This window comes from Malaclemys terrapin, chromosome 9, assembly GCF_027887155.1.
Source record: "Malaclemys terrapin pileata isolate rMalTer1 chromosome 9, rMalTer1.hap1, whole genome shotgun sequence".
Lineage (NCBI taxonomy): Eukaryota > Metazoa > Chordata > Testudines > Emydidae > Malaclemys > Malaclemys terrapin.
The window spans coordinates 78079651-78140618 of record NC_071513.1 but is presented as its reverse complement, the minus strand read 5'-3'; the positions used below and the strand labels follow the sequence as shown (position 1 = coordinate 78140618).

The 60968-nt window shown below is 42.4% G+C and overlaps 2 protein-coding genes and 1 long non-coding RNA gene across 3 annotated transcripts; 1 reads left to right on the top strand and 2 right to left on the bottom strand.

Annotated features, from left to right (window-relative positions):
- Window positions 1-1773: 1773 nt before the first annotated feature.
- HPS3 (HPS3 biogenesis of lysosomal organelles complex 2 subunit 1) lies at window positions 1774-37176 on the bottom strand. The gene is made up of 17 exons (XM_054039502.1): window positions 36823-37176; window positions 34508-35002; window positions 32386-32572; window positions 25427-25515; window positions 24765-24957; window positions 24452-24533; window positions 21141-21295; window positions 19640-19748; window positions 19242-19423; window positions 18735-18915; window positions 17829-18059; window positions 15671-15856; window positions 13906-14094; window positions 12970-13074; window positions 9839-10045; window positions 6675-6765; window positions 1774-3700 (listed from the first exon to the last, which is right to left on the bottom strand). Exons 1-17 carry the CDS (start codon window positions 37043-37045, stop codon window positions 3573-3575), a joined length of 3033 nt encoding a protein of 1010 aa, XP_053895477.1. The 5' UTR covers window positions 37046-37176; the 3' UTR covers window positions 1774-3572.
- A 654-nt stretch (window positions 37177-37830) lies between these two features.
- On the top strand, window positions 37831-39758 carry LOC128843036 (uncharacterized). Its single transcript, XR_008446168.1, has 2 exons — window positions 37831-38810; window positions 39283-39758. It is a non-coding gene; the product is annotated as an uncharacterized LOC128843036 (long non-coding RNA).
- Window positions 39759-45328: 5570 nt separating this feature from the next.
- Window positions 45329-56444, bottom strand: LOC128843265 (tubulin alpha-3 chain). The gene is made up of 5 exons (XM_054039955.1): window positions 56366-56444; window positions 54058-54280; window positions 50425-50573; window positions 48232-48912; window positions 45329-45625 (listed from the first exon to the last, which is right to left on the bottom strand). The coding sequence occupies exons 1-5, from the start codon at window positions 56366-56368 to the stop codon at window positions 45329-45331; spliced, it is 1353 nt and encodes a 450-aa protein (XP_053895930.1). The 5' UTR covers window positions 56369-56444.
- Window positions 56445-60968: the final 4524 nt, after the last annotated feature.

Genomic DNA, 60968 nt, shown 5'->3' with positions numbered 1-60968 from the left:
AGACACGGATGTGTACCAAAGTCTCTCTGTATTGGCTGTCCCAGGCAATCTTTCAATTCACTGCCCAGCCTGTGCAACTTCCTAGTGGCTGGTAAGGGAACCCAGGCCCAGGCCCACCCTTTTCTTTGGGTTCCACCCCAGACACCCAAGCAACAGCTAAGGTCTGCTCTGTCCTTGCTGCTGTTTCCCTGGACTGCTTCCTAAAATGCCCCTTGAGCTCTTTCCTCACTCTCCTCCAGGTATTCCCTTCCCTCTAGGCCAAACTCCCCTCTCTCCCTAGCCTCAGAGACTACAGCCCTCCTCCTTGCAGTCCCATTTTGATTTCAGCTACCTTGCTTTATACAAGCCCTGTCTGTTCCTGTCCAGGTAAGCTTTATCCTTTCATTAGTCCACATGTCTCCTGGCTCCTCCTCCAGGTGCAGGCTAGGCAGTTAATTGGCCAACCTAGCCACCTTACCCCCTTCAGGGCCTGGTGTGGGGTGAACCCTACCGCAGTGTGTGACTACAAATTAAAACAAAATCTGTTTCACAGAGTTCTGTCCCAGCTGCTTTCACCAGAGTTCAAGAGTCACGGGTGTCTTAGGCATCACTGGAAATGAACTGATAAAGAAGCAGGTGAGGTGGGATCCACAAAAGTACTTAGGCACTTAACTCCCAGTTTTGGCTCCACTATGATCCACAAAATGTCCATCCAACACTGAAGGTGCTCACTCAGCACCTAAGTTTTTCAAGGTAAAAGGTCCCTGGGTGCCTATCTTTCTTCCTCTGGGCATCCATGTGCCTATCTCCTACTTAAGCCTCAGAGCTATCCACATACCCAGGGAAGAAAGGCATTCAGCTATTGAAATCACGGGCAGGACCCGATCTGTCAGGCATACTCGGAGGGCACCTAGTGGATTGGGTTCCATTCAACAGTTACAACGACCCAGCTATGTGACTGGAAAAAACCCACACACCCGACTGATGTAGTTAAATTGACCTAACCCTCTGTGTAGACAGTGCTAGGTTGATGGAAGAATTCTTCTGTTGACTTAGATACCACCTCTCGGTGGATTACCTATGCCAACTGGAGAGCCCCTCCCATTGCTGCAGTGAGTGTCTGAAGTGAAGTGTTTCATGTAGATAAGCCCTAAGTTAAGTATTTGGAATCTAGAGGATACTTTCTAATGACCATTTGGGAGTCTAAGGGTATACCAGCACTTAAAACACTACAGTGGCACAGCTGCAGCTACACCACTGTAGCACTTCAATGTAGAGACTCACTCACTCCAGTAACAGGAGAGGTTCTCCCGTTGCTGTAGTTGACCTAGCTACCACATCTTGGGGAGGTGGATTAACAGAAGAATTCTTCCATTGGCCTACCATTGTCTACACCAGGGATTAGGTCGCCATAGCTACATCTCTCAGGGGTGTGAAAAATTTCACACTCCTGACAGCCGTATCTTTCACACCCCTGAGAGACGTAGCTATGTCAATGTAAGTTTTCAGTGTAGACCAGCCCTAAGCAATGTCAGTGCTTTTGTGAGACTGGTTGCATGTGTTGTCAGTTGGCTTCCATGTGTGTGTTCTTTCAGTGTGCTGTCCAGCTCTGCACAGATAAGTGGTTCAGCAGACCTCGATAGTACTACCCAGTGTTGTTAAGTGCTGCAGGCTGGAATGTCGTTGCCTCGGTAACGCTGTTAAGGCTGCTCAGTACTTCTGGCCTTGGAGACAGTGCAACATGTTAATTCAGCAGACCTTAATGTCACTCATAAAGAAAGACCACAGGCACAGTTTGGTGATGAAGGCGCTCAGCCAAGTTTATTGTCATCAATGAAGAACGGTACTAGTGCCCAGGCTTCATGGTTACAGGTACACTAACACGTGTATGCCTATTACAATGGACTCAGCTCAATCAGCAGCAGGACTTTCAGCTGCCCCCTCAGCTGGGCAAAGAATTTAGACAAGTATCCTGAAATTTATAGGCTGAGAAACAATTGGAATATAGTTTACATACCACCTTATGTATTTCATTACATCTGTTTGTTACCTCCCCTTGTTCAGGATATCTTGCATAAAACATCCTTACTCATTATTTTGTCAAACCATCTTATCTTGTACTAGATTGGGATGTATCTGTACTAGCTGGAATATATTTATGTAAATATCTAGTTACTAGTACACTAGCAACAACTTTGCCAAGTTCATGTAGTGGACAGTGGACTTGTAAGTAGTATCTGCTTTAATACGTGGCCTGACCTTGGTTCATAGCCTCTGGGTTAGGCCTCACATCTTGCCCCAAGCCCAGCGCTCTAGGCTCTCTCTACTACAATATGAAATCCAATTAGTCAGCTAATTAGATTCTCAGATGGTTGATCCTTATTGTGATAGTCTGACTGCAATTAGCTCACAGCTGTTTCGAATAGAGTTGTTAGTAATATTGTATAAAAGAACTCCTCTCTCTATTGAAGAATATTGGAAAAACAGTTTAATACAATTAAAATGAAATACTCAACTTTAATTATCACTATTCATACAATCATCCTGACAGTAGTTGTTGCAGTTGAAAGACCAAGGCATTTCCACTCAGAACAGAGGGGGAAAAAATGACCTTATAGTTGAGAGACCCCTTTTCAAAATACACGGTAAAAACAAAGACATCAGACAGGTAGTTTGGTGGCCCATCTAGAAAATAATGTAGCTGGAAAGAAGTGAACCAGAGGTGAAGATGCTTGTTGTCCATTAGAGACTGAATACAGTTTCCTCTTCTCCCATCACTAACAGCAGAAAAAAATCTGTGACGCCTTACCGAAACATCTGTCACCTACTTACAGAAAACAGTTATTTCTCTTGGGAACCACTTTCTACACACTTGATGAATAAGACTTGACCTAGCAAAGTCTTGTACATGTGTATAACTCTAAGCATGCAAGCAGTCCCCTTAACTTGTTCTTCCAACCTGAACTCAATTTAACTACTCAAGCATGTGCATATCTATAAGCACATAATAAGTCTCTAGAAATTCCAGTTGGAAGAACAAGTCAATGAGACTGTGCACATGCTTAAAGACACCCAGGAGCTTACCTATTTTTGTGGATTGGGGCCTAACTAGCTGAAGACACAGGATCCAAGAGTGACAGCTTCCATTCCCTGCTTCACTTTTACATGAACACTACAGTGGGATAGAATTTTGTGCAACTTTAAGAGGTACAATATTCCTTCTGGCTATATTTTTCTCCATTAAGAATTTACATTCTCATTCAGGAAATGTCTGAACTCCATCAACTATTTGGCTGAACCCCACAATATTCAGTTCCATAGGATAAACAGGGATTCTTTCGATTTGCCAGTATCAGTGACATTTTATCACTGGAAACACTTTTCTTTCATCTACAAAATTGATACTCTACCTCAAGTGGTGATTGTCATCGCATTATACCATATAATAAGGCCACAACCCAGAGGGGCCAGTTTTTACAATATATCCAGGTAGTTTGCAAGTAGATGGACTCCCACAATACTTCATGTACAATTCCACCATTTAGTTTTGCCTATTTATTCCAGTGCTTTCAAGTCCACACTTTGCATTGTGTTTAAGTCACCAATTTCCTTTTGCTGCACTGAAGTAGATGTGGCAGGAAAAATGCTGCAGTCCCATCCTCTGGTAGAACATTAAGGAAATCCCTTAGCTCCAGTTCCATGGCAACAACTGATAAAGTTTCTGCACAGGGAAAGAATACTACGTTTAAAATCATTTATCTTAAGTGCAACACATTATAGATGTGATCTTTAACTTATTTAGTTATCTAAATATTGTGATTACAGTAGATTTAAGAGAAAGACCCAAATAGCAGCAGATAAATTTGGCAACTGGGGAACAGTTTGAGAAGTGAAGGTAGCAATTCAGGGTTGTTTATGGATGAAGAATTGAGACACATCACTATAACGTCTATCTGAACTAATCACCTCCACATACAATACCAAATCCTAGGTAGGTCTCATCCAGCACCGTCAGTGCTGTATAAAATTGAAAGGAAGCATTAAAATAGAGCTATGCTGATGGTGTAACACAGCAGTTGGTACTTTGGGAGCAACCTATGAGACAAAGCTATTTAATTATAGGCTCTCCTGAGCCAACTAATATCAATTACAATGAGATGATAATGGTTGAACAATGAGCATCTGACAACAGAAGTTAACCGCTTTTATGCTTCTGACAGGGAGTACTGCCATGCTCTTATGGCAACCCAGTAGTGACACTCCTCTATTCACACATTGTGCAGGTGTTGTAAAGGTCTTGTCATGGAAAAACATGACTAATTTTTTTATAGCCAATTCAGAATGCTGAATAAAAAGAGTCAAACCACTAGTCTATTATTTATTTCCTCCATAACAATGAGTAAGGGGACCATGGCAGCTGCCATGGTTGGTCACTGCCCCTTCAGCCAAGTTTCCAGAGGAAGAGGGGAAAAAAAGTTCCAGTCTCAGGAAGAAGAAAATCAAAGAGTCAGAGAGTCACTTCCTTTGGCTAAGGATCCAAATCCCCCAGAACAAATACTTGACTGCTTCCTTCTGTGTAATCCCAGTGACCACAAACAACACAACATGGCTTCCCTCAGCCAAGAGTCCAGCTATGAAGAGAGACAGTCCTTATTGTTGTTAGAATCACTGCACACCAGTACAGTTCTCAATACAAGCCAAGCAGTTATTTCCCCAGGCATTCCTTTCACCTGGCTTGGCTACAGAAATGAGTAATTGCACATTACTTTCAACGGATAGTTCTGTGATGTCTTTACCCGTATTTATATCTGGAATAATCTTTGATTCCTGTCATGCATAATTAGTAGGCTGCCAAATGATTTGAAAAATTAATCATGATTAATCACATGATTAAAAAAATTAATCGCAATTAATCGCACTGTAACAATAATAGAATACCATTCATTTAAATATTTTTGGGTGTTTTCTAGATTTTCACTTTATACTCATTTTTTATTACAAATATTTGCACTGTAAAAAAACCAAAATAGTATTTTTCAATTCGCCTAATACAAGTACTGTAGTGCAATCTCTTTATCATGAAAGTTGAACTTATCAATGTAGAATTATGTATAAAAAAATAATTGCATAAAAAAACCAGTGTAAAACTTTAGATTCTACGAATCTACTCAGTCAGCCAATTGCTCAGACAAACAAGTTTGTTTACATTTGCAGGAGATAATGCTGCCTGCTTCTTGTCTATGTCACCTGAAAGTGAGAACAGGTGTTCTCATGGCACTGTTGTACCTGGCGTCACAAGGTATTTACGTGCCAGATGCGCTTAAGATTCATATGACCCTTCATTCTTCAACCACCATTCCAGGGGACATGTGTCCATGCTGATGATGGGTTCTGCTCGATAACAATCCAAAGCAGTACGGACTAATGCATGTTCATTTTCATTATCTGAGTCAGATGCCACCAGCAGAAGGTTGATTTTCTTTTTTGGTGGTTTGGGTTCTGTAGTTTCTGCATCGGAGTGTTGCTCTTTTAAGACTTCTGAAAGCATGCTCCACACCCCGTCACCCTCAGATTTTGGAAGGCACTTCAGATTCCTAAACCTTGGGTTGAGTGCCGTAGCTATCTTTAGAAATCTCACATTTGCGTTTTGTCAAATCTGCAGTGAAAGTGTTCTTAAAATGAACAACATGTCATCATCCGAGACTGCTATAAGATGAAATATATGGCAGAATGCGGGTAAAACAGAGCAGGGGACATAAAATTCTCCCCCAAGGAGTTCAGTCACAAATTTAATTAATGCATTTTTTTTTAAAATAAGCATCATCAGCATGGAAGCATGTCCTCTGGAATGGTGGCCGAAGCATGAAGGGGCATACGAATCTTTAGCACATCTGGCACATAAATACTTTGCAATGCCAGTTACAAAAATGCCATGCAAATGCCTGTTCTCACTTTCTGATGAGATTTTAAATAAGGCAGCGGCAATATTATCTCCTGTAAATGTAAACAAACTTGTTTGTCTGAGCAGTTGGCTGAACAAGAAGTAGGACTGAGTGGACTTGTAGGCTCTGAAGTTTTACATTGTTCTGGTTTTGACTGCAGTTATGTAACAAACAAACAAAAAAATCTACATTTGTAAGCCGCACTTTCATGACAAAGAGATTGCACTACAGTGCTTGTATGAGATGAATTGAAAAATACTATTTCTTTTGTTTATCATTTTTACAGTGCAAATATTTGTAATAAAAAAATAATATACACTGATTTCAATTACAACACAGAATACAATATATATGAAAATGTAGAAAAACATCAAAAATATTTAATAAATTTCAATTGGTATTCTATTGTTTAACAGTGTGATTAAAACTGCGATTAATCGTGATTTCAATTAATTTTTTTAGTTAATCGCGTGAGTTAACTGCGATTAATCGACAGCCCTAATAATTAATTAAAAAAATAAGGATGTATGCAACAATTTTGGATGTGTGTAAATGCTTACTGCACATTTCACAGTACTACTCTGCTGGTCTCTGCTGAGTTACATTATGAGTAGAGAAAGACCTTCCTTCCCAAACTGAATGATGGTAAAATGCCATGTCACAGCAGTTTCTAGAGGAAACAGCTTCCAAATACTTTAGATGCAGTACAAAGGCTTTCACAGATGGAATTTAGTTGTAAATCAAGTTCTTTACCTTTCAGCGATGAGATGAGAACGGAGTAGTCATCTCCAACATATCTGGTTCGTTTACAAAGTTCAGGAAGCAATTTGTTCCACCATAGGGCCTAATTCATCCAAAAATAAACCCACAGAAGAAAAATAAGTTAGTGGTGACTATGAATAGTAGGTTGTGAACACAAATTTTTAATAAGTACTTTGAACTAACATCAAAGATGGTACCAAAAAAAAAAAAGTGGTGTAAGTTGAGATGGGCCTAGTAATTAATTAGTCTGCCCAGTGCTTTGAAATGCAATGTTTTCAGACTTCAGCGTGATCCTTTTTAACTCAGCAAATTAGTGATGATAGCACCCCCTAGTGCCACTGAAGATAAGGCTGTGCCTGTTTCTGACAGGCTGTGCATGTGGTTCAGACAGACTACAAACCCACATAATTAGTGCAGGGGGAAAAAAAAGGTTAATGCATTATTATGGTTATGGATTTAACAAATAAGTTAAGTCTCTCATTATAGCCCAATGCAGTGTGGGTAAAAACGTGTTCTATGAGAACTTTATGCTCTTATGTTTCTTGATATACCCCTTCCACCTCCAATAATCTTAATGTTGCATGAATACACCATTTAAATTTTAATAATACAAAAAGCTATTCATTTTGTGTTTATAAAGACTGAGGGGAGGAAAGAAAACACTATCCATCTCTCTTCAAACTCTGTGTGGTCTCTTTCTCTTCTCCCATTAGTCTTTGCCTGCAGTATTGCAAGGCTACAATTACCCCAGATACTGGTTTTCTCTGTTCCACTTCTTGATCAAGGGCCAAAGGGAGCACACACGAGCCCCAGCTGTACTGACTGGGGTTCCAGCATTTCCACTTACTGGAGTGTCTCCCCCTTTGCTGACATATTCAGCAGAAGTTATGTCCACTATTAACTGAACATTTTTCAGAGTGAAGGGAGGCAAATAGCAGACTCCCCCAAGGATCTGTACTGGGACAAGTGCTGTTCAACATATTCATAAATGATCTAGAAACGGGGGTAAGCAGCAAAGTGGCAAAGTTTGCAGAGGATACAAAATTACTCAAGATAGTGAAGTCCAAAAGCTGTCTGAAGAGTCACAAAGGGATCTCACAAAATTGGGGTCTGGGCAACAAAATGGCAGATGAAATTCAGTGTTGATAAGTACAAAGTAATGCACATTGGAAAACGTAATCCACTATATGTACAAAATGATGGTCTCAATTAGCTGTTATAACTCAAGAAAGATCTTGGAGTCATTGTGGATAGTTCTCTGAAAACATCTGATCATTGTGCAGTGGTAGTTAAAGCTAACAGAATGTTAGGAAGCATTAGGAAAGGGAGAGATAATAAGACAGAAAATTTCAATGCCACTATATAAATCCATGCTATGCCCACACCTTGAATACTGCTTGCAGTTCTGGTTATCCCATCTCAAAAAAAGGATATATTAGAATTGGGGAAAGTACCAAGAGGGGCAACAAAAATGACTAGGATTACAGAACAACTTCCATATGAGGAGATATTAAAAAGACTGGGATGGCTTAGCTTAGAAAAGACGACTAAGGAGGGATATGATAGAGGTCTATAAAATCATGAATGGTGTAGAGAAAGTGAATAAGGAAGTATTTACCCTTTCACATAAGACAAGAACCATGGGTCACCCAATGAAATTAATAGGCAACCGATTTAATACAAACATAAGGAAGTACTTCCTCATACAACACAGTCAATCTGTGGAACTCATTGACAGGGGATGTTGTGAAGGCCAAAAAATATAACTGGGTTAAAAAAAGAATAGACAAGCTAAAGGAGGATAGGCACATCAATTGCTGTTAGCCAAGATGGTCAGGGATACAACCCTATGCTCTGGGTGTCCCCAAACCTCTGTGCTAGAACCTGGGACTGGACAACAGGGGCTGGATCACTCGATAACTGCCCTCTTCTGTTCCCTCTGAAGCATCTGGCACCAGCCACTGTTAGAAGACGGTATACTGGGCTAGATGGACCATTGATCTTACCCAGTATGGTTATTCTTATGTTAGCAGTTAATTGGTAAGGAGTAGGGAAAAACCATAGCAGTACTGCTAGAGCCTTGACCAGAATTGGAGAGATTAAGTTCTTCCTCAATATTATAGGCCACGGGGGAAGGAAGCACGAATAGACTCAAGTTCCTGCTCATCAGTGGTGCAATATCAGGCAATGAAAATACAGTTCAGATGTTATTAGGGAGCAGGGAACATATTTAATCATGGCATTTTGATACATTAATAATGATTTTTTTTCTTTTTATTGTGGCAAGTTTCACATGAAAAAGTTCAGCTACTTCTGAGTTACTTGTAAGCCAAAAAATACTCAGCTTTCTCTGTTTACAGCATATCAGTGTATTATTCCCCTCTCTGCTTGCAAGTAACTCAGCCATTTGAACATTTTTTCCACAACCTTAATATAAAATAATCACACCTTCAGGATGAAACTAATCTGGAAAACTTCAGCCCAAAGAGTTTTTCAGAAAGAGAGTCTATACTAAAATGCCATATATAATCCATATTTCTAAGTATAAGTAACTTTGACCAGGAGCATCTGCAGTAAGAACTACCATCTTAAAAACACAAAAGCAAAAATTGGACATTTATATGAATGCGACTTAAACTCAGTCAATGAAATCTATGAATTTTAAGGGTAAGGATCAGAGGGGTAGCCATGTTAGTCTGGATCTGTAAAAAGCAACAGAGGCATGGATCTGACGAAGTGGGTATTCATCCATGAAAGCTTATGCTCTGATACATCTGTTAGTCTTAAAGGTGCCACAGGACTCTCTGTTGCTTTTTAAGGGTAAGGATGAAACTCCTATCTTGTCTCATTAAACTTGTTCACTGCAAGTGTCTAAGCAACAGGTATTTATGGCCTTTGGTGCTAGAACACTTAGGCAAAAAGGGTCCAACCCTGTTCCCATTAAAGTCAATGGGAATTTGGCCATAAAATTCAATGCAAGCAGTTTCAGGCTCAGAGTGAGTTAAGGATGGGAGTTTCAACTTTAATAGAAATCTGTGCCATTTGATTATCTCTGCAGTGTAGTACAAATTCTCCTATGCACAGCTAACAACTACTGAAAAGAAAGAGAAAGAAAGACTACAATAAATTACTAGATTAGCATTTTAAAAGCTCACCCGATTTTCATCTTTCAGCTCATGCTGGGCATATGGTATGAGTGCTTCAGGACACTTCTCTAGGAGCTTGTCAATGGATTTCTCATACTCTCCTACCCCCGTAGTGCAAAGAACATGGACACTGAGACCAGCATTACTGTCTTCTGATAATGGCTCCAAGAAAGGCAGAACTGAAGCTATGTCGACTGATGGACCACATAAAAGAGACTGAGGACAAGAGGAAAACTTGCCGTTTGGATGTCAAAACAGACAAAATGCTCACATGCGAACAAAATTAATTTAAAAAGAAATCGTTTTGTCTTTCTGATATTGCTTGGTTAAACAATTAGGCCAAAAATACTGAGTAGAATGTAAGCATACATGACCATTATTTACATAATTCTTTGATCATTTCCTCTCCCATCATTTGCACCATTCCTCTATCATAGTTTAGTTTGACTGACAGAAGTATTGTTTTAACAGTTTTACATCATATCTATATTCATCAGCAACACACTGGGCTGTTTAGCAAGAGGTTTAAACAGTCTTACTTCATTTAGACCCAATGCGAACTAAATTCTGCCCACCCTAAGAATCAGAATCACCTAAGAATTTATGCTGGATTGTTTGATCATTGTAAACAAGGCCTCCACTAAACCTGGTGTAGTTCCTGTACTCAGTCATCTGAGCTGCCATGGCTCTACAAGAAAGTACACAGCCTTAGTATTGACAGTTCACCCCATCCCCCTTGATTTAAAACTACAGTTTTCCCCCTGCAGCTGAGATATTACTCAATTTATTATGTGGTCCTCTGTCACAGATCCTAGCGAGCACCCGCCCCCCCCTGGCAGCTACCCATTAGGACTGCTCTGAGGGGGAATACAAACCTTTGCTGCTCTGGATCCCCACGATGTTTCAAGCTCCTAGAACCTCAGCAGGCAGCAGCACTGGTTCCTCATTTGGCCTCTCTGGCACATTTCGTAGGCACTGACCTTCAGTCACCATCTCTTGGAAATGGGACTCCTTGACCTACCTGCCCTAGGCCTGCACAGACCCAACACACCCCTCCCCCTGAATTCCACCCAAAGATGTGACGCTTCTGGTTTACATTTTAACTCTCTCAGGGGCCACAGTAGTAGCAAAGCAGTCAATGCATAGACTTTACACATTCTAACACCCATATGTTCTTTTATATTTAATAATGTAAAGCACAGGAGAGTACAGCTCAAAACAACAAACATCTGAAACTGAAATGTCCCTCACTTTCTAGCTTACTCTTCATTTTGAGCCCTTGGGGAATCATCTGGATCCAGGAAGGCAGGTAGGTAGGGAATCCCTCCTCACGCAGGCTGTTGCATGCTAGCTGGTCTCTCTCTCTCTCATGGATCTTATGTGATCTTGCTCTCTCTCCTGGCTCATGTGGTCTTCTTCCTATGTATTTATTTAACACCTTCCTGGTCACCTGACTTTTTTTGTTCTTCTCCTGGAAACTTTCCATTATTCCCACCTTCCCTGCTCCTTTCCGGAGTAAACTAAACTAAACTGGTTTTCTAAGGACACAGCTCACCTACTGTCCCAGATGTTTGCACCTAAATAGAGTTAAGTCCTAAGTATCTTCTTATTGTATCTGCCTGGTGCAGGCCCTGTCAGCAATGGTGGACCCAACATACATACAGCACTCATGACACAGCAGATTTTCATAATACAGTTTCACAATATCAATCAGAATTCATAAGTTGTACAGAGATAGCCCCAAATTATCACACCCTCTTAAAAATATCTATTGTGTGTTGGTGGTAGCCCCCCTCACCATCAAGAAAGATGCATTTCATGCTATGTTTATCCTTTTTGCAACATCCAACACCTCCTCCCATTCCAGCCACTAATCCACCTTAACTCTGTACAGCATGGCAGGACATGTGCAATATCCCACCCCTGAACACCCTGTCTTGGCTGGTTCATGGATTAGCCAAAGGGACAACTTGAAAGTCATGAAACAGCATGCAACAACTAAGGGCATGTTAGCGCTCAGGCAAGAGCTATACAAAGACAGGTAATTCCATTTTGCAAAGGATTTTGATATTTCACAATTTAGTTTTGTTCCAATCTGGAATGAAAACCAAAAATTTTAAAATTCTCTGTGAAAGCCCTGGGGTCCCTGCCTCACAGGCAGTCTGCCTGGCTGACTGCCCGGGACCCTGAAATCCTGGGAGCCCAGGCTGATGTGAAGCTGCGAGCTAGCTGCTACCACGCTCTTGGCTCCCATCAGCCCACCTAACAAGCTGCTGAGGGGCCAGGATGGCAAGCTAGTAGGAAGCCTCACACATTTCCAATAAAAGCCTGGCTGCTTTCCATCAGACCTCAAACCATCTCAGAACGTTTTGATTTTGACTAAAGGGCATTCTCCATTGGAAAAATGCTCCATTGGAGAATTTCGGACTAGCTCCACTCAGGATCTCTCAGAATCAAGCTCAAGTCTCCTCCTCACCACCGAGGAGGGGAATTTCCAGACACCAGCACGTGTCCAGGACCAGTCATGTAGACAAAATAAACTAAAAAATCCATCCTCTCCACCCACTTCCACTCCTTCACTCTTTGAGGGAGGGATAGCTCAGTGGTTTGTGCATTGGCCTGCTAAACCCAGGGTTGTAAGTTCAATCCTTGAGGGGGCCACTTAGGGGTCTGGGGCAAAATCAGTAATTGGTCCTGCTAGTGAAGGCAGGGGGCTGAACTCAATGACCTTTCAGGGTCCCTTCCAGTTCTATGAGAAGAAAATATGGAGATATACCTTCTTTTGATTCCCAAAGAAGTTTCTACTGCCCGTTCTGGCAGCTCTCTCTACAGAGTTTGAAGAAAGTCCAGTTGCTCCAAATATTAATTTCTATTCACACGTAACCTAACACCCATTAACTAAGAAAACAATTTAAATGGTTGCATGACTGAAGCACTGAAATCCAGTTTTACACAAATTAAGAAAAATACACAAACGGTAAAAGAAAAATAGAGACATTCACAAGGCCCCAATTCTGCAAACCCTTTTGCACACATAACTTTGATGGGTCAACTCCAATGTTTAAAGGTAAGGATATGCTTAGGTGTTCACAGGACTAGAGGCCTAAGTTGTAGAGAGTGAAGATATAAGAGCATCATACCTGTAGTTTTGAAAGATCTTCAGGATACTTATCACATGTACGTCCCAATGACATTATGAAGGTCACCCAAGGGAAAATTAACCCATAATGATTACAGGAGTTTATCTAGAAAAAATATTTCAAATCAATATGGTCACATATGAAACCCATTCCAGTGAAGGAAATCTCTGAATAAAGGATGCCATTTTAGAAAAGTAGCTATTGTTTCTATCTTGGGTAAATATTCAAACTAGAATAGGTGAATGAAGTATGCCTTGAAGCCTAATGCGGTCCAATGATTTATTTCACATTTGTTAGTTAGAAGCCTCTCCTCCCACCCATCAAACAATGCAAGGCTTTAATTGTACACCCAATGCCTCTGTTACTCCATTATTAGCCAGTTAAAATTACTATGAGAGCAGTTCAGCTGGCACCTTCCCTGCTCATTACTCAGATAATGCACCTGAAACTATGTTCAATTTTCCACCCAAAAGGACTGGTAAAGCCAAGTTCTCCTGAAGTTAGGTCTCTCATTTAGCTCCAGATTAACAGATGATCAAAATCCAAATACTCTAAAGTAATTTATATGACCCAGAACATGGATAATTGATACAAGTTCATCCTTGAAACACTGCAGTGTCAAACTATAGGTAATCTAGTTTCATGTCAGTGCCCCTGGATGTCAGGAACTGGAACTGACAAATATGCATGCATTTTTCCACAAGACAATTTGAAACCCCCACAACAGCAGCATTAAGGACCTGTTAATCAAAAGCCAGCAGTTCTTTGCAAGAATTAGCATTTGGTAACTCAACACGTAAGTTTATCTGCTCGCATTCTCACTACTTTTAAGGACAATTTGTCCAGAATTAAAGCATTGCAAGATGGTTTTATGACTGAATATTCCCTTACACTCACTGTCTGTTTCATGCAAATGTATTTGCAGTGTATAGTTACCAGATCCTCTGTTGTTTTCAGTGGTTTGGTATCAGGAAGCTGCTTCCTCGATAGTCTCCAAATGTACTGTGAAGTAAGCTTGAATAAGAGCTCCTGGAGTATTTCTTTCTCAGAGCTTGCTACAAGGAGGGCTTCCCAGAAGTCTACTAAGAGCTGAGGGTTAGTACCTTCCTTCTTCCCACACAGCATCTGAGCACCACAGAAGATTCAAATATTAATGAAAATCAAGATGACTATTACATTGTCTCATTGCTTATCTGTACTGCCTCGTCTGTCTATATCCAACAGTGTCATGTCTTAAATTGTAAGCTCCTTGGGGCAGGGGACCGTCTTTGTTCTGTGTTTGTACCTACCCTAATGGGGTCCCAGTCCATGATTAGGGTTCCTAGGTGCTAAGGTAAGATAATAATAACAGCAACAGAAATCTGAATGTACAAAAGTTTCAATGGACAAGACTAAATCTCCCTCTACTCGTCATAGATGAGTGTGTTCTTGTTTTTGTGTAATCCTGATGTATTTCTAGTATATGTGATGCCAGATACTGTGGTGACGGACAATGTAGAAGTGCATGCAACATATTTAAACTCTTGATTCCTTAATGTATAGGTTTGGTATGCAAGAAACACATTCCTTTGTGAGTTTTTATTCTGCTATCAACGGTGGTCACATTGTAAAATGTTTAAAGAGCCGAAATGCTGACACCATCTAGAATATGTCCACACCTAAGCAAGTCCCCTTTGAAGAGTCATTCTAATCAGAGAGTTGGGGCTAAGTTAAAGGAAGCACCCCCCAGTTCACTTGCCAGTGGGAGCTAATCATAGGGCTCTGTGAGGCGTTCGGAGGACTGCACCAAGGGGGACCCCATCACCATTGAACCTTTCCTTGGGCTTTTAAATGCTGGCCAGACAGGTTGGGGACCTTGATTACTGCATTTACACTGAACCCCTAAACTTGAAACCAACTACATTAATCTTAACTACACTGTTAGATCTTTAATTTCATGATGAAAATTCAGAATGATGGAAGTGAGATCACAAAAGGCCTGGGGGTGCGGGGAGGATGGAGATAATTTGGCTCTAAAATGACCGAAACCCCTTATAATGAAGAATAGTCAAGATCTGTGGAGCAAGGAACTCCTTAGTTCTAATTCCTGCTCTGACAGAGGTCTCTTTTGAGGCCAGGAATAAGCCACTTGTTCTAGTTTTTCTATCTGTAATGTGGGGATAGGCCCACCTCTCTCAGGTTTGAGAGGACTATTTATTTCATTTGTACAGTGTTTTTGAATATGTACATAGAAGATTATGTAGCATCACATCTGACTTGATACCCTTTAGAAAAGGATTTGTATGCTATGGTATTAATCCTGGATGCAATTTTCAGAAGGGGCCCATGGGAGTTATTTACCCAATTCCTATTAAATTTTGATAGGCACCGGATGCCTACCTCCCTTTGAAAATCCCAGTCTCCAAGATCAATGCGTGCTTGGTTGAACTGATGGATGCAGAGCATAAAGACGAATTTAATGCATTTCTTTGGCTAAATTTAATGGCTGGACCATTCACAAAAAGAACCAGTTTCTTACTCCAGTTAAAATTTCTGTCAAACTTAGTGACAGAAACCGCTGGGCTTTCATAAAGCTTTTCCTGCTGTAACTCGAGGACCACTCAGATTGTTTTGGTCACCTCTAGTTGTTAACACCAGGCCTGGGCTTTGTAGAAGTTAAATCAAAATTTTAAAAATGCAACAATCCCGCAAACAGACAAACCTCGAAGTAAGAGTCTGCTTCTTCCAATTCAATTTTACTGTTCTCGTGTAAAGCCAACATCGAAGCCACCAGCAACCCAGGCCACGTCTCCTTCAGATGAACGGCAAGTTCGGTCGGAACAATTTGCCCTTCTCTCTGCTGCCTCAGAAGTCTTGGTTCCCCAATAAAGCCATATGCCAGTCTCATCTACAGACACATCCATTTACAAGTTAGGCAAAGAATTCAATCCTTCCCAAACTCAGGGCTTACTCAAGCAGTCTGGCTTATGTAGGTGAAATGCAGGGAGGATATGGGAAGTGAACTATATCCCTTCTCACTAGGCCAAGCCATGGTACTGTAGTGCAGCTCCCCACAGCTGCTACTTCAAGCTATGCACAGGAATAATGGCTTCAGATATTCTGCACCACTTGCGTGGGCAGTTGGGCCACTGAGTCTGTAGAATCTTGGATCTCAGCCATGTGTAGCCCAGAGTGCTGCCCTATACATGGCTGGCATCCAAGGTGTGCCGGGGTTGCAGACCCATCATGTGCCTTATATGGCACAAGGAGTTTGCACTGGTCCTCCATACTTTACCCTTAATGTTGTAAGATTTTATTCCGTTTGTTCTTGCTCCCTGTCTTAGGGATCTTCCAGTTCCATGAGTCTAAACTTTACTCAATATATATATATATATATATATATATATATATATACACACACACACACACACACACACACATATACACACACACACACAGAAAACTAGACTTGACTGTAAACCAAAACCAATGTATTAGGTGCTTTTGAAAACCCCACCCAAATGGCTTTCAATGGGACTTGTGCTCCCAAATCAATAAGGTGCTTTTGAAAATGCTACCCATGAATAATAAAAATGATTTTGCAGCCGTATATATTGTAATAGCCCCTTTTTATTCATCAGCTGCTGCTGTTTATGCAGCAAACGTAAATTATCATAGATTAACCTGACATCTGAGGCTCTCTTTACTCTCTAGGACCTACCTTGTTCCTTATTTATATTACTGCATCAGTACTTTTGCATCCAGTTAGAAAGAGATAATCATGCTTTGCTGTGGAAGAGACAGCAGGTGGTGCTGAACAACACTGTAGCTGATTTTCTAACATATCCTAACCTCCACACTCTGCAGTTCAGAAATCAAGGCTGAGCATGTACTTAGTGATGGTTCTGGCATCAACCCCAGGCTGTGATGCACCCATGGGCTTATTTTCTCCTCAAAATTAGACACTTCTGACTTCCCTTCCAAAGCCATTTTTAAACCGGATTTAAAAATACAAAAGGGATGAGCTCACTCAAGAGCCTGATGCAGGTCCAATATCTCTTCCTCTCTTGCAATACTCGTCTTTACGTGCCCTGACCAACCCTACTAGTTTGTGGCCTTTAACCTCACACATGGTGATTTGGACTGAAACATCAACATCAGGGTCAGATTTAGTCAGAGTATAATGACCTCCCTTCAAAGTGTCTGTAAATCCATACCACCGATGACTGATATCAAGCCCTGCTGCGCTACATTTCCTTCCATTAAATAGGATTCCTACTGTGACTGCACCAAAGCACATTCTCCTCCTCTCTCAATAAGGACAAAGTGCCTTGACTACAGTCAAACAGAAGAGAGCAGTGGACTGGATACAGGGAACTCTACATCCATGACATGGACATCCTGCCCACAGCTCTTCACACACGAACACCAAGGACTTTTGGTGTGCAAGCCAAGGGTCAGGTGGGACTATGCAACCTATCCTCGGGGCGGGGGGTTGGGGGGGAGTGGGGGAAGGAGGGAGACACAGGGGCTGCAGAGGCTACTATGCTCCAACTAATATTTAATTTATTTACTGTACTTTGATTTAGAAACACTTAAAGTGTTTTGTGATTAATATTAAATATTATTTTAATAAAGTAATAGTTTAATTATATGCCCATGTGTATATTAATGGGAAATCTAGCTTCCCTGGAGCACAAGCTAAACAACTCATACCCCTCAACCCACCTCCTCCCAGATGCCCAATAAAGACCATTAAGCATGTGGGGGAAGAGCAGGATTTCCCCCTGCCATGAGACATAAACCCAACTCAGTTGGTTTGGGTTAAGAGAGAATCTGGTACTAAATGGGAAGGTGACTACATGGGCAGCATTCTGTACCTCTGTATAACAGTCCATCTCATTTTTATATGCCTCTAGGTCTCCCATTTTTAGAGCCATGGCAGCTTTGGTTAGCGTCAATACCACTGATGGCACAATCAGTTCCACTTTCTGCAAAAGCTCCATTGCCATCAAGGGACATACATTTTTCATGCACGGACTGCAGAGCACATGGGGCAGCTGGTTTGGTTCAGCAAGATGGAATATTTGGAGCACTTTGGCTGCTGATTCCTATTAAAATAAAAGCCATTTAAAATAAGCTTAGCCTCCTGAATATACATTGGAATGAATAAATAAAATCAAACTACTGGTGTGCAGAAATGATACAGACTTGCTTTCAAACATAGGGGCATACTGTAGTTGGTAAGCCACAGCGGTAGGGACAAAGGAACGCCACCTGACAGCATGTCTGCAGAGACATTCTGTCAACTCAACCAAAATTCCTCTGAAGGGCTGGGAGAGCAGACATGGAGTTTCAGCACCCTTTAAAGGTGGCATTTGGAGATGTGGCTTGGGCTCGGTTCATTACATTGATAGGGGTAGCAAAAAAAAGTTTGAACAGAGACTTTCCTAGCATGTTGGTATCCCCAGCCTTGGTTGGGGCCCTGTCTCTGGAAAACGTTTATGCATCATGACAACAAAAACCACAATACATTTTTCTGAGGAGAGTCTGAACAGGAAATATCATTGATAATCTCTTTGTGTTTATAGAAATTACGTCTTGTTTATATTTGGTCGGCAAAACTAGGATGGGTCCCCCTTGTGCCTCTCACATGCAAAGGAGAATAATCATGAGCCAACAGATATGGAGATTTCAAAATTTAAGCAATGCTTCCTTTATAAGTGTCCCAAGTTCCTCAGAATAGGAAATAAGCAGTAGATTAAAGAGAAAGTTCCTATTCTTACTTTGCTTAACTCTTCATTTAAATCTTCATAAAGAGAATGATTTAAGTAAAAGATAAATCCTTTTTCATATTTCTGTGTTCCATCCTCTACCACCGAGTCTATTCTCTTCAAAACTTCAGTTATGGATAAGCCAGACATCTTGTAGTAAGGCAGGGCAAGATGGGCATCCTTAGTGTTAAACCTGAAAGCAATGGGGGGAAAAAAGAATTGGGGACCTTTGCAGCAATAATCTTACAGAAAAAAAAGAAGATTTCACTCTGATCCGTAAACGGTTTGAGGCTGGAGACATTTCAGCATTTACATATTTCTACTCCATACTTAAGCCAAGACTACGAGTCTAATGAATGAGAAACCAAACTGAGATGAAAATCGTTACAGTCAGCCCAGAGATTGTATATGCAATACAAGTGTAAAATGGTGATGAGAACAAGCGATCCCAACATTCTTAAAATTGACCTAGCAGGGCACCCTGGGAAACCCAAAATTAACATCTTTCAAAGTACAAACCTGCTGTAACAGTCTCCTAGGTGAGCACAACTTTCTCTGAATGCTGCCAGGAGCTTCTCTTTCTCTTCTGATTCCATCAGACTGGGATCCATTAAAGCTGCTCTAACTAACAAGTGAGCCTCACTTAGAAGATGGATGCAACTCTCCGTTCTTACATTTTCATATGTCTTACTGTAATCTACCTAGAACAAATTAAAGAAATACTTAGGTCTTTAGCTCACAAGGCAGAATGTTTATAAACAGTTTTAAAGTTGGGAGAAACAACAATTTTAAATCTTGACTGATTACATGCTACAGTATATACATGATAGGCTATCTTGAGCAACAAAGTATCTCAGACATCTAATCCACAACATGATGTTTTTATCACCAATAATCAAACAGGAATTGAACAATACCATTTCTTTGTAAAGCTGGATGGTTGAAATAGTATTCACAATATATAAATTCCAGCCAGGTTCTGACTCGGGTGGAGTCTTGAGTTTGACACTATCAGCCTTTCTGGAACTGAAATGAGAGAAGGAAAGAATGGAGCCATTGCTGTCCAAATAAAAATTATGTGACTGAACATAAAAGCTTTATATCAATGACTTACTAAACTGGTATCTGCATGAAGCAAACAGAATCAGGAACTACTCACACACACATGCACAGATATCTTTTAGATCTTGTCTACATCTGAAAGTTAATTTGGATAAAGGTAGGGAGTACAATTGCTATCCCTAAATAACTCCATGTGTAGACAAGACCATAGGCTATAAGGTCTTGTGGGCAGGAATTGCTGGACAGATCCTTAGCTGTACAATTTACATCACTGACTTCAATGGAGCTAAAGATTTATACCAGATGAGGATCTGTACCTGTGATTTTACATGCATCTCACACAGCATTCAGCACAGTTCTACCACTTCAGTAACTTTTACAGGGGTCACAATAAGGCGGTGGGTCAAAAAACAAACAAACAAACAAACAAAAAACCTTAATTTTTTCATCTCAGGTATTGGCAAGGTCCCTAATATTTTGAAGTTCTAGTATTCTGGGAGGTCACAACTTACAACTATCCAAAAATAGAGAACTACTTATGTCATTTTCTTATGTGATATGATGTGAAGTAATTTCGATACCTTTCTTTTCAACTGAATATAGCTGCTGAAATACAGTTACACGTTTGAATCAATTAGATTGATAAATGTGTTGTTCAGATAGCTGTGGCAGAGAACTCTATTAAAAGCCCCTGCAATATAGAAAGTAGTGCATCATACTCAGCTTTCAGGTAGAACTGTGCAACCCTAATAACTTCATATGTGCAACAGAGCATATTTTGGCCCAATGACTGCTACTATTTTTGTTATACCTATTAGACTTTGTTCTCTGGGACAGAAGTACACTGTCCTCCCCAGAATATACCCCAGCCTTTGGCAACATATGCCCCAAAAATCCCCACAAGAGAATGTATGAGAACTACACCTTGTTCTGTGCTGTGATACATCTATTTCGGTATTCTAGCATTTGTCAGGCAGAAACAAAAATCTATCTATAATGTGTATTTAACGTAAAAGACAGTTGGAATAAAAATCATATTTATTTCTAATAACGTAACACACTGCCTCTTCGGAGGGTATCAATTTTTCAGCATCTTTGAGTAATTTATACACTAGGTTACAGACATTTATAAGCCTTCCTCTACCCTTTCCACAATTTTACAAGACAATCCATTGGAATAAGGACCATTTCATTTGGTGTGTTAAAGCTCAATAAAAATTAATAATCTTGATTACTATTCTCATCCTGAGACTAATTATATTTCCAACAGATACCGCCCTTTCATATACACTCCTTCAACCCTAACAAGTCAAAATTGCCTCTTTCATGAAATTGAATAGCATGAATAGCACTTACAGGACCCTTCTTGGAGGCTTTCTTCTTTCAGTAATATCTTCACTATCTGCCTTAGTCAGAAGAATTACATGGTTGTTGAAGTGACAAATAGCTTTCAGCCCTATAAAAAGCTGCATTCTTAATGCACAGACATCTAGAGACACAGGTGGGCAAGCCTGTAAAGGAAAGGATGACTTTAGGGTTAAAGAATTATAATTAACAAGATAGAAACAAAAATCTGAATTCATAGGTAGGGTTACATTTTAAACTATTTAAAAACTACATTAAAAGAACATCATTGTTACAAAGCCAAGAACTCAAAAGTTAGGAAATGCCAGAATTACAGTTGCCCATAGAGTGAGGGTTGTAAAAACAAACAAACAAAACAAACCTTTTTAAAAACATTGGGAAAACATGTATTTCCCTAACCTTATTCTTGGAAGTGGCTGAACAGGTTTAGCTGAAGCTTCCCAAAAAAATTCAGCCTGAAGCACTCCACATAGAAAATTGCTGCCTGAATGGCTTAAATTATAAGGAACTGAAAACAGCAGAGTGGATAAAAAAATAATATATGACTTTATTTAGGTTTATTTTAAAATAATAAACCTCTTTAAAATACATTTGAAATTTAGGACAACCTATGTTAATGACTAAACTCACTATAAAACTATTTATCATTCAAATTAAAAAAGTTTGTATCAATGAGACCTCCTCAAATTTTGTTTATGAGTTAAAGAGTGCTGCTTTTTTAATCATATATAGAATCAGGGGAAGACATCTAACTTTTGAAGTCAACTCAAGCTTCATGAATATGTCACAATGTCATGTACTGCAGAAAGTATCATTTTCGGTCTTTACAATGGAGCAAATACTGATATTTAAATTTTCCAAATGTAAATATTTTCCTGGTTTTGTTGTGAGGAAAGATTTAGATTTTAATTATTTTTGTTTATTGTATTTGTATTTTCAGTTTATCTAGCAGACAGAATATTTTCTTCATTTAGACTAATTGAAAAAGCAGGAAAGGTTGTTTTCCTCTTCCAGTCTGAATAAAATCCATGAGGAAGAGGGGCAGATCTACTAAGTCTTAGAATTTGAAGGATAGGAGACTAGATTTTCAGAGATATTTAGGCACCTAGTGGTATTTTCAAAAGGGCCTAAACAGATTAGGCACCTAAATTACGCTGCTTTCAATGACAGTTAGGTGTGTAATCTGTTTAGACACTTTTGAAAAATACTATTATGTTCCCAAATAGCTTTGAAAATCTGGCCCCCATGGCAACCAGAAACAGTCCATTAACTAACTACAAAGGAACTTATTAACTGTTTACTAAATTAGTTTTTTAAATGCAAAAACATTTTTTGATAAACATACTTTTTCTTCAAAAAAAAAGAACAGGAGTACTTGTGGCACCTTAGAGACTAACAAATTTGAGCATAAGCTTTTGTGGGCTACAGCCCACTTCATCAGATGCATAGAATGGAACATATATTAAGAAGATATATATATATATATACACACACACATACAGAGAATGTGAAAAAGTGGAAATAGCCATACCAACTGTAAGAGGCTAATTAATTAGGATGAGCTATTATCAGCAGAAGAAAAAAAAAAAAAAACACTGTTGTAGTGATCATCAAGATGGCCCATTTTAGACAGTTGACAAGAAGGTGTGCATACCCTGCACATTTAAAGTAGCTTGATGTAACTAGTACATTTTAAAATGCTGGTTTTGTGAAACTTTAATCCAATTTTAATTCCCTTCCAACTGTAGTTTGACAAGTCCCAAAGGGGGAAATCATCATGTAGTAAATAAGTGCATCATTCACTATTTTATAATTTTTGCATTTTTATGATGTTAAGATTTAACATGCATTTATTCAGCTATATAGCTGCTTAAAGAAATGTGTATAGATATAGTGCATTCGCCTGGTTAGCAAAAAGCACCAAATTTAGTGTAAAGGCTACATTAGCTGCAAATCAACATGCTTTAATGGTTGTCCCATCAATGAGAACAAATGCAAAACAAGATTAAAACTGATTATTTAAATCAGTTTCCTGATTGCTGATTTAAATTGTGATTAAAATCAGTGCTTTAAAAAAAACCAACCAAAATCAACAACGCACAAACAATCCACCCTGAACAACAGGGTTTTATAACAGAAAGTGTCAGGCAACCTTAACTATAGGAATCCCAACATGAGATGCCCATAGTATATAAACTAACAAAAACACTTACATTACATACAATATTCTGTACTAGAAAACTTAATTTCCAATTCACTCAAATCTTAAACCTGTTTATACCTCTATCATTTAAGCACCATTTTATCCTATATATTGGGCCTAAGGCAAAATGAGTCTGCCTGAACAGCATTTTGGATGAACAGTTTCAGGAGAATGAGAAGATGAATCCACTTAGTGAAGCAACTATACATGGTTATATTGACTATCAATCAAGTAGATTATGTGCTTCTTGGAGAAATCACCAAGATTTCTTCTAGGTTATTTTAGTCATGCACACTCTCAGTTCAGACTCGCATACACCATTTATCTGCAAGTCACTCTCATATTGAAAAACACCTTCTATTTTACGGTAGAGTGCCTGTTTAGAGCTCTACAACTTCCCTCTCTCAGCAATTACATGCCAACCAATATATTTTAAAAGCATATAGGAAAGTCCCCAAAAATATGCTTAAAACATGCTTCAACCTGTCTGCCCTAATAATAAATATATAGATATTAATTCAGTCCTGATAATTCAACAGTTTATTACTGAAACAGTTTGAAGAATGCGAAGTCTAAGCCTCTAATGGATTGAAAACCTTACTTGCCAAGACTCAAACTCAGAGGCCTATGTTTCTCCTACAACAGCTGAGAAGAGAGGGCTTCCAGGCATATTTGCTACATCACTTTAGGCTTCAGAAAAGTAATCAGCTGCCACAAGGTGAACTTTGAACCTGAATTCAGGTCTTGGCAGGAAAGTAGGCAATCACATTCCATTATTGTTAGTTAAAAGTTACAAAAATAAATTCACATTTGTAAAGCCTTCATAAATATTCTGTTAATGATTTAGGATTTTAAGGAGCAATAGTATATGCTGTTTCAGCTACAACTTCCACACCCAATAGAACAGAGGAATGTACCACTGTGAAATATTAAAGTCAAATCATTAATGCTTTCTTGTGTTACTAGTTTCTATAGGCTGAAGCAATTAAGTAAGATGTAAAGAGAAGGCATACAGCAGTGTGAGGAAGATAAATGCCCTTTTGGTACCCACATTTGTTTTTTAAGTTTTGCATCTGTCATGAGACTATTAGGAGCGCACCTTCATGGTTGTATCAATGTATGGGTCCTCCTCACGAGCTGCCGCTGCACTGCATCGTACTGTGAAACACTGCAAGCTGTTACTAAGGCAGAGAAATGACAATATTGATTAAAAAGATTTGGTTGCTTAGTTATTGCCAGAGTACACGTGTATTCAAAATTTTTCCTTGTGTGGATTGAGCCATAGAGTGGAAGCAGAAGCACTGTCATATAAGCAAACCTAGGAAGTTGCACTGAAAGGTGTGAAGAAGACTTAGGGAGATGATGAAAAGCAGAGATCAGAGAACACAAGAATCAAAGTTATAACATAGTACCTTGTAATAACATGTAGGAATTGTGGGGTAAGAACTGCCTGCTGAGATTTTTCCGAGTACTGATAGGTAGAAAGCAGCTCTACTAAGCTCCCAACAGCATAGAGATACCCAACATGCGGCAAGGAGAAAAAACAGAAGACACACAGCAATTCTTTCTTGGCTGCGGTTTTTCCATTGACTGCCATGGAACTTCCTGTACATAACAATAAAAGAAAGCTATTGCTAACATTTGATTTACCATGTACTATACATTCCTATTTAGCGGGATTTGGAATGTTTACTCCACTCCAATTATATAAATTAAGTTCCTACTGTTGGTTATAAGTAGCCTAGCATCTTATGATAACATTAACAGTAATTTAAACAACCTTTATGAGCAATGCTCTTGTGCCATAAAATGTCAGCTTGCCACACAGAAAGATTAAGTTTAAGTCAATGTTTTATTAATACGCTACAGATTAAGTTCTGCATAAACTCTGTGAGGACAACGTTGTTGGAAGCTCAGCACAAGTCATTGAAAACGAGGAAGTCATTTTTTCATGAAAGTGTGTAACTGCTAAAATAGAAAGTGGATAAGCAGGGGAACACAAAGCACATTTTCTCCTAGACCTTCTGTGGCAAAAAAAAAAAATCACACAGTCTGTGTATATGCAGACATTTACCTGTCTGATACATAGGCAGTAGCTGTAGAGAGTGCAACTTGGTCTCTTCAACAGAGAAGACGAAAGATGACAGATCTGGAGTAAAACGTCTAGAGAAAAAAACATAGGAAATCAATGAGAAACCATGACAAGACATTTAACTAGGACAAGTAAATAGCAATAACTGTAGAAAATATAGCTGTTTTAAGACGTCATTAGTTATTAAAAAAAAGACGGTTATTCACCTTTTTGTAACTGTTGTTCTTCGAGATGTGTTGCTCATAGCTATTCCAGTTAGGTGTGTGCGCGCGGTGTGTGCACGGCTGTCGGAAACTTTTCCCTAGCAGCTACCCGTCGGGCCGGCTGTGGAGCCCCCTGGAGTGGCGCTGATATGGTGCTCTATATATGACCCTGCTAGCCCGACCCCACTTCAGTTCCTTCTTGCCGGCTACTCCGATAGAGGGGAAGATGGGTGGGAATGGAATAGATATGAGCAACACATCTCGAACAACAGTTACAAAAAGGTGAGTAACCGTCTTTACTTCTTTAAGTGCTTGCTCATATCAATTTCAGTTAGGTGACTCCCAAGTCTTACCTTGGAGGTGGGATCAGAGTCAAGGTATTGCAGACTGAAGAATCGCCCTGCCGAAGGCCGCATCATCACGAGATTGATGGACGATGGTGTAGTGGGACGTGAAGGTGTGCACCGAAGCCCATGTGGCAGCCCAGCAGATTTCCTGGAGAGGTACATGCGCCAAGAAGGCTTGCGCTCTCGTGGAGTGAGCCCTAACAGCAGGCGGAGGAACATTCGCCAAGTTATAACAGGTGCGAATACATGCGGTGATCCATGAAGATATCTGCTGGGAAGAAACCGGCGCACCTTTCATTCGCTCCGCTATGGCGATGAGGGCTGTCTTGCGGAAAGGTTTTGTTCGATCTATGTAGAAGGAGAGTGCTCTTCTAACATCCAGTGAATGCAGCTGCTGCTCTCGGAGTTTTAGCATGTGGTTTTGGGAAGAAAACCGGCAGGAAAATGTCCTGGTTAATGTGGAAATGGGATACAACTTTTGGTAGGAAAGCTGGGTGAGGCCTCAGCTGGACTTTGCCCTTATGGAAAATGATATACGGTGGATCACACGTGAGAGCCCATAGCTCAGAAACACATCGTGCTGAGGTAATGGCCACTAGGAAGGCGACCTTCCAGGAAAGATAGAGGAGTGAGCAGGAAGCTAGCAGCTCGAAAGGAGGACCCATAAGACAGGAAAGGACTAGGTTAAGGTCCTAGGCCGGTACAGGGGGCTTCATTGGGGGGGTGGACTTTTTCCAGGCCTTTCAGGAAACGTCCCACGATGGGGTGTTCAAACATGGAACGCCCGTCAGCGCCTGGGTGGAATGCCGAGATGGCCACAAGGTGGACCTTAAGCGATCTGAATGCTAGATTCTGGCCCTTCAAGTGTATTAGGTAGTCCAGGATGCACGGAATTGAAGCTTGGAGGGGGAGCACTTGCCGTTGAGCGCACCAAATGGAGAAGCTTTTCCATTTCGTTTTGTATATAATCCTGGTAGAAGGTTTGCGGCTTTCCAGGAGCACCTGTCTCACCAAGTCCGAACAGGCATGCTTAGCCTGGTTCAACCACAGAGCCTCCAAACCATGAGATGGAGAGATTGACGGTCCGGATGGAGGAGACGACCGTGGTTCTGCGAGATGAGGTTGGGGGTGAGAGGTAGATGCAGCAGGGCCTGGATCGAGAGCAGGGCCTGGAAAGAGAGTGGGGTACCAGCACTGGCGAGGCCAAGCTGGGGCCACCAGGATGACGTCCGCTTTGTCCCTGCAGACCTTGAGGAGCACCTTCTGGACTAGGGGAAATGGCGGGAAGGTGTAAAGTAATTGGCCGGACCATGGAATCAGGAAAGCATCTGCAATCGAGCCCGGGCTGTGACCTCGGAAGGAGCAGAAGGTTGGGCATTTCCTGTTGGTCCGCGAAGCGAACAGATCGATTTGGGGAAACCCCCAGCTGCAGAAAACGGAGTGAATAATATCCGGATGAATCGACCATTCGTCTGCTCAAGCTGTCTGCCAGTACGTTCTGAACACCCGGCAGGTATGAAGTTTGGAGAAGGATGGAGTGGGCTAAACAGAATTCCCACAGTAAAAGGGCTTCCTGACAAAGAGGAGACGACCGGGCTCTGCCTTGTTTGTTCAAGTAAAACATGGGCGTGGTGTTGTCTGTCAGCACTGCTACACACTGTTTTGTAAGTGGGGCAGGAATGCTTGGCACGCGAGACGGATAGCCCTGAGTTCTTTGATATTGATATGCAGGGTCAGTTCTTCTACTTGCCATAAACCCTGAGTTGTCAGGCTCCCAAGGTGTGCTCCCCAGCCCAAACATGGACACATCCATTACCAGGGTCAGAGTGGGCTGAGGAGGGTGGAACAGGACTCCGGCGCCCACCATGTGAGGGTCCAGCCACCAACACAGGGAATCGAGGGTATGCCTTGGAACGGTGAGCACCATGTCTAGACTGTTGCGGCCCAGGTGATACACAGATGCCAACCACGCCTGTAGGGGCCTGAGTCTCAACCTGGCATGTTGTACCATGTAAGTGCAGGACACCATGTGACCCAGCAACTTGAGATACTGCATAGCTGTGGTAGTGGGAAAACGGCACAGACCGGCGATTATGTGTGCAATGGCTAGATGTCGGGCCTCTGGGAGGAATGCTCTTGCTTGATTTGCATCCAGGACTGCCCCAATAAACTCTATTGTTCAGGTTGGGGCGAGAACAGACTTGTTGACGTTCAAAACGATGCCCAAGCGGTCAAACGTGTCTCTGACCATTCGCACCTGAGAATCTACCTGAATCAACGACCACCTTGAGCGGGAACGGCTCTGAGGATCGGGGCTGTGAGACCAGTGCCGCAAGTCAGGCCGGCGCGTAGCATACGTGCAGTGCCAGGACTCGGAACAGCGCTGGGACTCAGAGCGGCACGGTGATGCTGGCCTGGGGGCAGACTGGCCAAACATTGCCGGCTTGCCCCTCAACAGTACCGGGGCTCGGGCTGGTGGAGGCGCAGTCATTTCAATGAGCCCTCTAGCAGCCTCAAAGGTATCCAGGGTGAAGGGCAGCGTGACCTCCTCCATCTGCAGGGGTTCTGGTGGTGCAGGGCTGCTTGGGGGACCGAGGGCCCATGCAGGCTGAGACCTAGTGGAGGATCTGTCGGTCTTCGGGGCATGGTCCGTACCCTGTCCTGCCGGGGCCGCGATGTCTGCTTCAGGCCTCTGAGGACCTCCCATGGCCCGCTTTTTACAGGTGGCCGGGAGCGGTGCTGGGAGGGACACTTCTGGGCCCGGGGAGACGGTCGATCCCTAGGAGGGCGTGCCGAGTCCTTTTGCAGTGCTGTAGACGGCACCGCTGGAGGAGCGCTCCACACCAAGGCGCTCGGGCCCGAATCTTGTGAAGGGTGGAGAGCAGACTCCATGAGGAGTTGCTTCAAGCGAATGTCCCTTTCCTTTCCTTTCTTATGCTGGGTTTAAACGCTTTGCGAATTTTACTCTTGTCGGCCTGGTGGGCCTCTCCCAGACACCAAAGACAGGAGTCGTGGGGAATTGCCCGTGGGCATAGGCTTGCCGCAGAAGGTGCAGGGTTTGAAGTCCTGGGAAGCCCAGGAGCCCCACGGGGAACTCGTTGAAGGGGAAGACCCCCCTGCCAACTGCTATAAACTATACTTAACACTAGATGACGACTAACAATTAACTAAACAATGGTAACTATATACAGAGATGGGAAGATAGCTAGGGAGTAGTGGCGCACTTGATAACAAGAGACAACTGTTCCAACAACCGTCACTGGCGGTAAGAAGGAACTGAAGGGGGGGTTGGGCCGGCAGGGTCATATATAGAGCACCATATCGGCGCCACTCCAGGGGGCTCCACAGCCGCCCGGCGGGTAGCTGCTAGGGAAAAGTTTCCAACATCCATGCAGGCGGCGTGTGCACACACCTAAGTGGAATTGATATAAGCAAGCACTCGAAGAAGAAAACTATGTTCTTAAAAGTCCAACTACAAACATTTTTAGCATAGCTAAGTGTGATGGGGTGTTTCCCCACACAGTTGGTGAAATGGTCGATAGGGGCTTGCGAGCCCAATTAACACATCTGATTGTACTTGGAGGTTAGGCGAGGTGCAGTCAAAGAGGAGTCGGGTGGTTTCTATAAAGGGAGGATGCTCAGAATAGAAGGTGTATCAAAGTACTAGAGAGTAGAGGAGCTGCAGAAGGGAATTTACATCCCAGCCCTGATGGGAGAGGGCAGCGGGAGTGAAAGACTCTTGAAGTGGGCCTGAGAGAAGGCCAACCCACAGGCAGATGGCCTTGGGGGAAGAGTGGAGTGGAGTTCAGGATCCAGAGTAGGGGCAAGACTTCAGGAAGATAGCCCCTGAGAGTCAGCATTCTGCAAAAGAATGAAGAGCTAGGGATGAGCCACGATGGATTAAAAGTTCAAGCCTGGAAAAGGGGTAGGAGTTTCTTTCTATGTCTTCTGTTTTGAGTTTGTGCGACCCTGGGAGCCACTCAGTGCCAACTCACAGAGGGCTCACCATACTGTGAGTCATATCAAGCCTGACACTCTGCTACCCATACCACATTGTTGTCATAACTTGTATCTAAAAGGGGTTATGTAAGGAATCATATGTAAACTGGTGACACCCTGGTCCCTAAAAATAAATAAATAATTTTAAAAAATCACTGCATGTTGTGTACAGTTGTGTGCGCGCACCCTGGAAATATGTTTTTAAAATGTGTTTGAGAGGCAGTGCATACACCAAATCGGACAAAGGCTAGGCAAAGAAATGTGGATTGCCTGTCTGACTGGCTTTACTACAGGTAGTGGACAATGAAAGCACATTTACATATAAAAGGTAAACAAAGCTGTCAAGCTAATGAGCAGAGGAGACAACTTAGTGAGCTTATCAGGGGACAAAATCTGCACCCCAGGACACCTTCATGGCTCTTAAGGCAGAGAGAGTGGACTTTGGGTAATATAAAGGGAGCAAGACATTTAATTTTCCATCACTTAGGAAACAGGAAACTGCATCCTCTGATTCTGTGGAAGTTGGATCCTCTTGGCCTTAGCCACGGATAACTTGCTGTGAGAAACTGTTGTAGGCAAATATATAACTGCTAGACTTAAGTTTTAGTCACTAGAAAGCGTGTTTGTTTTGTTTGTAACCATACCTGTCTTTTTCTCTTGCTTAGTATCACTCAAACCTCTGTTCTTATTAATAAACTTATTCTTGTTTTATTACAAAACCATCTCAAGGCTGTGTATTAAAGTGAAGTGCGTCTCTTCAGCTAACCTAGCTACCTGGTGGGTACACTGTCTCTTGGAGACAGCAAACTCAATAATTTCTATGTCACAGTGACACTGCAGAGAGACACCTCTGGGGGAAACACAGGAACTAGGGTTTACTGTATGTTACCTGCACAGCAGGTAGACTGATCGAGTCTTGAAAGGCAGACAAGCTGGTATGTCAGGGAGCTGACACACAGCTTAGCAGCAGCAAAGTTCTTGGCTGCTGAGGCAGACAGGTAGCACAGTGGCTTACACTTCTGGGTGTCTTCAGCAGAACACCTCAGTTTGGTAAAGATTCCAAGGAGAAACCCCGGAGCCATTACTCTGACAGAAAAGTGGAATGGAAAAGAAGCCTGAAGAGGAAGAAGATGTCGTATTGATGACTGGTGTCAGGTTGGATACTGTCTATTTGGGACGTTGATATCCAAGGAGGGAGTACACTTTAAAGTGACCTGGATGGAGGGCTATTTTGAGAAAAGAGACCACTCCAGGGCCTTAGCGGCTGTCAGCCGGGGGGACACAGTGATGGCAAGTGTATGGCACACACAGCTTCCACCGCTATATGCACAGCGGCCTCAAGAGACCTCTAAACAGGATCCTTTCTATCTGCTTATTTACAACAAAACCTCTGGGTACCAGAGATGGGAAATAAGTAAACGAGACATAGCCATGGATTTGCACCCCATTCTAACTATACGAGTCCCCTGTTTTCTTTATTCATCTGAACAACAGCCAGTACTTTCCATCTTAGATTCTAGTCTTTTCTTTCCTCCCTCCAGCTTGCCAATCATTTTCTTCAATGTTTTACTTTGGAATCTACTGTTGAGCAGGAACTCCTGTCATAATTCAGCTTGCCCAACCATTTGAATGGCTTTGATAGCTAATAAAATGAAATATTGGCCCTTTTACTTAGTGCTTTTCATCCCATGAGTTCAGAACATTCTGCAGGGTTAATAGTCTCTTTTTTCTGGCTGGAAACAGAGAGGGACTGAATGTCAGAGGAACTGAGCACATACAAATCCAGTTGAAGTTGATAAAAGCTGAAGATAGTCCACAGCTTTGAAAGTTAGGGCCTAAGTGTCTTGAATGGAGGTCACACAGCAAGTCAACAGCAGAAACTAGTGCCCTGTTGATTGGAATATGCAGCCTCAACCAATAAAGGGCCCAAACCAGAGTAAGGCTCCAACACTGTGGAAAAAATGCATTTCTAGGATCAGTGAGACAGTGCAGAGCCTTCTCCATAACACAAGAGAAGCTGCTGTGGAAGCTCTATACACTGCCGCACAGAGACGGGACGGGAAGTAGGGATGTTTGAAACATAGCCAGAAGATTTATATCCATCGTGGAATGGAATAGCAGGCCACATTCTCTGCAGAAACTGACTATAGGCTAGCTAGGTGGATTTGAAAACCCTGAGGAATGGGACAGGGATGGGTTTGAGGATACCCTCCCTCAGTGTTTCAGAGCAATTTCCTTAAACCTAAACCCATTTACTCAGGCTTTGCTCAATTTATAAGGATTCTGCCCTACAGGAAGTGAACTATGGCTTATTTCATGCCCTCAAAAGGCAAAATATCAACACAGTATAGGCACACACATGCCATATAGTGTCAAGTGCAATTTTTATTACCTGTATAGGAGGTACCGCACTTGGAAATATTCTGTGTCTTCTTTAGCTAACCCTGTTGATTCCAGTGTTACCAGTATTCCGCATAGTCTGCTTTCCTCCCCAAGTAGTTCCATAGGCTTCTGACAGATGACAAAGTCATCCGATTCAAGCTGGGAAGAAAAGGCTGAAGGAACTTCATCTTTTACACCTTAAACAATTAAAATATTGTATCAGTTTTCCAAACCAGTACCATGCAAATCTTTACAGAAGAATAAAATGAGAGAGTGTTCAGTTAAATACTTCAAGGGCAGAGACGTAATTTGTATCAGCCTCAAACTGTAGGGATTTTGGTTTGTTAATAAAATTGTTGGTTCTTTTCAATCTTTAAAATGTTAGAGAACCTAAAAGTCCAGGGTAATGACAGAGAACAACTATATTTCCCAATATAGAGAAAGTGTAGTGTGATTGTTGGAGAAAGTAGCAGATTTTTTTATATAAACGTGTGGACATTCAGAAGTGTGTCTGCCCTAACAGAAGTAACACTTAGCTGAGAGAAGCAGCTAGAATGGAGTGCTGAATGTGGTCTTAGCATGGCTAAGCAGCAGTTCTGCAGAAAAGGACCTGGGGATTACAGTGGACGAGAAGCTGGATATGAGTCAGCAGTGTGCCCTCATTGCCCAGAAGGCCAATGGCATATTTGGCTGTATTAGTAGGAGCATTTTCAGCAGATCGAGGGAAGTAATTATTCCCCTCTATTCAACACTGCTGAGGCCACACCTGGAGTATTGCATCCAGTTTTGGTCCCCCCCTCCCCCACTACAGAAGGAATGTGGACAAATTGGAGAGAGTCCAGCAGAGGGCAATGAAAATGATTAGGAGGCTGGGGCACATGACTTACGAGGAGAGGCTGAAGGAACTGGGCTTGTTTAGTCTGCAGAAGAGAGGAGTGAGGGGGAATTTGATAGCAGCCAGGAGGGACAGCTCAGTGGTTTGAGCATTGGCCTGCTAAACCCAGGGGTTGGGAGTTCAATCCTTGAGGGGGCCATTTAGGGAACTGGGGTAAAAATCTGTCTGGGGATTGGTCCTGCTTTGAGCAAGGAGGTTGGACTAGATGACCTCCTAAGGTCCCTCCCAACCCTGATATTCTGTGGACTACCTGAAGGGGGGTTCCAAAGAGAATGGAGCTAGGCTGTTCTCAGTGGTGGCAGATGGTCTCAAGTTGCAGTGGGGGAAGCTTAGTGTTTCATAATATCCAACCTATTTCACTAGGAGGGTGGTGAAGCAGTGGAATGGGTTACCTAGGGAAGTGGCAGCATCTCCATCCTTAGAGGTTTTTAAGACCCAGCTTGACAAATTCTTGGCTGGGATGATTTAGCTGGTGTTGGTCCTGCTTTGATTGGACTAGATGACCTCCTGAGGTCTCTTCCAACCCTATGATTCTATGATCACTTTTGCTCAAGCAAGTAGTGCCCAAAAGCACCTAGAAAGAGGTCTGAAATTGCCAATTAATTGTAAGTAACAGAACAACAACTACGGGCCTCCATCCCGTCATTGAGGAAGTTCAGACCCATCCTTGCAAACTATGAGAAATTTAAATGGGAAACCCGTCAACTTGCCTTTTTTCCCTCCAAACTACTGATTTAACTTTTAAAAATTCTAGTTTATAATAGACCACCTTTTATACAATACAGCCTGAATTATTTGTATTTTTAAATTCCTTTTAAAATAAAAGATTTTAGGGCACCTTGTTGATGTTTATAGGGTCTTTTCAGCAACTGACTAGACACAAAAGCATTGAAGCGGACTATACACAAAGTGCTGACAAATATGCAAATATTAGTTCAGTCTTTTGCTTTGACTCTAGGCCCGGATCCTGCAAGCATTTATGCAAATGCATACCTTTATGCATGTGAGTAGTCTCAACGAAGAACAGCTAAACGTGTTTGCAGGACTGGGGAATAATCATTTTGGTGTTCCGTGTAAATACAGAATGCATTTCAGACAAATGCAATATTAAGCTGATGTGTCCCTCTAAGATGTTTTGAAAAAGTTTTTAGAGCAACCAACTTCCTTCAGCACACTTTGAAATTCATACAAGTCAATCTCCAGATTTATGAAAAGGAAAATTAAATTCCATATTTACCTTCATCTACAAGCTTTTCTGGTGCTCTGACTTTATCTGCATATAGTTCAGTATTATCTGCACCTTTATGAATGGGTTCCAGCTTCAGGATTAAAACATCCAACTCTGTTGTTAGAGCTATGTACCCGGCACAAAATGCTACTTCTGTAGGGGTGACGTTATCGATGTGCAAAATTAAGGAGAGTTTAAAATCCAATACAGTCAGATCCTGATTTATGACAAGATATTTCAAGCAGAACATGACCAGTTTATTTTTGCAGCCAACAAGAAGATCTCCATTTACAGGACAACACGAAATGCACAATGGTGGATCTGAAAGAGGCATTTCCACAATTGACATCTGGACTTTAGAAGATTCACTGTATGACTCTTCCATCTTGTGACCCACCATCCGGACACAAACTCGAGTGTTCCCTGTTGACATGCATCTCCAGTTCATATAAGCTCGTAGGAAGGTGGCCTTGTTTTTCTCCTCAATTGTCACCAAATAATCTCCTGAAAAGAGACCAACAATACTGTGGTAACACTAACCCATAGATGAGATATAATTTATGCTGTTTGCATCCTATTACTGCTAAATCCAACGCACTTTGACTAAAAGAATTATGGAATTAAGCAAGTTTGTAAAATCTGTCTGAAATGTTATTCTTGTTACCAGATAATTTTCTTTAATAAAAAGGGTTAAAAAAACTAGAAGCACAGTTAATCTTATAAACTCCTACATCATCATACAAGCAATGTAGTGATAGAGGATTCCTACCCCAATGAAATACAATTTGTTTGCCAGGGTTCTGTGCTATTGTCAGCAGTACTTAATAATAAATTACAATACTTTTAATGTGAATTATCTAGGCCAGCATGCACTTGAGAAGTTTATGTAGATTTGGAGTATACTTTAGAGAGAGTGTACTAGTACATACGTTCTGAAATGTTTTTAAAATTACCATCCAATCTAGACTTCAGTAGGTGCACAAGTGCTTTTATTCCCTAATCCTAGTATTACTTTTTCTTGCTAACCAGAAGAAAAGTTTCCAGAGACCTCTTTTGAAACAGAAGTCAAGACTACAATAAAATGTACTCCAAGAACAGTGTAGTCAACACCTCTGTCCTTTTCCAGACGGATCATTTTACCATTCTGTAGTTCAATCTTTAGTTTTAATCATGGGAAAAAACTCAGCTACGAGGAAAGAGTTCAGTCTGAAGTGGGGGAAGGGGAAGGAGGGGGGATTATCCTCTTACTAAAAATAAATTCAGCAGAATATGCAAAAGCAGCATATATGCTTAAAAAAAAAAGTCTCCTGTTTAGGTTCACACTTAATAGACAATATGTTTACCCTGAAAACAAATATTTATAACGATCAAGGTGTTGATGGCAGTGGTGTATGTTTTAGGCTGAACGGCAAACTGCAAGTTGTTTTCCAAGGAGTCAAAAACTTGTTTGAAAGATTCCAAAAGAGGTAATATTGTGAAAATATGGTACTTAAGATCCTGAGAAATCTGAGCTGAACATTTCTTAGCCAGAGTGAAGCACATCCCAAGTACCATAAAAATATCTCCTTCCACACTCCATAGGCAAAGTCACCCACTGCTCACTACAGTTCTGTATCCCATGGCTCCATTGGTCCCATAGCTCTAGCTCAGAGCCAAAGAAGAGTCCTTAGAATTCAATGGCTCTTTCTAACCTTTCTTTCTGTGGCACTTGAGAGCTCATCCAGTCCCTGATCCTGCAATCAGAACTGTGCCATGAGTCCCGTGAAATCCCCTTCCATCCATCCCCATCATTTTCAACAAAGGAGGAATCAAACGCAATCATACATCTTGTATTGAAAGAATCTCCTTTTGCTTGGGGGAAGGGCTTGTTCAATGAACAGGGGAAGCTGCTGAAAAACCGAGATCGGAAGGTGGAACAAACAGAAGAAACAACGCCTGAAAAAGAGCTCTGTGTAACTGGAAAGCTCGTTTCTCTCACCAACAGCAGTTGGTCCAATAAAAGATACTGGCTACCTCACCCTCCTTGTCTCAAAAGGACCAAGTCATTTTCAGTGGCACAGAGCTGAGGAAGGACTGTACTTCCCTATCGGCCCCAACAGGCTGCTACTGGCCTAGTCCTTTCCAGCACGACCCTGAGTTTTGCAAGACGAAACTGCATTCACAGGACCCAGAAACTCTGACAACATCGCTTTGGGCACATCACCTTGTGTCCCCTGCGCAGGGTCACCCCACCTTCCCGCTGCATCCCCACAGGGTACGATGGCTCCGTGAAGACACCGGAGTTTGCCCCACGGAGCTGGTGCCGCCCCAGTCCCGGCTCTTACCCGCCTCGCTGTATGCCATGTGCAGCACCCGGCCCAGCGTGTTGAAACAGCCGAGCGGCTCGCAGAGCTCCTGGTCGCCCACGGCAAACGCCTCTACCTTGCAGCCGGCCGCCGCGCAGGCCACCAGCAGCGCATCCCGGCCGCAGCAGAACAGCGCCGGCTCCTGCTTGCTGGGCACCACCTGCTGCGAGCCGAATGGGTGCAGGTTGTAGAGCTGCACCATGGTGCCCTCCTGAGCGGGGCACCGGAACCAACCCGCATTCCACGGCCCAGGGCTGGCTGCAGCCCGGGGACCCCCAGACACCGACTCCTCCCGCACAGCCTCAGAGAGCAGGGGAGACTGCCCCTTCCGCAACATGCACCGCCCTGTCCCGGTCAGGTGGGGAGAGGCGTCAGCGCCAGCCGGTGCTTCCCAAAGGGGCAGCGTCTGCGTTGGAGCCCAAATGAGCTCAGGCCTTGGGAGGGTATATATGTGCGTCCCGGTGTGCTCAGCTAGGGGGTGCACACTTTTGTGGGTGTATTAGTTACGCGTGCATGTGTGTTAGCAATGCATGTCCGTGTGAGCGTGCGCGCATAACTGTTAGTGCACGCATCGTGCGAGGATCTACATCTGCGTGTGCTAGTGTGCATATTAGTGCCCGCACTTGTGTCAACATGCATGTCAGTGTTTTATATCTGTGTGCGCACCAGTGTGCTTGCACGGCTATTAGTGTCCGCATTTGTGTGGGTTATAGTGTGCATATCACAGCATGGGCGTATATCTCTGTGTTAGCATGTCTGTCAGTGTGTACTGTACTTATCCATGTCTTGACAGGTACACATCTATCTGGTACCTTACTGAGGCAGACTTAGAGAGACATACTTCTGAGTGATAGGCCAAACACAAAAGGACTTTTGATATGTCTGAGGCAGGGTTAGGACAGACACGCACCAGAGTTGGAAAATAGTGTTTTTGGAGCAAACAGAGATGTTGCTGCTGAATGAAGGTGTGGAGACACAGGTCTTTATCTGGAGTTCAGAAAGTGGAATCACATGTGTGAAACTTGCTGTTTCTTTTATCTTTACTGAAAGGCAAAAATACTTGTGAATAAAATAGAGTAGAAATAAAGTATTCTGTATCTGCTCATTGTTCTTCCTATGATTAATTAAACACTCCAAAAGCCCAACTTTTCTTTAGCGACTCAGAGGTCTGGACAATGAGGAGCATAGATGAGAATTTTAGAACTTAAAAGCAAAGAAATGGCAAGTTTTTCAGTGCAGTTGTTCTTTTCTTTGTTAGGCATGTTCTATCTCTTGTGGACTCAGCAAATAAATATTTACAAGTACTTCTAAAATACATATAATTTACCTTTGGATGGCTTTATAATTGCTTTACTGACACCTATAGAACCTAAAACATCTTCATATGTGCATAGTATGTTTTCTCTCCTCTGGCTTTTAAAGCTTTTCCTTTTGTGCCAGATATCTGGTTATAGAAATAAAAAGATTAGATTGTTTTCTCCAACGCCTCAGGCATACAGAATCAGTTGTAACCAAGATAGTCACTAGGATCTTCAGCTGAGAGTCATATGATTATATATCTTTGCATTCTCTATAAATCAACATGAATTGCACTTGCTCTCACATGACATTTCAAAAGTTTTCTCTAATCCCTTAATGGGATATGATCTGAAAAGCCTATTGGAACTGAATGAAGCCCCTTCGCAAAGGAAACTTCAGTATAATGAAAAGATCCTGAGTTTAATTTGTCTAATGATGTATTTCCAGCCACTTTAAAAAAGAAAACAGTTAAAGGAGGCAAGGATAAATATTAGGGCTGTCAAACGATTGAAAAAATCCTCAGTCCTGAAATTAAAAAATAGTCGCTATTAATAGCAGTTTTAATCATACTCTTAATAATAGAATGCCAAATTAAATTCAGCATGGAAGCATGTCCTCTGGAATGGTGGTCGAAGCATGAAGGGGTATACGAACGTTTAGCATATCTGGTACGTAAATACCTTGCAATGCCAGCTACAACAGTGCCATGTGAATGCCTGTTCTCATTTTCAGATGACATTGTAAATAAGCGAGGAGCATTATCTCCTGTAAATGTAAACAAACTTGTTTATCTTAGTGATTGGCTGAACAAGAAGTAGGACTAACTGAACTTGTAGGCTCTAAAGTTTTGTACTGTTTTGGTTTTCAGTGCAGTTATATAAAAAAAAGAAATTCTTCATTTGTAAATTGTACTTTCACAATAAAGAGATTGTACTATAGTACTTCATGCGGTGAATTGAAAAATACTGTTTCTGTTGTTTATCTTATTTACAGTGCAGATATTTATAATAAAAATAACATAAAGTGAGCACTGTATACTTTGTATTATGTGTTGTAATTGAAATCAATATATTTGAAAATGTAGAAAAACATCCAAAAATATTTATAATAAATTTAAATTGGTATTCTATTTTTTAACAGTGTGATTACTCAGTGTAGCAAGTCATGGCGTCAGATTCCATCAGGTGGTCGAGGGACATCTATTTAGAACACATCACTGGACATCGGCAATACCAGGAGAGATGAGCTGAAGTGCCGTTGAGAACCAAAGTCGAGAAAATAACTGGAATACTTCTCTGATGGATTGTATCTACTGAAGGACAACCTATCCTAAATGCTGCACTCATTGCTATATTTGCTTTCCACAAGCTACTCTCTGTATAACCTTTCATGAGTGTTGTACCCAAATATTTGAATGCTAATATCTAAATTGTATAGTTTATTAACTTAAATTTAGGTTATTGCAAGTTATGTAGTATATGTATTGCATTACTTTTAAATCAAATTTTGTACTTTTGGACAATTTAAGCACTATGCCCAGATGTACAGACACTCTTTCCTTAACCTGTGTATTATATAATTTTAACACTAGCTTTAATTAAAAAAAAATTAAATTACCATGTGAAAAGTTAGTGTCTATAGCAGGGGTCGGCAACCTTTGGCACACGGCCCATCAGGGTAATCTGCTGGTGGGCCACGAGACATTTTGTTTACATTGACCATCCGAAGGCATGGCCCCCACAGCTCCAAGTGGCCATGGTTCGCCATTCCCGGAGATCCATTTGGTGAGGGAAAAGAATTATTGGCCTGAACTTGAGGCTTTAGAAGTAAAAAGAGAATCCTTCCATTTACATCAATGGGCTTTACTAGAATACAGCTTAAATGCATTCAGAGAACCACTAGCTCTCTACTTTTATTTTTTTGGGAAAATATAATTTCCAGGAGTAAAAATTAATATGGAATTTTAAAAACTGAGACATCTTAAACCTAGCAATCTTTCAGTGTCCTGTCATCAAAGGAAAATCATATCAATAGGGACATCGGCTGGTCAGCAAGCAGTACTCCAAGAACATTTCCATTGCACACTTATGTCCTATTTTTTTCCTTTTGAAAGTTGTAATCTTTATTTGAATAGTTCACTGGTAAATAATTTGGTAATGGCTAATTTAGTTAATAAATGTAACTTCTAGGGCTGTCAATCACAGTTAACTCACACGATTAACTCAAAAAATTAATCGTGATTAAAAAAATTAATAGCGATTAATCACAGTTTTAATCACATTGTTAAACAATAGAATACCAATTAAAATGTATTAAATATTTTGGATTTTTTTCTACATTTTCATATATATTGTATTCAGTGTTGTAACTAAAATCAAAGTGTCTATTATTTTTTATTACAAATATTTGCACTGTAAAAATGATAAAATAGTATTTTTCAATTCACCTCATACAAGTACTGTAGTGCAATCTATTTGTTGTGAAAGTGCAACTTACAAATGTAGATTTTTTTTGTTACATAACTGCACTCAAAAACAAAACAATGCAAAACTTTAGAGCCTACAAGTCCACTCAGTCCTACTTCTTGTTCAGCCAATTGCTAAAACAAACAAGTTTGTTTACATTTACAGGAGATAATGCTGCCCTCTTCTTATTTACAATGTCACCAGAAAGTGAGGAAAGGTATTTGCATGGCACTTTTGTAGCTGGCATTGCAAGGTATTTACGTGCCAGATATACTAAATATTCGTATGCCCCTTCATGCTTCGGTCACCATTCCAGAGGACATGCTTCCATGCTGATGATGCTCTTTAAAAAAATAATGCTTTAATTAAATTTGTGACCAAACTCCTGGGGGGAGAATTGTATGCATTCTCCTGTTTTACCCGCATTCTGCCATATATTTCATGTTATAGCAGTGTCAGATGATGAGCCAGCACATGTTCATTTTAAGAACACTTTCACTGCAGATTTGACAAAATGCAAAGAAGGTACCAGTGTGAGATTTCTAAAGATAGCTACAGCACTCGACCCAAGGTTTAAGAGTCTGAAATGCCTTCCAAAATCTGAGAGGATGAGGTGTGGAGCATGCTTTCAGAAGTCTTAAAAGAGCAACACTCTGATGCAGAAACTACAGAACCCGAACTACCAAAAAAGAAAAATCAAGGTTCTGCTGGTGGCATCTGACTCAGATAATGAAAATGAACATACGTCAGTCCGCACTGCTTTGGATTGTTATCAAGCAGAACCCGTCATCAGCACACATGTCCCCTGGAATGGTGGGTGAAGCATGAAGGGACATATGAATCTTTAATGCAGGGGTAGCCAACCTGTGTCTCAGGAGCCACATGCAGCTCTTCAGAAGTGAATATGTGGCTCCTTGTATAGGCACTGAGTCCAGGGGTGGAGCTACAGGCGCCAACTTTCCGATGTACCAGGGGGTGCTCACTGCTCAAACCCTGACTCTGCCACAGGCCCTGCCCCCTCTCCACCCCTTCCCGCCCCCCTCCCCTGAGCCTGCCATGCCCTCGCTCCTCCCCTCTCCCCCAGAGCCTCCTGCTCACCACAAAACAGCTGAGGGGGAGGTGCTGATCGGCAGGGTTGCCGGTGGGTGGGAGGCTCTGGGAGCGGGGGAGTTGATGAGGGCTGCTGACATATTACTGTGGCTCTTTGGCAATGTACATTGGTAAATTCTGGCTCCTTCTCAGGCTCAGGTTCCTCCTTTAATGCATCTGGCACATAAATATCTTCAAATGCCGACTACAACAATGTCATGTGAACGGCTGAACAAGAAGTAGGACTGAGTGGACTTGTAAGCTCTGAAGTTTTACATTGTTTTATTTTTTAATGCAGTTTTTTTGTACATAATTCTACATTTGTAAGTGCAACTTTCATGATAAAGAGATTTCACTACAGTACTTGTGTTAGGTGAATTGAAAAATATTTTTTTTTTGTTTTTTTACAGGGCAAATACTTGTAATCAAAAATAAATATAAAGTGAGCACTGTACACTTTGTATTCAATATATTTGAAAATGTAGAAATCATCAAAAAATATTTAAATAAATGGTATTCTATTGTTTAACAGTGCGATTAATTGTGATTAATTTTTTAATCGCTTGACAGGCCTAGTAAAATCATCTACAGTAACTGCAGACAGGTAAAATGAAATACTTATTTACTTGCATACAATACTAGTCAGTGGTCTTTTAACCAACTATATACATTTCTGATTCTTCTGTGAATTCCCATTACACAGGAAAAATGGGGTTTCTAAAATACCTATGTTGCAAATTATGCAAATTTGTGCAGATCAGGGGCATGTGGGGTGGATCAGAGGATGTAATGCTCTGAAATGTGCAGACAATGCCTGTTCATCTCAATGGAGTGCCAATGTAGTTCTGATCACAGAACACCTATAGAGGCCTTTCCCAGTTTTTTGGGGAACCAACACTAAGGTACAGTAACTCCTCACTTAACATTGTTATGTTCCTGAAAAATGCAACTTTAAGTGAAATGATGTTAAGCGAATCCAATTTCCCCATAAGAATTAATGTAAATGGAGGGGGTTTTTTTGGCCATACAGTACAGTACTATAGTTGAGAGGTGCCCCAACCTTACCCCACACAGGCACAGCCCACTGGCACTGGAGACAATGAGGAAGGCAAGGAGGCTGAAGGTGCTATAAGCTAGGAGATGCACGTTGCGCAGCAGCAGCTTCCCCTACTCTGCAAGCACCAGGGGCGGGGGGCTCAACCCTCGGCCCGCCCATGCTTCCCCTTCCCCCAAAGCTCCACCCTTAACCCACCTCTTCTTCCCCCCCCTCCTTCCCCTTTATTCCGCGTGCTGCATCCTCGCTCCTCCCTCCCTACCTCCTGCCCGCAGAAATCAACTGGCTTGCAGCGTTCAGGAGGCAGGAGCAAGGACATGGCATGCAGGCTCTCCCTCCCTCCCCTGCCTCCTGAACGCCGCAAACCAGCTGATTGCCGTGGGCAGGAGGCAGGGGATGGAGGGGGAAGATGCACTGTGTCCTCACTCCTCCCTCCGGCAATCAGCTGGCTTGCAACGTTCAGGGGGCAGGAGGGAGGAGCAAGGACTCGGCATACATGCTCTACCCTCCCTCCTGCCTGCGGCAATCAGCTGGTTTGCGGCATTCAGGAGGCAGGGGAGGAAGAGGGAGCCTGTGCACCAAGTCCTCGCTCCTCCCCCCTCCCTCCTGAATGCTGCAAGCCAGCTGATTGCCGCAGGCAAGAGGAGGGGGAAGGTGCTGATCCGTGGGGTCTGCTGGCAGGCTGGAGGCACTGTGGGGGGAGGGGGGGCATAGGAGAGCTGATAGGGGGGCTGCCAGCTATGGACAAAGCAGGCAGCCAAACGACATTATAGTGAAGCATTTCACAACATTAAATGGAGCATTTTCTGTAATTGAGCAGGGACCTAAGATTGAAACAACATTAAGAGAGAGGACGTTAAGTGGGGAGTTACTGTCGTATATTACACAGGAGAGGGTTTATAATGGCATTGGAGTTCCAAACTCTTTCTACTCTGGGAACGCAAGTACTGAGATTCTTCCTGTCTCCAACGAGTGCAAGTGAGGGAAGGCCTCTTTCATCCTCTTTCCCAATGCACATCTATACAGCTCGTCACAATCCAGCCCATGATGTTCTATATGTAACCAAAGTAACAAACACCTACTTATGTTATCATGGTGTTCATGCATAACAGGACCATGTTCCATACTTGTATCCCTGAACATATTACCCACTAAATACCTAGCTATGTAATTACTTTGTTTATATCCACCAATAGAAATGAACTTCTATAATTTGGGCCTTGGGAGGAATATGTGAGAAATGGCTCCACGTACATATTTCTGTGCACACATTTTTAGAATACCCTTTTGGAGACAACTGTATTGATGACTTCTCGCTTTGAATGATTCCCTCCCATTTCCAACATCAGGTGCTGGGTTCAGTGAGTTAGGAGGAAGATTTAAGAGGAAAGATGGACAAATATACCATGGCTGAAGGAGAATGGTCTGGTCATAAGCCACCAGTGTAGGTTTGCTTAGTTGAGGGAGGAAGGCCATCTCCCATTTATTTGAAACAGAAAGAATCCTATGCCACCTCAGGCCAGAGAGATTCTGCCTTATTGTTCACCATTCTCAACTTCCAAGTTTTTAATATCTAAGCCTTTAACTTGCACAATAGCTCAATTCTTAGCCCCAGCGGGTATTGTGCATCAAGGCAACATACTGCCTTCTGGAGTGCCCAGATATTAGGCTCAAAGGGAATGAACCTTAAACAAAAAAAATCCTTGAGGTAGCATGCATTTCCCTCTGCAACTGGCAAGGTGTGCAGACAGGAAGTGGGACAGACACTCCTTGTTCCCTTGGAATAATCTGCATTCCAAGGGACACCAGCAGAGACTGCATCTACAGCTGGCTTCTGCTCAAAGAGAACAAGGGAGCTGGGGGCGGAAGTTCTTGTACACCCATAGTCTGGCCCACACTCTTCTTTTTATGACACTTCCATGTCTTCCTCTGTCAAGATATTTGGTGCTTGTGAAAAATGAGTAAACTGGTTCAGACAAAGCTAGGGACATCTTGAACTCTTGTCCCAACTTGAACCAAGGCAGCATAAGGAAATGAGGATAGTAGTGGTGATCCACAATATGCCCCCCGCCCCACACACTCCTTTCTACATGAAACAGGGCCTCTTCCCTGTAAAAATAATAATGATGATGATAAAATAAATCTCTCTCTCTCTCAACTCAACCCCTCTCAGATGTTTGAAATGTGATAGCCAGGGCCTGCAGGTCTAGCAGTCACTCTGCTGGGTATCCGCTGTTGCTAAATTGCATCTTTTGAGGTTTGTAAATGCACAGGATTTTATTTCAGAAGCAGCAATGGGCATAAAAAACCACCATTTCGATGTACCTTATAGCTTATGTACATTTTGGTTAGCACAAAACCCTATGCTATCATCAGGCCACATCCTTTTCTTGTTGCTTGACAAATACACTTATTACTTAATTGTTTAGCCTAAAAATACTCCTGCTTTGTAATTTTTTTTGTAAATAACAAACAAAAATACTGTTATAACATTTAAACTTTTATTTGAAAACCAAACAAGTGAACTGAATTAAAAAAAAAACTGTTGAAATAAACATTTTCTGACTTAGTCTATCTTTTAATATTCCTCCCCTTCTTCAGCTTCTGCTTCCACAGAATCTACACCCACTTCTTCATAATCTTTCTCAAGCGCAGCCAAATCTTCCCGGGCTTCAGAAAATTCTCCTTCCTCCATCCCTTCTCCAACATACCAGTGTACAAAGGCACGCTTAGCATACATCAAATCAAATTTATGGTCAAGACGAGCCCAGGCTTCTGCAATAGCAGTTGTATTACTCAACATACACACAGCACGCTGCACCTTGGCCAAGTCGCCTCCTGGCACTACAGTGGGAGGTTGGTAGTTAATGCCCACCTTTGAGGGAAAAAAAACAGCAACCTTAAATTAGTATTTCAAAGTGTCCATTTCTTCTATTTTTCTCATAGTTTATTTAGCAAACTAAGACATGCTGACAATACTGTGCAAGAGGGATTACCATTCTCTATGCTGGTACAATATTGCCAACTCTAAATGTTCAAAAATCCTAAATCCAGCTCCTGAAAATCATGGCATTGATTTTTTTTTTTTTTTAAGCCAAACTGTTGAGTTATTTTTATCTGCCTCCTGTTTTGAGACTTTAGTGTGCACTTGCTTCATATTTTTGAGCTAGTCTCTGAAACCATAAGGGCTAGACATTTTTTTAAAATGAAAGTGGAAATTCTCATGCAATATCATGATTTCAGCAGCTGAAGTTTTAAGAAAAACACTAAACACAACCTCATTTTCAGTTGGCAACAATATGTCATCACAAATAACTTCTCAGCTTCTGACAACCTGTATGTGTATTTTTAGCATAATACCTAATTTTGTCCACAGCCCTGATTCTGCCCCCCTTGTTCATGCTGAGTAAGGGTCACACCATTTGACTCTTATTTAATGCTAAATGAGTAAATGAATTTAACCAGTAGGGTTCTTTTGAGAACTCAGTCTATCTTCTTACTCTGTGATAACTATAAGATGTCACTACTGTTTACTGATTAGCCTGCAGTGTTAGCACAGCGATGAGTGAAAAAGCTAGTTTATACTGTTTTGTGCTTCATCAACGGAATCAACTAAACCCCAATTACAGGGCCAAATTTCTATTACATGCGTGTAACACCACTGAGGAAAACGGGGTTGGGTCAAGGTCAAGTAAGGCTAGTTTGGTCAGCAGACTCTTTTCTATAGGTGATGCTGCATAAGCCAGAAAGAATACCTTCCTTTTCAAATGCCAGGTTCAATTTGCAGGGTTTTGGAGAGGACACCAGGGCAGACCCTGTGGGGAAGACTACTAACAGAGGCTGGGGAGGACCAAGGAGACTTCTGAAGTCGGGTGGATTGAGAGACTATTGAACCCTGAAAAGGGCTGAAGGCTCTTTTTGTATTTGGTCTTCCGTGCCCTGCAATGCATGGACACTTGATTTGGCTTGACAGCTAAATATTCATCCACCAGGTGCTGGGTGTGAACCACTAGCGAGCTGACATGGGTAAGGGAGTAAACCAAGAGATGGCTTGAGAACCTGATGCTGACCTGCGTAAGGAACCATGTTACAATTTCATAATCTGCTTCCCCTAAAGACATTTTTTTTTAAATCTCTTTGATAGTTAAAATGTTAAAGTAGATAAATTCTCAGAGCAAGATTTTTATTAATAGCCATACTTTTATTAGGCTACGTCACCATCCAGGCACCTGAATAAATAACCTGATTTTCAAAAATCCTGAGTACCAAGCAGTTCTTAATTAATTTAATGAGCCTTGTTCTGATTTTTCAGAGTGCTGACACACTACATGCATTTAGGAACCAAAAATATAGATTTAGAAGCCCAATTTTTGGAGGAATGGGGGTCAGGAAATCTTGGCCTAATAGCAATAGCCAGGCCACAGTGTACTTAAGTAATTTGTGCACTATCAGGAGGATGAAGTCAACCGCCATAATCATCGGGAAGTGTGTACCAATAATCCACTAAAAAGACACTTCTGGTTTATGGCAATAGACAAAGTGTTTCTGAAGCATTATTTAGAGTAAGTAGTATGTGAGGGGCAGGCGATGTTACTTGTTCAGCTGGTACTGGTTAATTTACAGTTCTTAATATCTTGAATGGCAAAGTTTTTAAACCCCCGTGAAAAAGAAAAGTGGATCAAAATCCTGTATTTGCATTCACTGGTACAAAATACACAGGCACTCATTCTCCTATTGCAGTGGTTCTCAACCAGGGGTCTGGAGCCCCCTAGGGGGCCTTGAGCAGGTTTCAGGGGGTCCGCCAAGCAGGGCCAGAATCAGACTCGCTGGGGCCCAGGGCAGAAAGCAGAAGTCCCATTGCCTGGGGCCCTCAGCCCCACAACACGAGGCTGAAGCTAAAGCAATGTAGCTTTGTGGGGGCCCTTGTGGTATGGGGCCCCAGGCAACTGCCCTGCTTGCTACCCCCTAACACCAGCCTTGGCTTTTGTATGCAGAAAAGCAGTTGCGGCACAGGTGGGCCATGAAGTTTTTATTGCCAGGGGCGGGGGGAGGGGAGAAAGAGAGAGAAACTCAGAACAAAAATGTTTGAGAACCCGTTCTATTGTATATTCCTTTAAAAACTTGGATCTAAGAATGTTAATCCCTCCAATTAGCTTAATTATGCAATTTGCATTTGTGTTGAAAATGCACTTGAGTGCATTAGTTAAAGATGGCCACATTCCTAGGTAATTCCACTTAGATAAGTACAGTATTAGTAGGTTATGACTTAAAAAAACCCTGTAAAAATATAGTTCTGATCACAAATTTAAATTATGAAAGCAGCTACTCATTTTTGCAGGCTTTACTCATGCATATTTAAAATGTAACCCGACATATGAATAGTACAACAATGTGCACACTACTGCATTATAGTATGAAAACTACCTTCAAATGTTTGACTGACAATTCCTAAACTAAGCAATGTGACAAGTTTCTAAATACCTTGAATCCAGTTGGACACCAATCCACAAACTGAATGGTTCGCTTAGTCTTGATAGTGGCAATGGCTGCGTTAACATCTTTGGGAACAACATCACCCCTGTATAACATACAGCAGGCCATGTACTTGCCATGGCGAGGGTCACATTTTACCATCTGGTTGGCTGGTTCAAAACAAGCATTGGTAATTTCAGCCACAGACAATTGCTCATGGTATGCTTTTTCAGCAGAGATGACAGGCGCATATGTTGCCAGTGGGAAATGGATTCGTGGGTATGGGACAAGATTGGTCTGGAACTCAGTCAGATCTACATTGAGGGCTCCATCAAAACGCAGTGAAGCTGTGATGGATGAGACAATTTGCCCAATGAGTCGATTTAGGTTGGTATAAGTAGGACGCTCAATGTCTAGATTGCGACGACATATGTCATAAATGGCTTCATTGTCTACCATGAAGGCACAGTCAGAATGCTCCAATGTTGTGTGCGTAGTTAGGATGGAGTTGTAGGGTTCCACTACAGCAGTAGAAACCTGTGGTGCTGGGTAAATGGCAAACTCTAGTTTGGACTTTTTGCCATAATCAACAGAAAGCCTTTCCATGAGTAGAGATGCAAATCCAGAGCCAGTGCCTCCTCCAAAACTATGGAAGATGAGGAATCCTTGCAGCCCTGTGCACAGATCAGCCTAAAGGAGAAAAAAAAAAAAAGGCCACACAAAAGTGGGAAGGAACGGTCATTGAGGTCAAAGGACTTGATTGAGATTAGCACCAGTGTAAATGAAAACAGATTATGGCCCACAGCTGTGTGAGTGTAAATGGATTCTATTCTATCTTGCATGTATCAACACAATTAAGCCAATCCCAAATGCAAGGCCAAATTCTGCTCTTAGTTACATTTGTGCAGCTTTACTGAAAACAAAGGGATTTTACAGGTATAAATGGGACAAAAGATAGCCAGTATAGACTTTTTTTGTGATGGTTTGCTGATGTATAAGTAACAAAGAACCCAATTTAACTGTCCTGGCAGAAGTTGCAGAATTGGTAGTTAGAAAAAGGTGTTTTATTTACATGTAAATTAAGCAAATTTGATATAGATGCATGCTGAGAAAAACTTGAACCCTATTATGTCAATTTGAATCACTTTTCAAAACCAAACTGCATTTTTAGGGCGCAAATATACTTCTAGTATAGTCAAAAGCAAAACTCTAGTTGATATAAATACGAGCAAGATTATTTTATTACAGTTGCACATAAAAGTATTGCTACAGTTAGACTGTCACCGTGTTTGTAAACTGGCTTAAAAATTCACACCTAACAAAATCTTGGTTTTAGCATTCATGCAATTACTTTCATTTTGAATTGAACCATGCCTTCATATGCATGCCTCGCAATACAATTTCAGTAAGTTAAAATTAGAGAACTACTTTTAAATACCTAGATTTTAAATTAAGTCATTCTTAAGTAGTTCTAAGATTTTAATATGTTGAAATTGTATTGCAAGACATGTGATAGGAAGACCGTTCAATTCAAAAGAGTTGTGACTGCACATCAATGCAATGAAATTGTATTGCTGGCTTACTGTGCTTAAAAAATGTTAACTCACCTTGCTGAGAATATCACTTCACACAACAGCTTTTCAGGTTCTGGGAATTTATGTTCAATGTTTGGCTCATATTGGATTGGGCATCTATTTACCACTGGAAAAGATTACAGGTAAAATTTTCAAAAGCACCTGAATTACTTAGGAACCCAAGTCCCATTTTCAAAAGAGATGACAAACTCTCTCTTTTGAAAATGGGACTTGGGTTCCTAAGTCATTTACATGCTTTTGAAAATTATACCCTAAAAGTATTCATGATGCCAGGAGCAGAGTACAAGTACCATCTACAAAAATTTCAGAGTAGAGATCACTAACAGATGTTACTGGGTTCTCATAAAAAAAATACTGTATTTCATATCTATTTGTCTGTGTTTAAGTAATATTGATGAAAAATGTTCAGCCAATAAAATTTGAGTCAAAGAAAGGAATCACAGAACATAAACTCTGTAACTAGAAAGCATTGGGTGTACAAGAAACACACCAGAACCTTCAGTTTTATGTATGTATTTACATAACCTTCAGTTTCACAATTATGTATGGCAAGAGATAGATTTGATGCAAATATTTTAAATACTGATCTTGCTCTTTGAACTCCTACCAGCTTGCGAATGCGATCTAGCACTAGATCAACAATCTCTTTTCCAATGGTGTAATGGCCTCTGGCATAATTATTAGCTGCATCCTCTTTCCCAGTAATGAGTTGTTCAGGATGGAATAGTTGCCTGTAAGTGCCTGTACGTACTTCATCTACAAAAATACAAAATATTCAGATGTAAATTTGGTCTGTTCCATTCTCTATGGATAATTTTGGCATGCTACCTCAGCATTACATCTTACTTGACATTTATGTAGGTGCACCAGGGGAGGGGAATGGGGGGACATAAAGAGCCTCCTCTGCTATAAACACATACATACATACACACCTCTTGTGTAAAGACCTAACAATTTCAGTCCCTTGGCTCAGGAGACAGTGATGTACCTACAAAGAGCTGGTTGTGGCTGATGTTCCCTGTGACCACCAGGGAAAACTGGGACCTACCCTTGGAGCCATCGCATGCCTTTAGATTGCTGTTAGAGACTACGCTGATAGAGACTGAGTTGAACTTTGCCTGCAGCTCAGCATAGACGTCAAATGGACAAAAAAAGATGCTATTAACATGAATGGGAGATACAAAGCCAAATTTTCCTCAACTGCAAACTCTGATACACCTACTTTGTACTTCCACTCAGACACATAGCTCCATATTCTAATGAGAAAAAAATCTCACACTTTACTTCAGTTTGTTTGAAGAGTTTTAAGAATAGGAGGTTTTTTATTAATTTGTATGTAAACAGTATGTAATGGTTTGAGAGAGCATGCAGGACAATAGCTATGTTAAGCGATTGAGTCGGTTAGATATCCATTAAACCATGGAAATACAATGCTGGGTAGGGCACCATGGAAGAGCTAAGAAGTGGTGATTTCCATCTTATGGCAAGGAGAAACAGCAGCAGTGACATTTCAAAAGGAAATCAATGCTTCCTGTATCAGTAAAGCTCTAAGGAGCTGCTTTTTCAAAGGATGTGTTCCATAAAGATCTTAAAAAAAATTTTTTTTTTTTTTTTTTTTTCAATGAAAAAATAATTAGGAAGCCAAGCTCAAGAGAAATAACCCAGATGAGGATGTGCTTCCCAGGAGGCTGAAGGCATTGGGTCCTAACATTCCTGTGACACACAAGTTCTACCTATTTAGCCATTAACGGTGTTCCACCCTAATCAAGTCACTTCCCCTTTCTATGCCTTAGATGAGGGGTGGGAAAACTATGGCCCGGAGACCGGATCCGGCCCGCCAGCCGTTTTAATCTGGCCCTTGAGCTCCCGCTGGGGAGCAGGGTCGGGGGCCACTCCACGCGGCTCCTGGAAGCAGCGGCCAATGGGAGCTGCAGGGGTGGCACTTGGGGAGGGAGCAGTGTGCAAAGCGGAGCCCCCCTGGCTGCCCCTATGCAGAGGACCTGGAGCAGGGCCATACTGCTGCTTCTGGGAGCCGCTTGAGGTAAGCGCTGCCTGGAGCCTGCACCCCTGATCCCCATCCCGCCCTCCAAACCCCTCGATCCCAGCCTGCAGCATCCTCCTGCACCCCAAACACCTCATCCTCAGCCCCACCCCAGAGCCCGCACCCCTTCCCACACCCCAACCATGATCCCCCTCCCACCCTCCAAACCCCCCAGTCCTTGCCCAGAGCCCCCTCCTACACCCAAACTCCTCATCCACATCCCACCCCAGAGCCTGCACCCACAGCTGGAACTCTTACCCTCCCCACACCCCATTCCCCCACCCCGAGCCCCCTCCTGCAACCTGAACTCATTATTTTTGGCCCCATCCCAGGGCCCTCAGCCCCTCCCACACCCCAACCCCAATTTTGTGAGCATTCATGGCCCACCACAAAATTTCTATTCCCAGATGTGGCCCTCAGGCCAAAATGTTTGCCCACCCCTGCCTTAGATGGAAAGCCTTCTATAAAATGGAGATTACACTACTTACCCATTTTGGTAAAGTTACCTGAAATCCTCAAATGAAACATGCGTTAGAAATACAAACTGTTTCTATTTCAAGTTACAATCTGGTCTGCTAATTGGTCCATTAGCCACTATAGCAGCGGTCACCAACCGGTCAATCGCGACCTCCGCCGGCAAAGCTGGGCTGCCACTAGGACAGGCTCCCTGCCTGCCCTGGCCCCATGCCACTCCCAGAAGTGGTCAGCACAGTACCGTGGGTGGAGAGGTCTCCCTCCACACACTGCTCCTGCCTGCAAGCACCGTCCCTACAGCTCCCATTGGCCAGGAACTGGGAGCTGTGGCCACTGGGAGCTGCGGGGGTGGTGCTTGCAGAGAGGGGCAGCACGCGAGGAGCCTCATGCCACCCGGCACGTTGGCCCCTTCCCAAGCGTGGGGTGGGGCCAGGGTAGGCAAGGAGCCTGCCTTAGCGGGAGCCACGCTGCGCCACCAACTGGGAGTTGCCGGAGGTAAGTGCTGCCCAGTGGGAGGCCGCTCCCCAACCAGCCCTGTTCCCCCTCCCAGAGCCTGTACCCCAAACCTCCTCCTGCAACCTAACTCCCAGCCCCCTCCCAGAGCCAGCACCCCAAACCAGGCCTGAGCCCCCTCCTGGATCCAGCACCCCATATCCCCTCATGCACCCCAAACCCCAGCCCTGACCCCCTCCCAGAGCCAGCACCCCACCCCATCCTGCACCCCAACACTTTGCCCCAGCCCTGACCCCCCCTCCCAGAGCCAGCACCCTGTACCGCCTCCCGCAGCCCAACCCCCTTTACTCCCTCCTGCACCCAAACTCACTCCGAGCCCACACACTGCACCCCGTCCTGCACCCCAACACTCTGCCCCAGCCTGGAGCCCCCTCCTGCACCCAAACTCCCTTCCAGAGCTAGCACCTCTCACCCACTTCTGCACCCCCTAACCCAGGCTCAGCCCAGAGCCACCTCCCACACTGCGAACCCCTCAGCCCAGAGCCCGCACCCCCTCCCAAACCCCTACCTCAGCCCGGTGAAAGTAAGTAAGTGGAGTGAGTGGGACGGGGCAGATCCTGGGTTGCCCTTAAATTCAAAAAGTGATCTTGGGTGTAAAAAGGTTGGAGACCACTGCACTGTAGTAATCACCTTCAGATAAACAAGATATCATTTACATGCTCCTCACATGCCACCAGTGCACTTCAAATGACCTTATTCATGAAAGGTCTTTACCAACTGTGTATCTTCCCAGTTATGTTAGAGACAAAATAAACTGCAAACACTCATTGCAGCAAAAGCATTTTAGGACATATGGTTTCTAAAAAATACAGAAGAACAGCATTTCAAACATGGTTTTTTTACTACATGAGTTGGAAGTACTTTAACGGTCAGTCAATAAAATTTCCAGTACAATACCTGCCCCTGAACCCCCAACCAATATTTTGTGGATTTTCTATTTTCCTTTTTTTTTTTTTGAAGTGTGTTTTATTATCTTTGCTATCCACCCAAAAGGGAAAACATTTCAGCCTCCTTTAAATACAATAGTCTTATTAACTTAACAGTAAAAATATGTAGACAGAAATGTATTTTTAAGTTTACAGTGTCCATTTAAGACTATCACAATCTAAAAGGTGGCCTGTTCCCATTTCATTTGAAAAACTAAATGGAAAAACAAATTATAGTTAAGTATTTTTAAGTAAGAGATCTCTTAACTTTATACTGTATACATACCAACCACAGTTGGTTCGAGGTCCACAAATACAGCTCTGGGCACATGTTTACCAGCCCCTGTCTCACTGAAGAAAGTATTGAATGAATCATCTCCACCTCCAATGGTTTTGTCACTGGGCATCTGACCATCAGGCTGGATTCCATGTTCAAGACAATATAATTCCCAGCATGCATTGCCAATCTGAACACCAGCCTGACCAACATGGATAGAGATACATTCACGCTGTAAAGGAGGACAAAACGGGGAACAAACAGATTCATTTCATAGACTCTAGGCCCAGAAGGAACCACTGTGATCACCTAAACTGACCTCCAGTACAGCACAGGCTAAAGACCTTCCCCAAAATAATTCCCAAAATATATATTTTAGAAAAAACATCCAATCTTGATATTAAAATTGTCAGTGATGGAGAATCCACCATGAATCTTGGTAAATTGTTCCAACGGTTAAATAATAAAGTACTGTGCAAAATTTCCTCCATCTTCCAGTTTTAACCCTTATGAATGAAATTAGTTGTACAAGTATTATATTATCTCATCTTTCCCTTCCAGCATGCTGCATACATATTATCGTTGATAAGTGTTCCTGTTAGCTTCCTTTACACCTTTCTTTAATTTGCATGTTATTTTTCATTGAATAATATTATATACTCAGGGCAGAAATGTCTATATTAATGATCCCCAAAACCTCCAATCTCTTGTCTAATGATGCATTAGATAAAGGGTATCAGAATCTACCCAACAAGTTATCCTTTCTTAGCTTAATCAAAAAAGCAACAGAGGGTCCTGTGGCACCTTTAAGACTAACAGAAGTACTGGGAGCATAAGGTTTTGTGGGTAAGAACCTCACTTCTTCAGATGCAAGTAATGGGAAATTTCCAGAGGCAGGTATAAATCAGTATGGAGATAACGAGGTTAGTTCAATCAGGGAGGGTGAGGTGCTCTAACACTAAATCTACTTCTGGTCATCTGCCTGGCAATTCTTTATTCTGTGGCTCCACTATTGGATCCTTTGAGGGTCCAGAACCAAATCTCCTAATCTGCCTTTAACTTTCCCTGCCGAATCTAAACAGACCTCAAGTATGTTTACCACTACTTGTTCAGCAATATTCCCCCCTCCCCACTGGGCAGCAAATCTCCTTCTCCTACTCTATCTAGAAATAAGAACAGAAGTACTTGTGGCACCTTAGAGACTAACAATTTAATTAGAGCATAAGCTTTCGTGGGCTACAGCCCACTTCTTCGGATGCATATCTAGAAATGTCATCCTTCAGCTCCCTGAATGTCACTTTACCTGCTCAGGAGCACCCTTTAATCCTACAATTATCATCCCATAACTCACTTCTGTACCACACACCCATGCACCTTTAAATCAGCCTCCTCCATCAGCTAAATGGCCCCCGGACCCTGTATCAGGGAGTAAATAGGTTGGGGGAGGGAGAAAAAATGGACTCCATTGTGCCTGCACCCCCTCTTCTCCACCTGGTCGCACCATAGCTTCCTTGTCTCTTCAAATTCTCCTTGATTTCCCCCAGTTGCCACCTCATTCACTCCAGATCCCTTATCTCCCCGAGAACTTTCATGCTCAAATGCTCCCCTCACTATTCTATTTCAGGCCCCTTTCCAACACCACTGGCCCAGCTTCAAGTCCTCGCGACCTCTGCCCTAATGGCTCCCCACCATGGCGCGAAAAACTCCATCTCAAAAGATCGAATCTGCTCCAGGACTGTGCCCGCCAACCGCCTCTAGGCTACACGTGGTACAACTCCATTGGCTGCCGGGCAGACTCCCACCCCCCGATTGGCTGCGCGCGCGCTCCTTTCCACATAGGGAAAAGGGGGCACTTTCCCGGAGCACAGAATACTGGGGCATGGTTGGCGCGCAAATATCCGCGCGCGCGCGCGCGCTTTCCCCTCCGCAGCCTCCCCACGTGCTCCCCTTCGGCCTCAATCCTCCCTTGCCACGCTGCAGCGCGCTACACAACCCAGACTCCCTGTCCGCCTCTGCCTGGGCGAGGGGCCAACCACCAAAGGCCAACAAACTCCCCTCGCGGCTGCGTACGCTGCTACAGTTCCACTGACTGCCCACGTTCCCCCGATTTCCACCTCACTTTCCGCTCAAGCGCTTCACGCCCGCGGAAGCTGCTCCCCTTCCCATTCTCGCTCTACCTAACGGCCGCCGCGGCTCCCTCACCGCAGCGCATCCCCTCAACCCCGCCTGCAGCTCCCTCCAATCTGCTGCCTGGTTTCCTTCCCCCAGCGGCACCCTGTAGTTCAAACCCCGCGTCCCTGCGGCTCCCGCTCCCCACCATGGTGCCTCGTGAACGGGGGAACGCCTCAAAACCGCGAGTCTACGTCTGCCTCTGCCTGCTAGACGCGCCAACTGTGAACAGCTAACCGCCGCTGCCCCTCGCCTCGCGCTTTCTGTCTCCACGCGGTATCACCCCATAGGTTGGCGGCCAGCCTCTCGCGCTCCGCCCCCTACCCATTCATTGGCTGGGCGCGTTCCTCTGCCACGAGGGGCTGAGACAGTTGGTGGCATGTCACAGAATGAACGTTGGCCCAAACGTGTTGTGTTTTTTGTTTTTTTTTTTAAATACAACAATCCTGTGTTGTGTTTTTGGTCTTTCCCTTTTGCTTCTCGAAGAGCCCTTGCCCGCTGTAATTAGATCTGCGCACTGTCCCACGTGTGCTGGTTAGGTGTATTAATCCTGCCCCCCCTTCCCATTCCACTCAGTTCAGCCTCTCTGTGCTCCCATCACTTCACCCTCTCTCAGGTCTGACCCGTCTGCTCCCCCCTCAATTCAGCCTTCTCCCAGCCTCACCTCTGGAGTTCTTCAGCCCCTCTCCCAGACCTGGGGTCAGCAGCAAGGTCCCATCTCCACTTTCCCAGGCTGGGAGGGGCTTCTCCAGTAGAAGCGCTTCACCCCCTCTGGTTCTCCCCAGGCTGGGTGCTGCAGGGGTGACAGCCTGTCAGTTTTTCTCATAGGAAGGGAGGAAGGAGTGAAATTGTGCTGAGCTGCAGGTCCCTTTACTCACTCCTCTCCCCAACCCTCCTGTGAGAGTGGCCAGTGGAGGGGAGAGACTCAGCCAGCTTCTAGCGTGGCTGAACTTTGCCAGAAGTGCTCTGAGACGCTCTGACATCCAACCACTCTCCCCAAAATGGCAAGAGTTGGCAATAGTGTGACCTTGCAGGCCTTGGGCTCTAGGAGGCGCCATCAGCAAACTGTAATGGCCACTTTCCCTTTCTGTGTAACAATAGCCTCTCTTCACCTTGTTGCCGGCACGGGGGCCCGAGGACAGCAACAGTGGGGTTCGGTGCCCGGAGTGCTTCACGCCAATAAACATACCGGGGTGGAGAAACAATCAAAGTTTATTTGAGATCTCAAAATGGTGCAAGGAGACAACCTCACTCTATAATAGCCGCTTTCAAGTTTTCTGTAATGGTGACATTTCCCTTCCCCAAGGGAGGTTTCCCACAGTTCTCACACTAATGGCTGAAGCCTATAGGAACAGGGTAGTATACCTTTAAATAGCTGTGAACCTTCTACTGGCACTAACTGTACTCTGTATTTCAAAAGTTACTGGAAGGTTGCCAAGGAGCACATTACTTAAACACATAACTAGGCCTTGCATGTTTGTATAGAGTTAATAAACAGGGTTATTTGGAACCTATCTGTGTGCCTGTGGTTTCCTCATATTGTTGTGTAAAGAGCAAAGACAACAGAAAGGTTTCTGCCCTCTCTTTGTAATAGCAACTTTCAGCTTGAAGGCTACTAGGTAGGGAAAAGATATCCATCCTTTTGTTGCCGGCACAGAGTGCCGGAGGACAGCAACAGCGGGGTCCATTGCCCGGTGTGCTTCGCGCCAATGAACACTCCAGGGTGGAGAAGCAAACAAAGTTTATTTGAGATCTCAAAGTGGAGCAAGGAGATAAGCACGTCTCAAATCAAGCACACCAACATAAGCGGCCTTTATCCTTTATACATTTTGCAGCTAAACCTTTCCCTTCTTTCCCCGCCCTTTCTCTCCCCCCCTCCTCCATTCCCACCTCTGCCCCTTTCTCCCTCTGGTTACATTACACGACCTTGGCTGTGCAGCTTGTTCTCACTGTTTCTTTCTGCAAGTAATCTTGTCCTTTAGCTAGAAGCATGTAGGTTTCCCTTATCACTACTGCTTCCCAGCTGCTGGCCTGTGAGGTTAGTAAAGTTTAACATGCAGGGGCTTTGATTCACTTTGTCCTAGAGCAGGGGGGCTTCATCGACTCTCGGGTCTTCCAACCCCCCCGAGTTACCTAGGGTGATGCCTAGTGACACCAACACTTTGACCCAAACTTAGAGCCTCCCTTAAAGCACTGTTTCACCACATGGGTGGCATAGTGGAATTAAGTCAGTTATATCGTCATGAATACAGAGGTGAATCAGGCAGGGAGTTTAAGAATTAAGCTAACGTAACTTGCATGCCTAAGGAACAGAAGAGAGGAATGTCGCAATATAAAAACATTACACATAAAATAAACCCTTGTTTGGGCCTAAAGTACTCTACAGTGCCCCTTTTCATCATACATATTTATTTACCTTATAAAAGCACCCATCACAAAAATACTCGTTAACTACTGTCAATATTGGAAGTCATCCACCATTAACTATATATCTTCAACACAATAAGCAACCTCAGACAGAAATACCTGAGAAAATAGATGGTCCTTTCACTGTGTTCTGAAGATCAATAGTCTTTGGCTCATTTGACCAGTTGATGAAGTGAGTTCTAGAGTCAGGGAACCTCCACTGAGAATACCTTGCCACCAGATTATCAAATCTAGCAGTAGTCAGCAAAAGTGTCTCAGTTGAATGGCACATGGGTGGAGAGGAGATTAGGTAGTCAGGATCACAAATTTGGTTAATAAAGGTAACTGTGTTGATATAATAGACTTATGTAAGGCGTTTGACTTATTCCCACATGACACTATAATATAAAAAATTAGCACTATACAAAATCAATATGGTCCATCTTAAATGGATTAAAAACTGATTGATAGATCACAAAAAGTAATTGTAAATGGGGACTCAACATCCATTCGGGGTGTTTCCAGTGGGGTCCCGCAGGGATCTGTTCTTGATCCTATGCTATTCAATATCTTTATTAATGACTTGGAAGAAAATATAAAATCATTGCTGGTAAAATGTGTAGATGAAACAAACTGGTGAAGTGGTAAATAATGCTGGGGACAGGTCAGTGAGATGGACCAATCTGGAAAACTGAGAAAGGTGGGCTCATTTTTACAACATATGTTTTACAGCCAAATGCTACAATCATACATCTAGGAACAAAGAATGTAGGTCACGCTTACAAGATGGGGGGACTGTATCTTGGAATGCAGTGACACTGAAAAGGACTTGAGGGGGGTTGGATCATGACAGATAACCAACTGAACACAAGCACCTAGTATCTCGTTCAAAAGAATTCAGATCAAATACAGACTGTTATTAAAGTGTTTAGTTATTTGAATCAACTTTTATTCAAGATTGCAGAGGAAAGCAGAGTTGAAAATGTGAAATTTTAAATGGGTCCTTACTTTTTTTCTGTCATCACCTGATTTTTTCATCTGGATGATAATTCATTAACATCTTAATACGGCTGGCACGGACCATAGTGGGAGTTTCTGTTGTGCAAGAATTTCAGGCTCCTAGTGTGACTATATATGGTAGAATGTGTTAGGAATAAACATTAGAGGGGAAAGCTCTTCTCATTTTGCTCAGAGCAACTAGAAAGTTCAAATGGCAAAAAACATTGACTCAGAAAGACCAATGTGTTTTTTTGTTTTTAATGTCAATGTTTATTCAAAAGTGTTTCTTATGAATTTTCAGACTGCTGAGCTGAGCAAAAGAGGTGTTCTTCTACTTTAGTCTGCCTCTGAGTCTTGATCTCAGACGGTTACTGTGGGCAGCCAGTTCCGTTTGTCTCTGTCTGCAAAATGGGAAATGGTGTGTCTGGGCTTCAAGCAGAAAAGAAAAAAAAACTCACACACAACTACAAAACTTTACAAATAGTAGTTGTAGATTTCAGGGGTTGGAGCTTTTCTATTTTATTTTTTCATAAGATTTTCAACAATTAACAACAATTTATATTAAAGAAAGCTATACTCAGAATAATAACTAAAAAAATTGAAAGTTTAGCTACAAAGACTGATCTTGATTTTATTTTTCTAAAAGTGCAGTTCATCTCTGAAAAGTGATGATGCAAAAATGGCATCTTTTTGCTGAATAGTACTACCAGATCTGCTTAAGTTAGTGATGAAAAGATTTGACTATTCTAAACTCCTATTGGTCATAAATACTCAGCACTGCTATGAATTTCTGAATAAATCCAGGCCACATTCTGCTTTCATCTACATGTGTGACTGAAGACATAATTTGAAGACAAGGGAGTTATATAAAAGTATGTTGGGTCAGCAAAATCTTTCTTATTGGTGATGACCAAGAATAACAAAGAAATAACCCAGCCTGACTTTCAGATCTTGCTCTGAAATTGTAGAGCTAGCAATTAGGAAAACTATATTTTTATTCATAAATAGAGCAAATCTGATCAGCAAAACATTCAGACACAATCCCATGATGCTATTTTTACTGCCAATTTTCTGAGGTAGACCACAATTTTTTTAATTTTAAAAATTAAATTGAATTCTCACTACAGATAGAACCACAATCCTTGCACATCTGTACATAGAGTTCTCTTAATCTCCTCAAGATGCTCCTCTGATTATGGACTTCTGCACCCTGCATACTTCCATCTGCATTTGAGGGACGGAGTGCAACCTGGACTCTCTGGCCAGTGGTATGAATATATGGATGTCCAGCCTGTCCTCTTTCTGGTGTTGGCAGGCTCTGGAAATTAAGATTCTCCCTGTAACTG

What these genes read in the sequence shown, in the direction of transcription:
- LOC128843265 (XM_054039955.1), bottom strand. An exon ending in TAGATCGCATTCGCAAGCTG is followed by an intron (nt 48,913 to 50,424) that starts GTAGGAGTTCAA and finishes TTTCTCCTTTAG; the next exon opens with GCTGATCTGTGCACAGGGCT. An exon ending in GGTGTCCAACTGGATTCAAG is followed by an intron (nt 45,626 to 48,231) that starts GTATTTAGAAAC and finishes TTTCCCTCAAAG; the next exon opens with GTGGGCATTAACTACCAACC.
- HPS3 (XM_054039502.1), bottom strand. Translation starts at nt 37,045, where the DNA reads ATGGTGCAGCTCTACAACCTGCACCCATTCGGCTCGCAGCAGGTGGTG. An exon ending in AGAAAAGCTTGTAGATGAAG is followed by an intron (nt 32,573 to 34,507) that starts GTAAATATGGAA and finishes TAATTGTTTAAG; the next exon opens with GTGTAAAAGATGAAGTTCCT. An exon ending in TCTCATCTCATCGCTGAAAG is followed by an intron (nt 3,701 to 6,674) that starts GTAAAGAACTTG and finishes TTCCCTGTGCAG; the next exon opens with AAACTTTATCAGTTGTTGCC.